This window comes from Oncorhynchus keta, chromosome 8 (genome assembly GCF_023373465.1).
Source record: "Oncorhynchus keta strain PuntledgeMale-10-30-2019 chromosome 8, Oket_V2, whole genome shotgun sequence".
NCBI classification, from domain to species: Eukaryota; Metazoa; Chordata; class Actinopteri; order Salmoniformes; family Salmonidae; genus Oncorhynchus; species Oncorhynchus keta.
The window spans coordinates 20,943,565-21,015,653 of record NC_068428.1 but is presented as its reverse complement, the minus strand read 5'-3'; the positions used below and the strand labels follow the sequence as shown (position 1 = coordinate 21,015,653).

At 42.5% G+C, this 72,089-nt stretch overlaps 1 protein-coding gene across 4 annotated transcripts; it reads left to right on the top strand.

Moving 5' to 3' along the window:
* Nucleotides 1–45,020: 45,020 nt before the first annotated feature.
* On the top strand, nucleotides 45,021–69,235 carry vegfab (vascular endothelial growth factor Ab). 4 transcript variants are annotated; one of them, XM_035775057.2, is made up of 9 exons: nucleotides 45,021–45,797; nucleotides 47,505–47,550; nucleotides 48,088–48,228; nucleotides 48,507–48,703; nucleotides 51,456–51,532; nucleotides 58,837–58,869; nucleotides 63,794–63,868; nucleotides 65,668–65,811; nucleotides 66,059–69,235. In XM_035775057.2, the coding sequence occupies exons 1-9, from the start codon at nucleotides 45,693–45,695 to the stop codon at nucleotides 66,078–66,080; spliced, it is 840 nt and encodes a 279-aa protein (XP_035630950.1). In that variant the 5' UTR covers nucleotides 45,021–45,692; the 3' UTR covers nucleotides 66,081–69,235. The 4 variants fall into 4 exon arrangements, with proteins under 4 accessions (XP_035630950.1, XP_035630952.1, XP_035630951.1 ...); XM_035775059.2 differs by lacking the exon at nucleotides 48,088–48,228; XM_035775058.2 differs by lacking the exon at nucleotides 63,794–63,868.
* The last annotated feature ends 2,854 nt before the right edge of the window (nucleotides 69,236–72,089 follow it).

Below are 72,089 nucleotides of genomic sequence, written 5' to 3'. Positions count from 1 at the left end.
TGCATGACCACAAGTTGGTCACTATTGGGCTATGGTTGCGGTGCACTGTGGTCAGTCTCAATGCTGAGGAAATCACATATCCTGATAACGTCATCACAAACATTGCTCTTATTATCTCATCATCATAGCTTACATAAAACACATTACCTCACCTCCTCCTCTCTCTCCCTCTCTCTTTTCCTCTCCCTCTTGATCTAGGCACCCCTGGTTATACAGTAGCTGTAGGGGTGATGACAGATGAGTAGTTTGTGAGAATGCCGGTGCAAAAACGTCTGCATAGTTTCAACCTTTTATAAACTCTCCATCATCCACTCACTCCGCGTGGATGCGTACATCTCGACTTGTCCTCCTCCCTCTTTTCAAGCTCTGTCTGCAGTCTTCAAGCCTCTCCCTCTGTCTCTTTCTGTGTCAATGGGAGAAAAGGTGTTTACTTTGGACTAGTGGTCCCACGGGCCTAGTTCATTTTATAACTGTGGTTTCCATTTAGCATCGCTAACGCTGGAGTACTAGCAGGCTGGTGCTGGGTTGACTTACTTGACTTCAATGCTTTTGATCTTTGGGGATCATAGGTCATTCACAAACTTCCTCCAGTGGGCTCTGTGTTGGGCGGTTTTCTCTGCTTCTGGATGATCCTGCATCTACACTGAACAAAAATATAAACACAACTTGCAAAGTTTTGGTCCCATGTTTCATGAGCTGACATGAAAGATCCTTGACATTTTCCATACAAGCAAAAATGTATTTCTCTCAAAATTCTGGCAGAAAGTTGTTTACATCCCTGTTAGTGAGAATTTCTCCTTTGTTAGTGAGAATTTCTCCTTTGCCAAGATAATCCATCCACCTGACAGGTGTGGCATATGTGACTCGTTTCAGGAAACTAATCTGTATGTTGCACATCACTACTTCACAGGAGAGCCATTTGAACATAAACTGATGTTTTTTAATCAAAATGTGTTTTTTAGCAGAAATGCCTCCTGGAATATGTGAACTTTCCTGTGCCTTAATACAAACTTGTATGCCATTTGTAAATACAAATAAAATTGTTAAATTACGAGACAAGTTGGTTTAGCCACGGAAAAAGGCAGGAACCTTCTTACGCTAGCCATGATTGGCTGAAATAATGAGTGAGCTGGACATGCCCGAGAGATGAGTTCGGATTAATCCGCCATGTACAGTAGCACACTTCTGTCTATAACATGAGCTAGTCAGTATGTGTAAGTAATCCTTTCTAATGCGGCTGTTTTGAAAGATATCACTTAGTAGAACTGCAAAAGTGTTGCTCTCCACTTTCTGGAGGACTGAGTTTTGAAATCAGGGCAATGCCCAGTGGAATTAGAGTATAGAAAAGGATATGTAGACATTTCTGCCGTTTGATTGCAAGTATGCAGAGGGAGTCGGAAAGAGAACACACAGAAAGCTGTTGTATAAAACACCTGTCTCCGGATTACATGTTCAAACTAAGGGCAACCATGGCATCCGTGACAGAGAGGGGGATAGCTACATTTTCAAATATTACACGTCTCAAATGTTGTCAAAAACTCATTTTCATTTTGAGTTAAAGCATACTGTTAGCTATCTAGATCATGTTAGCTGGCTGGCTTGCTAGCTAGTGTATGATCTGTGAAGTAATATTATTCGTATCTCAGAGACATTTGCATTGCTAGTTAATATAACCTAATGTTAGCTAGCTAGCTAACGTTGAACCTGGTGGTTAAACACCTGCAGATTCATGCAGGGTAGTAACATTATGAGTTGGTATTATGGTTAATTGTTTAGCTAGCTTGCTACATGACTCCACTATACAAGAATGTTCATGATGTCAGTGTAACAACTGTCGATAGACGTAGCTGGTCAATTTGCTCTGACTATCTACTCCATTTTCAGAATACTCTCGTCTGAGTGCGCCAGAGAGCAGATTATCTGACAAATTTACACTCAACACCCGTTGAATATGGCCGGTGTCAGTAAACGTTGGCAAAGAACGCCAATAAATTGTTGACAGCAGCACAGTTAGTCACCAACGCTCTGGATAACATAAAAACAGCATAATCAGCCATGCTAGGGTGAGTAAAATGCTCAGAGTGAGCTGTCATAATGTCACATGTCTCAAGTTGAGGGAGCGTGCAACTGGCATGCTGACTGCAGGAATGTCCACTAGAGCTTTTGCCAAATAATTTAATGTTAAACTTCTTGGGGATCATTGGGACACTACCGTTCCACCTGGCCAACATCCGGTGAAATTGCAGAGCACCAAATTAAAATGACAAAAATCGTAATGTTAAACATGAATGAAAATACAAGCTTTATGGCGAAAGCACACCATGAGATTATCTGAGGACAGCGCCCCGCTCACAAAAGCATTACATACATTTCCAACCAAGCAGAGGTGTCACGAAAGTCAGAAATAGCGCTAAAATAAATCACTTACCTTTGAACATCTTCATCTGGTTGCAATCACAAGGGTCCCAGCAACATAACAAATGGTCCTTTTGTTCGATAAAGTCCTTCTTTATATCCTAAAAAAGTAAGTTTCATTGACGCGCTTGACTCAGTAATTCACCGGTTTCCCCCGTTCCCCCGGTCTTCCTTTTACATTCCCATTGACAGCCATGGTAATCAAGGGTGAGCTGAAAGAAAAACATTTCTGGATGGATTGTCCTCAGATTTTTGCCTGACATATCAGTTCTGTTATACTCAGACATTATTTTAACAGTTTTGGAAACTTTAGTGTTTTCTATCCGATACTATCAATTATATGCATATCCTAGCTTCTGGGCCTGAGTAACAGGCAGTTTACTTTGGGCACCTTATTCATCCAAACCTCCGAATACTGCCCACTAGCCCGAAGAAGTTCATTTCTCTACCATAAGCCACCTCCAATGTCATTTAAGAGAATTTGGCAGTACCTTCAACCGGCCTCACAACTGCAGACCACGTTGTGAATAGAGTGCCCCATTGTGGTGGTGGGGTTACGGCATGGGCAGGCATAAGCTACGGACAACAAACACAATTGCATTTTATCAATGGCAATTTGAATACACAGAGATACCCTGATGAGATCCTGAGGCCCATTGTTGTGCCTGTCATCCGCTGCTATCACCTCATGTTTCAGCATGATAATGCACAGCCCCATGTTGCAGGAATCTGTACACAATTCCTAGTAGCTGAACATTTCCCAGTTCCTCCATGGCCTGCATACTCACCAGGCATGTCACACATTGAGTATGTTTGGCATGCTCTGGATCGACGTGCACGACAGCGCATTCTAGTTCCCGACAATATCCAGCAAATTCGCACAGCCATCGAAAAGGAGTGGGAGAACGTTCCACAGGCCACAATTAACAGCCTGATCAACTCTATGCGAAGGGGATGTGCCGCGCTGCATGAGGCAAATGGTTGTCACAACAGATACTGACTGGTTTCCTGATCCACGCCCTACTTTTTGTAAGGTATCTGTGACCAACAGATGTATATCTGTATTCCCAGTCATGTGAAATCCATGAATTAGGGTCTGATTAATATATTTCAATTGAATGATTTCGTGAACTGTAACTCAGTAAAATCATTGAAATTGTTGCATGTTGTGTTTATATATATTTTTAGTATAAGTTCTGCCTCCACAGACCTTCTCCAGCTGTTCCTGGATCTTCCTGGTTTCCCTTTTCCCTGTGGGTTCCAGGATAGAGCTTGTCTGGTCGTGTTGGTGGGTGGTTTTCTGAAGGTGTTCCCGATCCATCCCTGTTTCCTGAGTTTTATTTGAGTTATACACACACACACACACACACACACACACACACACACACACACACACACACACACACACACACACACACACACACACACACACACACACACACACACACACACACACACGCACACACACACACACACACACACACACACTTACTGTGCATACTCATACAAACACACCTTGAACAAACAAAACAAGTTCAAATCAGACTATTATCTCAGTGATATAAATTAATGATGAGTGCACAACTTATGCCATTAATATATGCAGAGAAAAGTACCAAAAGAGTCTAGTTCTCTCTCTCTCCCTCTCTCTCAGGGTTATTCCAGAAGAGTTCTGTGGCGAAGCTCACCATCTCTATGCTTTGTGACTCAGTGGAGTCTGTCAGTGACCAGATTTACATGAACACAGTATTCCGGAGAGTAGCTCATATCCTGTTTAAGGTCTTATTCAGTATAAATTGTTAACATACACGTTTGATATATCGCTCACGAGAGTCCATGTACCCATGAATAAACAGAATATTCCTAATTTAAATTAATATGGGTTGAATGGAATAGTAACTGAATTCTGGACACTGACTGTAGGCCGATATAATATGAACTCCTGCAGAATTATGCATTTCTTGCAGTAAAATTAAAATAACAAATGTTAATTTTGGCTCGGAAACAGAAGTGGAGAAATATTATTTCTTTCAGCATCTCTTGAGAAAATGCAAGTGTAATGTGTTATCTTTGACACTGATATGCGTGCAGACGGTATTTGAACCAAATAAAATATGCCCCCCAGACAAACTGAAGTATTATCAGAAACGTGCTTCAACGTGTTTCATCATTTTCTCAGCTTTTCTTAATGTTTACAGAACAACAAGAACAACATTTGAAATAGAACCATAAGGAAACCTGTAGGAAACGTTATGCTGAAGTACTGAAATTCCCACAGAAGAACACTGTTTGTCACGATCGTCATAATAACTGGACCAAAGCGCAGCGTGATCTGGTTCGACATCTTTTATTACTATGTGAAACTCAAAACAAAATAAATAAACGAACAAACAAAACATGAAGAAAATGCAGTGCTCACATGCACTACACAAAAACAAGATCCACAAAGCACAAAGGGGCAATGGCTACCTAAATATGATCCCCAATCAGAGACAACGATAAACAGCTGCCTCTGATTGGGACCCATACCAAGCCAACATAGAAATATAATTACCTAGATGACCCACCCTAGTCACACCCCAACCTAACCAACATAGAGAATAAAAAGCTCTATGATCAGGGCGTGACACTGTTTCTTAATGTTTCTGAACTATTTAAGAATGTTCCCAATGTAAAACCAGTTGGAGAACGTTCCAAGAACATTATCTCTCATAAAAACTTGAAGAGGAGCAGTTAATCTCTTGTCAACTCTCAACCAGGAACGACTGGCATGCATGTTGTTGATGTTAGTTCTGTACTCCCTTTTCACCCACAACTGCGTGGCCATTCACGCCTCCAACTCAATTATCAAGTTTGCAGACGACACAATTGATCACTAACAATGTCAAGCCAGCCTACACGGAGGACGTGAGGGCACTCAGAGAGTAGTGTCAGGAAAACAACCTCTCACTCAATGTCAACAAAATAAAGGGGATGATCGTGGACTTCAGGAAACAGCAGAGGGAGCACCCCCCTATACATATCGAAGGGACAGCAGTTGAGAAGGTGGAACATTTTTATGTTCCTGGGCATACACATCACAGACAAACGGAAATAGTCCACCCACGCAGACAGTGTGGTGAAGAAGGCGCAACAGTACCTCGTCTACCTCAGGAGGCTGAAGAAATTTGGCATGTCACTCAAAACCCTGACAAACCTTTAGAGATGCACAATCGAGGGCATCCTGTTGGGCTGTATCACAGCCTGATACGGCAACTGCACTGCCCTCAACTGCAAGGCTCTCCAGAGGGTGGTGCGGTCTGCACAACGCATTACCGGGGGCACACTACCTGCCCTCCATGACACCTACAGCACCCGATGTCACAGGAAGGCCAAAAAGATAATCAAGGACAACAACCACCCAATCCACTGCCTGTTCACACCTCTATCATCCAGAAGGCGAGGTCAGCCACACCCCTCCCCATCTCTACAACAACTTTGTCAATATGACTTGACTATGATAATTGACCATCCAATGTTATACCTAGGAGTTTAGCTTCCTCAGCTTGTTCAATGGTCACACCCTTTATGTACAACTCCAGTTGAGGTTTAAGTCTTAGAGAATGTTTTGAACCAAATACAATGCTTTTAGCTTATAGTTTATTGTTAATCCCCCATTCTGCCTAACACCTTATTTAGAATTTCAGTGTGCTCACTGGCTTTGGGCACTGACATGTAGTGTGTGGAATCATCTGCATACATAGTCATTCTGGCTTTGTGTAAGACCAGTGGAAAATCATTTGTAAAACATAGAGAAGAGTAATGGCCCAAGGCAACTGCCCTGAGGAACATTGCACTGTATATATCTGATGTTAGAGAAGCTTGGCTTGACCAAATTCAAAAGAGCAATTCTTCTCTTTCATTATCACATCTTTATGAAAATATATGATTGTTCACTGTTCAATGTTGTGATTTCAATTCTGAGTTTTCCCACTTTACTAGTGAAATAGTAATTGAAATGATTGGTACTATCAAAAGGTTTTATTATAAATGACCCATCAACTAATGTTAAAGTTTCTTAGTAGACCACACATACTCAGACTGTGTTCTGTAATGGGGTGCTCTCGTTAAAAGCATGTCTGAGTAGTCAACACCACAGATGGCTGATATAGGGGAGATAAGACACTTAACAGCACTCTCTCTCTCTTCCTCTCGCTCTTTCTCTTAGATTTACAACCCTACCCTGAGGGAGAGAGAGTTGATTATATGTCGCCGGTGTCTGGCAGCCAGACAGAGGAACTGAAGAGGACAGTAATTCAATGAGAGAGAGACAGGGAGAGAGCAACTGATAGAAGGGACAGAGAAAGTTGTGTAATAGGGAGAAAGTGAGAGGGTGAGAAGATGGAGAAAGGGGTAAAACCAGAGAGATACACAAGGCAAACTGATAGAGACAGCATATTTTTGGAATTTGGCTGATAGACAAAGAGAGGGGGAACAGGGAGAGAGAGGCAGAAGAGATAAAAGAAAGAAAGGTTGTGCAATTTGGGCAGGCAAACAGTGGGAGAGGAAGTGAGACTAATTAGATGTGTGAGAATTGGAGAGTGTGACGTGAATGATACTGTATCCCTTTACATGAAATTACATCAATGATGTAGCAACACTTCAGAACTACAGTACTCTGACTCAAAACATCCAACATTGGCCCACCTCAGCCAATGCATTTTGAATAGGCAAAGTTATGGATGCTACAAGCATAACTTTCCATCATCACGCCGACACCACAGATCTATGGGGACTGGGTGTCAAACTTTTCTGTCAACACCAGATATCAACCTCCTCATAACCTTGCTGTGACCCCTCACCCTGTCCACATAAATAACCCTCCAACAGGGTCAGAGTTCCACCCTGTCTTTGCCACTTTCTTAGAATCTCTCCTTCTTTGATTTACTTCTGTAGTATCATACCCACAGCTTCATCCTCAAACAAAAACAGTGTCTCCAGCTTTTTTCTAAATAGCTCTGTATAAATTAAAGTGATTAGGGCATATGTGAGGTGTATTGTGCCACTTTCAGCAAACTCCCCAGTGAGTATGCCCACCTAGCAAGACTCTGCACCTCGTAAAGCAGTCTGTCAGGCTTTGAGGAAAGCTGGCTCCCTGGGCGGTTGTAGGGTTTCATTGCAAGGCTGTATTTTTTTTTTAACGAGGCAAGTCAGTTAAGAACAAATTCTTATTTACAATGACGGCTTACCCCGGCCAAACCCCGACTGTAGCCACAGTCACACCACAATGAGCTATGCTAACACAGACAGGGCAAATTAGTGGCCTGAAAGAGAATACGCACCAAACACTGCTCATACGCTCACATATCACACAAAGATCTGTGCTAATACACATACACTACCATTCAAAAGTTTGGGGTCACTTATAAATGTCCTTGTTTTTTAAAGAAAAGCTATTTTTTTTAATCAAAAATACAGTGTAGACATTGTTAATGTTGTAAATGTTGTAAACGGCTGATTTCTTATGGAATATCTACATAGGCGTACAGAGGCCCATTATCAGCAGCCATCACTCCTGTGTTCCAATGGCACATTGTGTTAGCTAATCCAAGTTTATCATTTTAAAAGGCTAATTGATCATTAGAAAACCTTTTTGCAATTAAGTTAGAACAGCTGAAAACTGTTGTTCTGATTAAAAAAGCAATAAAACTGGCCTTCTTTAGACTAGTTGAGTATCTGGAGCATCAGCATTTGTGGGATCAATTACAGGCTCAAATGGCCAGAAACAAATAACTTTCTTCTGAAACTCATCAGTCTGTTCTGAGAAATGAAGGCTATTCCATGCGAGAAATTGCCAAGAAACTGAAGATCTGGCACAACACTGTGTACTACTCCCTTCACAGAACAGCACAAACTGGCCCTAACCAGAATAGAAATAGGAGTGGGAGGCCCCAGTGCACAACTGAGCAAGAGGACAAGTACATTAGAGTATCTGGTTTGAGAAACATACGCCTCACAAGTCCTCATTAAACAAGCTTAATTAAATAGTTCCCGCAAAACACCAGTCTCAATGTTAACAGTGAAGAGGCGATTCCGGGATACTGGCCTTCTAGGCAGAGTTGCAAAGAAAAAGCCATATCTCAGACTGGCCAATAAAAAGAAAGATTAAGATGGGAAAAAGAACACAGACACTAGACAGTGGAAAACTGGAAAAAAAGTGTTATGGACAGACGATTCTAAGTTTGAGGTGTTCGGATCACAAAGAAGAACATTCGTGAGACACCAAAAAAATGTAAAAGATGCTGAATGAGTGCTTGATGCCATCTGTCAAGCATGGTGGAGGCAATTTGATGGTGGAGGGGTGCTTTGGTGGTGGTAAATTTGGGAGATTTGTACAGGGTAAAATGGATGTTGAAGAAGGAAAGCTATTACTCCATTTTGCAACGCCATGCCATACCATGTGGACGGCACTTATTTAATTGGAGCCAATTTCCTCCTACAACAGGACAATAACCCAAAGCACAGCTCCAAACTATTCAATAACTATTTAGGGAAGAAGCAGTCAGCTGGTATTCTGTCTATAATGGAGTGTTCAACACAGTCACCAGATCTCAACCCTATTGAGCAGTTGTGGGAGCAGCTTGACCGTATGGTACGTAAAATGTGCCGATCAAGCCAATCCAACTTGTGGGAGGTGCTTCAGGAAGCATGGGGTGAAATATTTAAAGATTACCTCAACAAATTCACAACTAGAATGCCAAAAGTCTGCAAGGCTATAATTGCGGCAAATTGAGGATTCTCTGACGAAAGCAAAAGTTTGAAGGACGCAATTATAATTTAAATTAAAAATAATTATTTATAACCTTGTCAACTTCTTCACTATATTTCCTATTCATTTTGCAACTAATTTCATGTATGTTTTCATGGAAAACAAAGACATTTCTAAGTGACCCCAAACTTTTTCATGGTAGTGTATACTTCTCTCGTTGGTCATCTGATAGGGAACAAACTAGTAGTGTCAGAAGGTAGGTGAGATTGTTGGCTTCTACTTAGCGGGTCATTTTTGCGCAATTTTTAGCTAGCTACTATTTGTAACTGTTACATGTGTGTCAGCCTGTCAGTCACTATCTGTCCTCGTGCAGGTGTTATTTATTCGTGCCTTCAAAATAAATGTCCCACAAGTGGTGGGTGTTAAATCATTACACAAAGTATAATGAGTATTCGTTGGGCTTTTAATTTCAATAACAAATACGTTTTTCAAAACTTTACTATCGCAAATTCTTCATGTGATCTGAGCATGATTCCGCTGGCCCTATTGAATCAGGTCGCGGGCCGAATACGGCTCCCGGGTCGGCCTTTGCCCAGGCCTGCTCGAGGAGGATACTTTCTCTCTCTCTCTCTTTCATTGTTCCTTTTTCATAGGGATATATGTATGTGGTACAGATGACAGAATTCCACACAAAAGTGAAGTAAGGTCTCCATAAAAATGTCTTCAGAAAAATATTTTTCACCAATTATGTGTCATAGAATGTCAGGCACAAAACTGCTCTCTCATATTCAGAGAATAACTTCCTTTCTCTACTAGTGAGCCTAACCATTTTCCAGTCAGTAGATCAAAACCTATTTCAGCATCACTTTTTTAATGGGAAACTTAATTGATTTTTACTTCCTTCATAGTAATCAAATGTTGCAGCAGGTGAATCACTGGAAATCAAACCACTCAAACCACCAGATAAATAGCTCTCGCTCTCCTTCCCTCTCTCACAGGACATCAGTAAATCGACTATGTCAGGGGGTTGGTCCATTATTCCTCTGGGGGTCAATGGGTCAGGCTCCTTAACCATGCTAATGGATCGGTTCACTGGAGCAAGAAGGTGGGGGTGTCTAGTCTACGAGAAGGATGTGATTAGAGTAGGAGGTGAACATAGAACTGGAACAAGAAAATACTTCTTTTTTTCACTAAATGTCATCCATGGAAGGGTCCTTTGGAGGAAGGATTGTTGACATATTTTTGACAATAAAGCACAATTGAGAAATAATTAATGAGTGAAAATCAAAAAATATATACTTTTTTGTTCTAGTTTGATGAGGAATCACCGTAGAGCAACTAGAGAAGCAGTGATCTCCTAAGCGAAATTGATTGTCCATATTCTACATGTTACAGTGGCTTGCGAAGGTATTCACCCCCCTTCACATTTTTCCTATTTTGTTGCATTACAACCTGGAATTCAAATGCATTTTTTGGGGTGTTTGTATCATTTGATTTACACAAACATGCCTACCACTTTGAAGATGCAAAATATTTTTTTACTGTGAAACAAACAAGAAATGAGACAAAAAAAACAGAAAACTTGAGCATGCATAACTATTCACCCCCCAAAGCCAATGCTTTATAGAGCCACCTTTTGCAGCAATTACAGCTGCAAGTCTCTTGAGGTATGTCTCTATAAGCTTGCCACATCTAGCCACTGGGGTTTTTGCCCATTCTTCAAGGCAAATCTGCTCCAGCTCCTTCAAGTTGGATGGGTTCCGCTGGTGTACAGCAATCTTTAAGTCTTACCACAGATTCTCAATTGGATTAAGGTCTGGGCTTTGACGAGGCCATTCCAAGACAATTATATGTTTCACATTAAACCACTTGAGTGTTGCTTTAGCAGTATGCTTAGGGTCATTGTCCTGCTGGAAGGTGAACCTCCGTCCCAGTCTCAAATCTCTGGAAGACTGAAACAGGTTTCCCTCAAGTATTTCCCTGTATTTAGCACCATCCATCATTCCTTCAATTCTTACCAGTTTTCCCACAGCTTTTTTTCTGGCCACTCTTCCGTAAAGCCCAGCAATGTGGAGTGTACAGCTTACTGGTCCCATGGACAGATACTCCAATCTCCTCTTTGGAGCTTTGCAGCTCCTTCATGATTGTCTTTGGTCTCTTTGCTGCCTCTGATTAATGCCCTCCTTGCCAGGTGATTGAGTTTTGGTGGGTGTCCCTCTCTTGGCAGGTTTGTTGTGGTGCCATATTCTTTCCATTTTTAATTATGGATTTAATGGTGCTCCGTGGGATGTTCAAAGTTTCTGATATTTTTTTAGAACCCAACCCTGATCTGTACTTCCTCAAAACTTTGTCCCTTAACTATTTGGAGAGCTCCTTGGTGTGCATGGTGCCGCTTGCTTGGTGGTGCCCCTTGCTTAGTGGTGTTCCAGACTCTGGGGCCTGTCAGAACAGGTGTATAAATACCGAGTTCATATGACAGATCATGTGACACTTAGATTGTACACAGGTGGACTTTATTTAACTAATTATATCACTTCTGAAGCTAATTGGTTGCATCAGATCTTATTTAGGGGCTTCATAGCAAAGGGTTGAATACATTGCTTTTCAGTTTTTTATTTGTACGAATGTTTTTAAACAAGTTGTTTTTTTCATTTCACTTCACCAATTTGGACTATTTTGTGTATGTCCATTGCATGAAATCCAAATAAAAAATCTATTTAAATTACAGGTTGTAATGCAACAAAATAGGAAAAACGCCAAGGGGGATGAATTCTTTTGCAAGGCACTGTATATTTCTATGTAAGCCATACTGTTGCCTGTGTCCCATATATGGGGTTTTAGGTCAGGGGAAACAAACAAGGAGTAGTTGGTGACTTTTGTACTAAGATGTTACACTCACTTTGTATTTGTTGTTGTTGTTTTTGTCTCACTGCTTTGCTTTATCTTGGCCAAAAAGTTGTAAATGAGAACTTGTTCTCAACTAGCCACCTGGTTAAATAAAGTTGAAATACAAAATGTAAATAAAACATCTCTAAAGCTTAAAAACAAAGCAACATATAAAACCCAATGCCCCATTTATAACTGCTACTAACATGGGTCCTTTGTCCTAATCTTGTCTACATTCTGATTGTGCCCATATTTCCAGAAATGTGTCTACACTTGGTATTAAAATGCTTCTGTTATCCATCCACTGTGGCTTCATTGTGACCAGATTACATATTGACGTAATCAGTCAATGGTGCCACTTGTCAATGATTTTAGAGGGCGGAAAAATTATGATTTAAATGGTTTCTCTATCCAGATCTGTACAATGCATGTCTGACTACCCCTGGAGGTGGGCAGGATAATCTGATCACAGACAGATCACAATGTGTCTTTTAATTGTTTAAACCTGTCTAAAAATCTGGGCCACAATCAGAATGTGGACAAGATCTGGACAAAGGACGCAAGTTAGAACTAGGTATAAATGGGGCTTCTGTGTGTAACAGGAGGAGAGAGCTAGTGTGTGTACACCAAGGTGTTAGCAGTTAGTGGTAGATGTTGGAATTCTCTCCCTCCAAAGTGAAGCTCTTAATGAAGTGTGTCCATGTCCACAATGGGGGAATGCCGTCTAAAAGAGGATTAAATTCCCTTATTGTGTGTGTGTGTGTGTGTGTGTGTGTGTGTGTGTGTGTGTGTGTGTGTGTGTGTGTGTGTGTGTGTGTGTGTGTGTGTGTGTGTGTGTGTGTGTGTGTGTGTGTGTGTGTGTGTGTGTGTGTGTGTGTGTGTGTGTGTGTATTTATGTGTGGTGTGTGTATTTACTTGCGTGCATGTATATGTTGTGTGTGGGAGATAGAGAGGGAGAGTAGCCTATGGCCTACAAGTCACCAATTAGACCTTGTTTGTACTTGTCCTAATCAATTAGGCTCGGCATTACATTAAAGACAACCAAGGCCGGGGAGAGTGACTCATTGTCAATGACACTGCACCAACAGATGAATGAGATTACCCATATACAGTGTCTTCAGAAAGTATTCAGAACCCTTGACTTTTTCTTATTCTAAAATGGATTAAATAAAAACATTTTGTCAGCAATCTACACACAATACCCCATAATGACAAAGTGAAAATAGTTTTTTTGAAATTGCAGCAATTTATTAAAAACAGAAATACCTTATTTACATAAGTATTCAGATCCTTTGCTATGAAACTCGAAATTGGGCTTAGTTGCATCCTGTTTCCATTGATAAGATATTTTCCTGTGGTAAATGCAATTGATTGGAAATGATTTAGAAAGGCATATAACTGTCTATAAAAGTTCCCACAGTTGACAGTGCATGTCACAGCAAAAACCAAGCCATGAGGTTGAAGGAATTGTCTGCAGAGCTCAGAGACAGGATTGTGTCAAATTAAATCAAATGCCATTGGTCACATCCACATGTTTAGCAGATGTTATTGTGGGTGGAGCAAAATGCTTTTGTTTCTAGCTTCAACAGTGCAGTAATATCTTGCAAGTAATATCTAACAATTTCACAACAATACACACAATACTAAGTAAAGGAATGAAATTAAGAATATATAAATATCTGAATGAGCACAGATCTGGGGAAGGGTAACAAAACAGCATTGAAGGTCCCCAAGAACACAGTGCCCTGTATCATTCTTAAATTAAATAAGTTTGGAACTGTCACGTTGGTATAAAGGGATCGGGAGACAGGCACAGGAATCCATAATAAGGGTTATTATTGACCCAAAATACAGCGTGTCATGGAAAGGCACGGGGACGAAGACCAAACAAATACGTATAAAAAACACAGGGTTGAATCCCAAACAGAAGAGCGAGGAGTACCTCGAATAAATACACCGGTGCGAGACCCGGGACATACACAATGTACAATGATCCCACACGGGACGAAAACAATACAGCACAGGTACTCACACGACCAATGGACATTGTAACAATAATCGACAGGACAATGGTGACCAAACGGCACACTTATACAATCACTAATCAATGGGAAAAGGGACCAGGTGTGCGTAATGATACAGTTCCGGAGGGATCCGTGACAGGAACCACCAAGACTCATTCAAGAGCTGGCCGCCCAACCAAACTGAACAATCAGGGGAGAAGGGCCTTGGTCTTGGAGGTGACCAAAAAGCTGATGGTCACTCTGACAGAGCTCTAGAGTTCCTCTGTGGAGGTGGGAGAACCTTCCAGAAGGACAACCATCTCTGTCGCACTCCAACCAAGCCTTTATGGTAGAGTGGCCAAACGGAAGCCACTCCTCAGTAATTGCCACATGACAGCCAACTTGGAGCCAAAAAGGTACCTAAAGGGCTCTCAGACCATGAGAAACAAGATTATCTGGTCTGATGAAACCAAGATTGAAGTCTTTGGCCTGAATGCCAAGCGTCACGTCTGGAGGAAACCTGGTACCATGCCTATTATGAAGCACAGTGGTGGTAGAATAATTTTTCAGCGGCACGGACTGGAAGACTCGTCAGGATCGGGGCAAAGATGAATGGAGCAAAGTACAGAGAGATCCTTGATTTAAACTTACTCCAGAGCACTCAGGACCTAAGACTGGGGCGATGGTTCACCTTCCAACAGGACAACAACACTTAGCACACAGCCAAGTCAATGCAGGAGTAGCTTCGGGACAGGTCTCTGAATGTCCTTGAATGGCCCAGTCAGAGCCCGGAATTGAACCCGATCGAACATCTCTGGAGAGACCTGAAAATAGCTGTGCAGCAACACTACCCATCCAACCTGACAAAGCTTGAGAGGATCTGCAGTGAAGAATGGGGAAAACTCTCCAAATACAGGTCTGCCAAGCTTGTAGCTGTTACGTTTGTTGTTTGAAGGATTGGACCAAGGTGCAGCGTTGTAGGCGAACATCTTACTTTTATTAAAATGAACACCGAAAAACAACTAAATACAAAACTAACATAAAGTACTGCAGGCTACACAACAACTATACAAAATCAAGATAACACAAACTAAGGTGGGAAAAAAGGCTGCCTAAGTATGATCCCCAATCAGAGACAACGATAGACTCTGATTGGGAACCATACCCGGCCAACAAAGAGATAGAAAAACTAGAATGCCCACCCAAATCACACCCTGACCCAACCAAATAGAGAAATAAAAAGGCTCTCTAAGGTCAGGGCGTGACAGTAGCATCATACCCAAGAAGACTCAAGGCTGTAGTTCCTGCCAAAGCTGTACTGGGTAAAGGGTCCGAACAGTTATGTAAATGTGATATTTCTGTTGTTTAAGTTTTTTTAAACGTGCTAAAATTGATTAAAACCTGTTTTTGCTTTGTCATTATGGGTTATTGTGTGTAGATTGATGAGGGGAAAAAATAATACATTTTAGAATTAGGCTGTAACTTAACAAATTCTTTCCGAAGACACTATATCAGTAGGATTCACATAGACCTAACATAGGGATTAATACTGGCGTGTACCAAGTAATGTTTCATTCACAACTTCTGGCCAACTAATTGAGTGGTGACATCGAGTGGTTCATTCATAATTGTGGGGTGCTCTATAGTTAAATGACAGATCCAGTGCTAAGTGCAGGATGTATGACAGTGTGTTTATGGTTGTGCGGCAGAACTTCTTGCTGTGAGGGAGAAGTGGTGTGTCATTAACAGCTAAAACAGAGCCATGTACGAAGGAGGAAAGTGGCAATATCACATTTTCTCCCTCTTGTATGTGTGCGTGTGTGCATGCCTGCATGTTTGTCAGTCCCAGTGCTGTCAAGCGGCACAATGTAAATAAAGGCCTAATTGGAGACATCCCTCTCTAACCGAGCATTTATGCCGCTCCAACATTTGGCAGATCTTATTGTGTTCAGGCGTGCCCCTTGGTCTGTGTTTTGGACTGTTGCCTGCATGTCTGTGGGTGTGTGTATGCGGTGCTTATGAGCATTGGTGTGTGTGTGTTTTACTCTCACACTCAGGAATACATTGAATGGTTTTCTCTAGACAGGGGGGTATAATATTACCTGCCTCTCTCACTACCTGGTACATTTCTATGACTTTGATAAGAAGGAATTTCAGCTTTCATAGCAGAGCCCACACCTATTCAAATCAAAGCTGAATACAGAATAAACATGCTCAAACAACACACAGAGTATGTAAACCCAATACAGCAATACTGTTACTACAACAGCACTTCAGTTTTACAATCTGTTATGACATTATACTGTACATCGACCCAAGACCAGGGTTATTGCAGTGTTTCATGTTATAAAGTTTATAGTCAAATATATAAACTTGGTTTTTATGGTGAAATGGCTGCCAGTGTTGCATTGTAAGGGCAAGGTGCTTTCAATGGCAGTTAAGTAAATATTTGTAGAATGAGTTGAGTTCAACGAGGGTTAGCATGCTTCAAAAGAGCTTACAGTGTGACACTATACTTTGCTTTTTTCCTCATCAATCTATACACAATAAACCCAGAATGACAAAGCAAAAAAATAAATGTATACATTTTTGCAAATGTAAAAAAAAAAAAAACTGAAATATCACATTTGAATAAGTATTCAGACCCTTTACTCAGTACTTTGTTGAAGCACATTTGGCAGCGATTACAGCATTGAGTCTTCTTGGGTATGACGCTACAAGCGTGGCACACCTGTATTTGGAGAGTTTCTCCCATTCTTCTCTGCAAATCCTCTCAGGCTCTGTCAGGTTGGATGGGGAGCGTTGCTGCACAGCTACTTTCAGGTCTCTCAGAAAATGTTTGATCGGGTTCAAGTCCGGGCTCTGGCTGGGCCACTCAAGAACATTCAGAGACTTGTCCCGAAGCCACTCCTGCTTTGTCTTGGCTGTGTGCTTTGGGTCGTTGTCTTGTTGGAAGGTGAACCTTCACCCCAGTCTGAGGTCCTGAGAGATCTGGAGTAGGTTTTCATCAAGGATTTGCTCCATTCATCTTTGCCTCGATCCTGATTAGTCCTCCAGTATTGTATTTCTTTTGCTGTATTTATTATGGTGTGTGTGTGTGTGTGTGTGCGAGCGCACGTGTCTGTGCCAATGTTTGTGTTGTCAATGTTTGTGTCCCAGGCCCTGCCGCTGAAAAACATCCCCACAGCATGATGCTGCCATCACAGTGCTTTACTGTAGGGATGGTGCCAGGTTTCCTCCAGACCTGATGCTTGGCATTCAGGCCAAAGAGAATCTTGTTTCTCATGGTCTGAGAGTCTTAAGGTGCCTTTTGGCAAACTCCAAGCGGGCTGTCATGTGCCTTTTATTGAGGAGTGGCTTCCGTCTGGCCACTCTACCATAAAGGCCTATTTGGAGTGCTGCAGAGATTGTTGTCCTTCTGAAAGTTTCTCCCATCTCCACAGAGGAACTTTAGAGCTCTGTCAGAGTGACCATCAGGTTCTTGGTCACCTCCCTGACCAAAGCCCTTTTCCCCGATTGCTCAGTTTGGCTGGGTGGCCAGCTCTAGGAAGAGTCTTGGTGATTCCAAACTTCTTCCATTTTAGAATGATGGAGGTCACTGTGTTCTTGGGGACCTTAAATGCGACAGAAATGTTTTGGTACCCTTCCCCAGATCTGTGCCTCGACACAATCCTGTCTCAGAGCTCTACAGACTATTCTTTCGACCTCGTGGCTTGGTTTTTGCTCTGACATGTACCGTCAACTGTGGGACCTTATATAGACAGGTGTGTGCCTTTCCAATCATGTCCAATCAATTGAATTGACCACAGGTGGACTCCAATCAAGTTGTATAAACATCTCAAGGATGGTCAATAGAAACAAGATGCACCTGAGCTCAATTTTGAGTCTAATAGCGAAGGTTCTGAGTAAATATGTAAATAAAGTATTTCTGTTTTTATTTTTAATACATTTGTAAATATTTCTCGAAACCTGTTTTCACTTTGTCATTATGGGGTATTGTGTGTAGATTGATGAGGGGGAAAAAATATTTGATCCATGTTAGAATAAGGCTGTAATGTAACAAATGTGGAAAAAGTCAAGGGATCTGAATACTTTCCAAAGGCATTGTAAAAACAATTATATTCAGTCAATTGTAAACAAAAATCATTTCAGTTAACATTAGAAGGGCCAGGAGTTTTTCTTGACCAGGTGAGAATCTATAACTACAGCCCAGTTTTTCTCCTCGATTAAATTAATTGAAATGGAATTGTACCCAACTCTGAATGTCATTGAGTTTACTTTTGAGAACAAAGGTCATTGACTACATGTCTAGGGTCAGTTTGTAAGTCAACCAGTGAGTCCACCATAAGAGAGATTCAAGGTTAGGAACCAGGTGGTTGGAGTTGTTAAAACTCAGATACATTATCTGGACTGTATCTGAGGTCAAACCTGGAAATGGCTAATAGCATATTTGTGGTGAAGGGTACCGATAAGGTGTGTGTGTTCATGTGTGTGTTTTTTTTACTATTCTTGTGGGGACCAGGGGCTGGATTCACAAAACCTTCTTAAGAACACATTTCTTCTGAAGCACAATTTTTTTCCATAACTTTAAAATTGATAAGGAACTTACGAAAAGTTGCTATTCTTCAAAAAAGTTAGTGAAAATGTTCTTACATTTTTTTTCCTATGTTTTTTCTTAAGAAAATAGTTAAGAATAAATTAGATTCTTAAAAAAAGGTTTTCTTAATTCAAAGATAGCTAAACCCTTGTCTTAAACTAGTGGAAGTGAGAAAATACGCTAATGAAAGCAGTAAACATGTTTAATTGACTCACAAACTTCATATGAATGTTTCAGTATTGCTTTTTTATTTTCTTGAGAAGCTTTTAACGTTTTTGTGTAAGATATGTTTTTTGAATCTGGTCCCTGAAGCCCTCACAAGGATAGAAAAACAAGGAAAATTAAGACAAGAGGGGACATTTTGCCGATCCCCATAAGGTTTAACTTCCTGCTCTGTCTGCATATTGCAAGTCCGTCCAGTCTGGACAGGGTGGGAGAACATTGAGCGGTTATTTGCCTGAGGGATCAATGGAGGTCGAGAGCTCAGAGGGGTCACATGCGATGGTTCAATGAGAGGAAGACAAGTGTTGATAAAGTGCCGATGGTAAACAAGTAGAAAATATAATAACAACAATAATAATAATAATAAAGCATGCAAGCTGGATCAATAAATTAATAGATACATCTTTGAATAAGCAAATAATATAGTAAATTATGGAAAATAATATCAAGGGATAAAGGGAATTAGGCATTAAGAGTTGGTTGTAAAAACAAGTGTTAATATAAGAACATTTAATGAAAATAAAAGACAAAACAAGACAGGGCGAAAAAGAAAAATTAAATCTGAACATCCTCCTCATGTTGCTATCCCCTCTGGCTTTCCTAATTTGGCCCCCACCAACCCTTACAGGTCAAGGCTGTATACTATTCCTTACCATTTAAACCAAGTTTGGGCAATCCACCTGGATTCAGCCGCTCTTCTCTGGGATAAGGCACAGAAGGCTATCATCTCCAGATCTGTGATGTGGGGTGGGTTTGAAAGTGTTTGACTGGGAGTGTAGGAACATTTGGGTTCTTCAGATTGGGGTTTCTGAGGTAGGCTGAAGGTCTGAGGTAGGTCTGAAGTCCCGGAGTGGGGGAATGTACACTGAGTATCCCAAACATAAGGTTCACTTTCCTAATATTGAGTAGCACCCCTGCCTTTTGCCCTCTGAACAGCCTCAATATGTCAGGCCATAGACTCTACAAGGTGTCGAAAGCTTTCCACAGGGATGCTGGCCCATGTTGTCTCCAATACTTCCCGTAGCTGTGTCATGTTATGATCCACACAGGAAACTGTTGACTGTGAAAAAGCCAGAAACATTGCAGTTATTGACACAAACCGGTGCACTTGCCACGGCGCTTAAATATTTTGTCACCCTCTGAATGGCACACATACACAAACACTGTCTCAATTGTCTCAAGGCTTAAAAATCCTTATTTAACCTGTCTCATACACTTCATCTACACTGAGTGAAATGGATTCAACAAGTTACATAAACAAGGGATCATAGCTTCACCTGGATTCCTCTGGTCAGTCTTTGTCATAGAATGAGCAGGTATTCTTAATGTTTTGTATATGCAGTGTATGTTGTGTGTGGGTGAATGTACAGTGCTTATCTTTGAGTTTTGTGTGAAAGAGTTTGTGTTTGAGAAGGTGCTGATGAGGGGTATAATCTGGAGTTCTGTCTCTGTTGGGGGGATGGGGACAGGTGTAATAAAATGGCAGTATTGTAATAGCTGCTAATAATGAAATAACGTGTGATTTTATCATGTAAGAAATGCTGATAATGTAATAAATTGCCAATAATGTAACACATGCTGAACGCATAACGTAATAACATTTTGCACATAATGTAATAATTGTTACATTCCGTGTTCACTATTACATTATGAAGTGGGTCTTTTTTTGTTCATGAATAGGGTAATAACCCTAACCATTAATGTCATATTCACTCTCTCTTTTTTTTCGTGCATATCAAGTGTCCTGCTTCAATAATTGCAGACAACACACCAAACCAAATTCCTGAATCCTAGCTCTAAACCTGACTGTAGCAGTAATATGAAGACTTTCAAATGACACACTTGACACGCCAATACACAGCCACAATTCCAGTGAGTAAGTGAATCAACAAGTCAGTGAGTCATTCCGTCAGTGAATCAGTCAGTTAGTGAGTCTGTCTGTCTGTAAGAATTACGGAACGAGAGGGAGAGGAAGTGTGTTTGTGAGTGCGTGTGCTTTTGCCTGCTGAATTGTTTTAGGAAACTACTACTAAAATCTCTACTGATATGCAATATTTTTTATAGATATAAACCTGCAAACTGAAATGAATCATTAGGACGTCCCCGAAACATCTCAAAATGGTCACCTAAAGTTGTAAGGATGTTCTGTCATGGTCCCCAGGAGGTTTTTGTGTAGTTCACGTCCCCGGCTTGTTCCAGGGACGTCAACTGAGGGTCGACACCTGATGGTCATAAAGAAACGTTCTCCCCAAAAAATGAATTAGCACGTTCTACCATTGACACGCACAGCCTAGGTTCATTAAACAGCACCCCTTGGTACTGTTGACAAGGCCCTGATTGGTGAACCACTGATCCATTCACAACTCTCTGGCAATGTTCGGGACACACACCCAAACAAACAGTGCTTTTAAAGGGACCTATTAGGATTGTCACTGTATGTTCTTAGGACATCCCCTGTTTTCTGGGAACACAGTTGTAGACTGAACTGAACCATACCAGAGAGAGGGAGGTGAAACAAGAGCCATACTATATCTCTGCCCAAAATCTGTCCAAGTTAAGCAGGTCCTTAATTATTAAGCAGGTGAAGAGTTTTTTTGTATGGGGGGACAGTGTGAGTGTTACAGATAGACTTTTGCCGCCAAAAACTCTTAACAACCAAATAATCAACTTTGGAACAATATTCATAAGATAGGAATGTTATTAATGGTCCGTGGGGATCTAAAGAATAATCCTGTCATATGGTTTATTATTTTGTGACGTCATTAAGGATGGTATGACAAAGTAACTGTAACTTTGAAAGTGTAAGCGTCCTATGTATCACGTTTACATCTAAATGTGGTTTAAAAAATATATGATTAAACATGAGAATACTTTTGTGAAGATATCAATGTGATTTTAGCCTTCTAAATTAGATAATTGTTTATCATACAAACTTGTGCCCAGTCAGTAGCCACGCATAAGTGAGCTCAGAGCTCATGTCAGGATGATGGAATGCCCTTTTTGCCAGAGTGCTTAAAAGGACTTGCTAAGAATTAACATACAGACCAAGCAGACGGACGGTGTAAACGGGATATCACAAATGGTTAAAAATACAAGACCAAAAAGACGTAAGGATGTGGTCCACACGTTGAAATGGTTGGAATCTTTATACTGAGACCAGACAGCATGGAGCGGTGACTACACGGCTGAAAATTGTTTAAACTCTATAGACCAGCCGACATACAGCGCGAGTTGAACGTTACAAAATGTTTAGAAGCTTTGAAATTCTCAACACGAGTGAAGAAGGTAAAGACAAGATCAGAACATTCACAGTCTGCAGCTGTGCATGAAAAAGTGATCCTTGACACGAGGGGGGAAGGAAGAAAATCCCCTCTGATACAACCGTTGGTACGTCTGAAGTATCTACTCTAACGGACACTTCAAGACCAGAGAAGCTCTACAACTAAGAAGGACATTGTGACCTCTGGTGAACAACCAGAGCCTTACATCAAGCCACTACCCATAGACGGATCTATTAGTTTTAAAAGAGAGAAGATAGAGAAAGACAGCTACTGGTAAATACATACTGCATTTCTAATCCGAATGAGCGGTGGTTAGGGTGCTAAGTATTCTGGTTACTGTAAGCGTAGTTTCCAAATGTATGTACAGCGCAGTAGGTAGCTTAGCGGTTAGAGCGTTGGCCAGTTATCGAAAAGTTGCAGGATTGAATCCCTGAGCTGACAAATAAAAAGTATGTTGTTCTGCCCCTGAACAAGGCAGTTAACCCACTGTCCCCGGTAGGCTGTCATTGTAAATTAAAAATTAGTTCTTAACTGACTAAATAAAGGTAAAAAAATATATAATGTATGATACGTTAACTCTCTTTGTCTCACCCTCTTATCTTTCCACTGTGTAACAAGCCATCATATCGTGTCAGTCCACTAGGGACTTTTATTTCATGTATGTGTGTATGTGTATTCTGTGGTATTATTTAGTTAGTTAGTAAGTAAATAATTTTGCCAATTTGTGTATTGCTGTTTATGATTATGCAACATTCAGAATGAGACTGATGAGGTAATAATTAATAATTGACTGTTCTTGATGTAAGAGATATCTATATATCTTCAGAATTTAAGTCAGGAGACAGTAACTCGTTAAACAACTTCCCGTGGTGCCCCAAATTCCTAGTGAGTTAATTGTTACATGATTCATTTAATGATTAATGTGACCTTTATTTAACTAGGCAAGTCAGTTAAGAACAAATTCTTATTTTCAATTTAACATAGTTAAAATAATGATAGTCATCAGATTAATGATAGTCACGTCACGACGGAGCCTTTTGTACCTAGGCTTGGAGCTCCGGTACCACTTGCCGTGCGATAGCAGTGAGAACAGTCTATGACCAGGGTGGCTGCAGTCTTTGACCATTTTTAGGGCCTTCCTCTGACACCAACTGGTATAGAGGTCCTGGATGGCAGGAAGCTTGGCCCCTGTGATGTACTACTGCTGCATCAATATGTTTTGACCATGACAGTTTACGATCCAGTATCACTCCAAGCAGTTTAGTCTCCTCAACTTGCTCAATTTCCACATGATTCATTACAAGAGTTAATTGAGATTTAGGGTTAAGTGTTTAGCAAATATCTCAAATGCACCACTTTTAGTTTTTGATATATTTAGGACAAAATTATTTCTTGCCACCCATTCTTAAACTGACTGCAGCTCTTTGTTAAGTGTTGCTGTGATTTCACTTGCTGTGGTAACTGACGTGTATAGTGTTGAGTCTTCAGCAAACATAGACACACAGGCTTTACTCAGAGCCAGTGGCAGGTCATTAATAAAGATTGAAAAAAGTAAGGGGCCTAAACAGCTGCCCTGGGGAATGCCTGACTCTACCTGGATTATGTTGGAGAGGCTTCTTTAAAGAACACCCACTGTGTTCTGTTATATACGTAACTCTCGATCCACAATATAGTAGGGGATGGATGTAAAGCCATAACACACACATTTTTCCAGCAGCAGATTATGATCGATAATGTCAAAAGCTGCATTGAAGTCTAACAAAACGGCTCCCACAATATTTGTAAGCCACAATTTTTTCCGAAGGTTTACAAATGGTTGGTAACAGGCTGATTGGTCAGCTGTTTCAGCCAGTAAAAGGTTGCTTTGCTATTCTTGGGGAGCGGAATGACTTTTACTTCCCTCCAGGCCTGAGGGCACACTTTCCTGAAGACTTAGATTGAAGAGAGGCAAATAGGAGTAGCAATATCGTCCGCTATTATCCTCAGTCATTTTCCATCCAAGTTGTCAGACCCAGGTGGCTTGTCATTGTTGATAGACAACAATAATTGTTTCACCTCTTCCACACTCTACAGAATAATTAGGTCAGTTATGCATGGATGTTAAGGTTCAGAATTTGTTGGTGGCAAGTAATTCTTAAGTTTTCTAATCTTGACAATAAAAAGTCATTAAAGTAGTTGGCAATATCAATGGGTTTTGTGATGAATGAGCCATCTGATTCAATTAATGATGGAGCCGAATTCGCCTTTTTGGCCAAAATATGATTTAAGGTGCTCCCAAGCTTTTTACTATCATTTATATTTGTTTCAAAATACAGTTTCTTCTTATTTTTGTTCAGACTTATTTGCCATTCCTTTTGCCTCATCCCCCTCAACCATACAGTTTTTGAATTCCTCATCAATCCACAGGGATGGAAAAGTTTTACAGTCATTTTCTTCATGGCTGCATGCTTATTAGTAACAGGCATAATCCATTTCATAAATGTGTCAAATGCAGCATCTTGTTGCTCCCAATTACAGACCACAGGCTCGCAAATATTCTTCAGATGTTCAACATAGAAATCATTACAAAACGTATTGTTTGACCTCTTATACACTATATTAGGCCCAGCCTTTGGAACTTTAGTTTTACTATATTATAATCAGTACACCCGATAGATTTAGATACTGCTTTAAAGCAGATTTCTGCAGGATTAGTATAGACGTGATATTTAGATGTGGATGATTTAATTCCTTTGCTGTTTGTAAATACCCTGGTCCGTTGACTAATAACCTGAGCCAGGTTGCAGGCACTAGTTACAGTTTGAAGCTTTCTCTTGAGTGGGCAGCTTGATGAAAGTCAGTCAATATTTAGGTCACCCAGAAAATATACCGCTCTGTTCAAGGCCCTTCTCCCCGATCGCTCAGTTTGGCGGCCAGCTCTAGGAAGAGTCTTGGTGGTCCCAAACTTCTTCCATTCAAGAATGATGGAGGCCACTGTGTTTGTAATAGTGCCTGTGTGTAGCTGGTGCAGAGGAGTCAGGCGCAAGACAGCAGATATGAGTAATAAACGTAATTTACTTAAAAATTCATACAAAATACAACACAATAAATCGAGCCCACAATAACGGACCGTATTGCAAACAAACAATCACTCACAAAAAAAACATGGGGGAACAGAGGGTTAAATAATGAACAAGTAATTGGCGGATTGAAACCAGATGTGTAAAACAAGGACAAAACAAATGGAAAATTAAAAGTGGATCGGGCGGCGACCGGCGGTCGACGTCACCGGCCTTCTAGACATCGAACAAGGAGATGCAATCTCAACCACACTGCACACTGCCCTAACCCATCTAACCCATCTGGACAAGAGGAATACCTATATGAGAATGCTGTTCATCGACTACAGCTCGGCATTCAACACCATAGTACCCTCCAAGCTCGTCATCAAGCTCGAGACCCTGGGTCTCGTCCCCGCCCTGTGCAACTGGGTACTGGACTTCCTGACGGGCCGCCCCCAGGTGGTGAGGGTAGGCAACAACATCTCCTCCCCGCTGATCCTCAACACTGGGGCCCCACAAGGGTGCGTTCTGAGCCCTCTCCTGTACTCGCTGTTTATCCACGACTGCGTGGCCACGCACGCCTCCAACTCAATCATCAAGTTTGCGGACGACACAACAGTGGTAGGCTTGATTACCAACAATGACGAGACGGCCTACAGGGAGGAGGTGAGGGCCCTCGGAGCGTGGTGTCAGGAAAATAACCTCACACTCAACGTCAACAAAACTAAGGAGATGATTGTGGACTTCAGGAAACAGCAGAGGGAACACCCCCCTATCCACATCAATGGAACAGTAGTGGAGAGGGTAGCAAGTTTTAAGTTCCTCGGCATACACATCACAGACAAACTGAATTGGTCCACTCACACAGACAGCATCGGGAAGAAGGCGCAGCAGCGCCTCTTCAACCTCAGGAGGCTGAAGAAATTTGGCTTGTCACCAAAAGCACTCACAAACTTCTACAGATGCACAATCGAGAGCATCCTGGCGGGCTGTATCACCGCCTGGTACGGCAACTGCTCCCCCTCAACCGTAAGGCTCTCCAGAGGGTAGTGAAGTCTGCACAACGCATCACCGGGGGCAAACTACCTGCCCTCCAGGACACCTACACCACCCGATGTTACAGGAAGGCCATAAAGATCATCAAGGACATCAATCACCCGAGCCACTGCCTGTTCACCCCGCTATCATCCAGAAGGCGAGGTCAGTACAGGTGCATCAAAGCTGGGACCGAGAGACTGAAAAACAGCTTCTATCTCAAGGCCATCAGACTGTTAAACAGCCACCACTAACATTGAGCGGCTGCTGCCAACACACTGACACTGACTCAACTCCAGCCACTTTAATAATGGGACTTGATGGGAAATGATGTAAATATATCACTAGCCACTTTAAACAATGCTACCTTATATAATGTTACTTACCCTACATTATTCATCTCATATGCATACGTATATACTGTACTCTATATCATCGACTGCATCCTTATGTAATACATGTATCACTAGCCATTTTAACTCTGCCACCTTGTTTACATACTCATCTCATATGTATATACTGTACTCGATACCATCTACTGTATCTTGCCTATGCTGCTCTGTACCATTACTCATTCATGTATCCTTATGTACATATTCTTTATCCCCTTACACTGTGTATAAGACAGTAGTTTTGGAATTGTTAGTTAGATTACTTGTTGGTTATTACTGCATTGTCGGAACTTGAAGCACAAGCATTTCGCTACACTCGCATCAACATCTGCTAACCATGTGTATGTGACAAATAAAATTTGATTTGATTTGAGAGGGACTGACTTCGGCGGAAGTCGTGACAGTACCCCCTCTTGACACGTGGCTCCAGCAGCGCACAGACACGACCTCGGTGATGACCCAGGGGGACGAGGCGCAGGGCGTTCCGGATGGAGACGGTGGAACTCCCGCAGCAACGAAGGGTCCAAGACGTCCTCCACTGGAACCCAGCATCTCTCCTCCTGACCGTACCCCTTCCAATCCATGAGGGACTGAAGGCCCCTCGCCCGACGCCTCGAGTCCATGATGGCTTGAACAGCATACGACGGGGCCCCCTCGATGTCCAGAGGGGGCAGAGGAACCTCCCGCACCTCAGACCCCTGGAGTGGACCAGCCACCACCGGCCTGAGGAGAGACACATGGAACGAGGGATTAATATGGTAATCTGGGGGAAGCTGTAACCTGTAGCATTCCTCGTTCAGTCTCTTCGGGGCTTTGAATGGCCCCACAAACCGCGGGCCCAGCTTCCGGCAGGGCAGTTGGAGGGGCAGGTTTCGGATCGAGAGCCAGACCTGGTCCCCCGGTGCGAACATTGGGGCCTCACTGTGGTGGCGGTCGGTGCTCGCCTTCTGCCGCCTCATTGCAGGTGCACATGGGCGGTGTCCCAGGTCTCCACCGAGCGCTTAAACCATTCGTCCACTGCAGGAGTCTCGATCTGGCTCTGATGCCAAGGTGCCAGAACCGGCTGATACCCCAGTATGCACTGGAAGTGGGAGAGGTTAGTGGAGGAGTGGCGGAGTGAGTTTTGGGCCATCTCAGCCCAGGGGATGAACGCCGCCCATTCCCCCGGCCCGTCCTGGCAATATGACCACAGAAACCTACCTACATCCTGGTTAACTCTCTCCACATGCCCGTTACTCTCGGGGTGAAAACCTGAGGTGAGGTGAGGCTGACCGAGACCCCCAGATGTTCTATAAATGCCCTCCAGACCCTGGACGTGAACTGGGAACCCCGATCAGAGACTATGTCCTCAGGCACCCCGTAGTGCCGGAAGACGTGAGTGAACAGGGCCTCCGCAGTCTGTAGGGCCGTAGGGTGACTGGGCAAAGGGAGGAGACGGCAGGACTTAGAAAACCGATCCACAATGTCCAGGATCGTGGTGTTGCCCTGTGAGGGAGTTGTGGAACGGGTAAGGGTTGAAACTTCCCTCTGTGCAGGTGCCTGGGAGTCTTGCACTAGGCGCACACCAAGCAGGAGGAAACAGAAAACCTCACATCCTTGGCCAAGGTGGGCCACCAGTACTTCCCACTAAGACAGCGCACCGTCCGACCGATGCCAGGATGACCAGAGGAGGGTGATGTGTGGGCTCAATAGATCAACCGGTTGTGGACAGCAGACGGAATGTAAAGACACCCAGCTGGACACTGGAGAGGAGTGGGCTCTGTACGTAACTCCCGCTCGATGTCTGCGTCCAGCTCCCACACCACTGGTGCCACCAGGCACGAGGCCGGGACTATGGGAATGTGATCCATGGACCGCTCCTCTGTGTCATATATCTGGGACAGTGCGTCTGCCTTAGCTTTCTGGGAACCTGGTCGGTAGGACAGGGTGAACACACAAAACGGGTAAAAAACATGGCCCACCTTGCCTGGCGAGGGTTCAGTCTCCTCACCGCCCAGATGTATTCCAGATTGCGGTGGTTAGTCCAGATGAGAAAAGGGTGTCTCGCCCCCTCAAGCCAATGTCTCCACGCCCTTCAGAGCCTTGACGACAGCCAACAGCTCCCGGTCCCCCACATCATAGTTTTGCTCCGCCGGGCTGAGCTTCTTCGAAAACAAGGAAAAGGGGCGGAGCTTCGGTGGCGTACCCTGAGCGCTGAGAGAGCACAGCTCCTATCCCAGCCTCGGACGCGTCCACCTCCACTATGAACGCCAAAGAGGGATCCGGATGAGCCAGCACGGGAGCCGAGGTAAACAAAGCCCTCAGGTGACCAAAAGCACTGTCCGCCTCAGCTGACCACTGCAAACGCACCAGTCCCTCCTTCAGCAGTGAGGTAATGGGAGCCGTTACCTGACCAAAGCCCCGGATAAACCTCCGGTAGTAGTTGGCAAACCCTAGGAACCGCTGCACATCTTTTCCCGTGATGGGAGTTGGTCAATTATGCATGGCTGAAATGCGGTCACTCTCCATCTCCACACCTGATGTGGAAATGCGGTACCCTAGGAAGGAGACGGAGTGTTGGAAGAACTGACATTTCTCAGACTTGACGTACAGGTCATGCTCCAACAGTCGACCAAGCGCCCTGCACACCAGGGACACATGCTCGGCGCGTGTAGCGGAGTATATCAGAATGTCGTTGATATATTCCACTACACCCTGCCTGTGCAGGTCCTGGAAAATCTCGTCAACAAAGGCCTGGAAGACTGATCGAGCATTCTTCAACCCATACGGCATGACGAGGTACTCATTGTGCCCCGAGGTGGTACTAAATGCCATCTTCCACTCGTCCCCCTTCCGGATACGCACCAGGTTGTAAGCGTTCCTGAGATTAAATTTTGTGAAGAAGCACGCCTCGTGCATTGACTCGATCGCACTGGCGATGAGAGGCAGCGTGTAGCTGTACCTCACAGTGATCTGGTTGATGCCTCTATAGTCAATACACGGACGCAGACCTCCATCCTTCTTCTTAACAAAAAATAAACTCGAGGAGGCAGGTGAAGTGGAGGGGCGAATGTATCTCTGCCCCAGGGATTCGGAGACATATGTTTCCATAGCCGCCGTCTCCTCCTGTGACAGAGGATACACGTGACTCCTGGGGAAGTGCTGCATCTACCAGGAGATTTATCGCACAATCCCCCCATCGATGGAGTGGTAATTGAGTTGCCCTCTTCTTACAGATGGCGAGAGCCAAATCGGCATATTCTGAGGAGATGCTCACGGTGGAGACCTGGTCTGGACACCATAGTCGCGCCGATGGAAACCCCTTGAAACCACTTTCGTGACCACCCCTTGAGAGCCCTCTGTTGCCACGAAATAGTGGGGTCATGACAGGCCGTATTACAAACAAACAATCACTCACAAAAAAACATGGGGGAACAGAGGGTTAAACAAGGAGAGGGACCAACTTTAGCGGAAGACGTGACAGTGTTCTTAGGGACACTGCAGACATTTTTTGGTACCCTTCCCTAGATCTGTGCCTCGACACAATCCTGTCTCAGAGCTCTACAGGCAATTCCTTTAACCTCGTGGCTCAATTTAGGCTCTGACATGCACTGTCAACTGTGGGACCTTATATAGACAGGTGTGTGTGCAAACATTTCTAAAAACCTGTTTTCACTTTGTCATGGGGTATTGTGTGTAGATTGCTGAGAATTTGTATTTATGTAATCCATTTTAGGCTGTACCATAACAAAATGTGGAAAAAGTCAAGGGGTCTGAATACTTTCCGATGGCACTGTATATATCATATTTCCATGTGCCTGAGGGCTTTTGCTATCGAAGGCAGTTAGAAGCGGTCACTGTTACATCACGGTCACTGTTACATTACATCACTGTTACAACACCTGTTACATCTGTTTTATGGGTATGCATGTTCAATGCTATGTCGTCTACTTCTTTACGGTGAAGTATGGCTGACACTTCGTCAGGTTTGAGTATATTCTCTTTCCTTTCACTTTCACTTTGTTTGTCTTCCTCTCTAAGCCACTGAACCCTCTAAACTAAACTGTAAACTTTAAACTGTAAAAAAGGCCCATGAACTCACTCACTTACTGGAAATATGCTAAGAATATGGATGGAAACAGAGGTAGAGGGGGGGTTAGTGGGAGAGAGAGTGTAAGAGAGAGAGAGGGGGAGAGAGGGAGGGAAGGAGAGAGAAAGTGAGGGTGAGTGAGAAGGATGGAACAGGCTTGAGAGATACTGTATTTCCCATTTGGCATTTGATCCCTTGGTCCTCTTCTCAGTTATTCCAAAGGATGGATGAGGCAGGGGGGATCCCCTAAAGTTTGTCGGCGGTCATGTAGACGTGCGCTTCCTCTCCATGGCACGCTCTCCACAGCTGTCCCAGGAGAAAGGTCAAAACGCTAAGAGTGGTTTGGCCGATGATTCATAGAATGGCTATCTGTAATGACTGAATTCATCTGCTGTGCTTGGTGTCCAAGACTCTGTCAGTCCTGTTTAGGGAGCAGAGATTGAACAGAAACTTTTGTAGCTGGCTGTTACGGGACAGGAATGGGAAGATTCCCCCCTCTCAATGTTCACAACACACAGTACAGACAAAGAGACATGCCATTGAATGTGATAGAGAACAGTTAAGGAGAATAAACAGTAAAGATAAACGGAGGTTTGGAATTTGAGATATTCTGGGGTTTGAGGTCATTTGTTTCTATAGTGGTCAGTTTAAGGGTGGAGAGGAAGCAATTTTTTGTGAAAGTATGTTTTTGTGATTTTTGTTGTTGTTTTGTTAATTGATTCAGGCTTGAAAGTGTCTCTCTCTCTCACTCTCTTTCTCTCTCTCTCTCTCTCTCTCTCTCTCTCTCTCTCTCTCTCTCTCTCTCTCTCTCTCTCTCTCTCTCTCTCTCTCTCTCTCTCTCTCTACACCCCCCCCCCCCATTCAGTCTACAATACTCATAGTATTGTGTGACACAGTGACCGACACATATACTTACTGCACTTACTGTACACATTGGTACAGTATACACACACACACAAACACACACACACCTTGTCTCTCACGTGGTGTTGGTCTGTAAATGTTATCAGGGCTGTAGCTGAAGGTTCATTCAGTCTAATATATATAAGATTACTGGAGGGAGTGGTACAGTAGATATTTCACTCACAAACACGTTTCATTCTCCATCAGTCCATTCCACAGACATACCAAGGGCTTACCCTCACACACACAACCACTGCCAAGGAGTGATTGTTAAATTCTCAGCCATAATCGAAAAAAGGAGAAGAGAGCGAGAAAGAAGGAGAGACATGTTTTAATTTGGATTTAGGTGAAACAGCTATGAGACATTCCCGCTCTCTGTAAAAGAACGCTCTTTGCGTTCTTACACAATTCTTTGTTTACAGTATTAGAGGAAATATGCTTGGGGCACAGCAGATGAGAGTGGAGTAAGTTGAGCCAAAGGGTTAGTTGAGCCACCCCTTGTTTCTAGGAAATCATACACAAAATGTATCATGTGACCATTTATTTAGGAAGAGGTCACAATTTTATGGAGTCTGTGAAGGAAGAATCCACAAGGGGGAAAAAAGGAAAAAAAGTTTGCAAGCAGTGGTGTAGTGCTATATCTTTGTACCGAGAGATATAGTCTATTAAATATTATTTTAGAATATGCATAAAATGTATCCTCCAATTGCAACATCTGCCTATGCCCACACATATTGTCTCAAGAAATTGTGGATATGGGTTTTTTCCGTACTCGTATCAGAGACACAATGAAAGCACAGGAACGGCAGCGGCAAGGCTGATTCTATGAGTTTCTATGAGCGATTCGAGCAGAAATGCAATGAACTGGGCCTGGCAGAAAGCAAAACTCGTAATAAAAAGCCTACCAAAGTAGAGAGACTGAATCTGCGTCAACATACTGGACAATATCAATGTTCAGATGAAAGCCAAGTTTGACCACTTTGGTGAACTTAATTTCCTTGGCTTAGTGGAATGCAAAAAATTCGAAACTATGTCACAAATGTTTGATACCAGCAAACGACAGCTTGTCATTGTAATGCCAAGTACTTCGATTTTGTTAGACTTAAGGCTAAGATTCTACAGTTCACAACTGGTACAAGACAAATCACCTGGATAGCTCCTCAGCTTTTTGCTCCAGTATGACCTGACGCATCGACAAAGTTACTGCAGCTGGTCCTCACTATGCCAGCCACAACAGAATCCATTGAGAAGTCATTTTCTTATATTTTTTACATTTTTAGCCCTTTTTCTCCCCAATTTCATGGTGTCCAATTGGTAGTTACAGTCTTGTTTCATCGCTGCAACTCCCGTACAGACTCGGGAGAGGCGAAGGTCCAGAGCCGTGCGGCCTCTGAAACACAACCCAACCAACTGACTCTTGACACAATGCCCACTTAACCTGGAAGCCAGCCGCACCAATGTGTCGGAGGAAACACTGTTCACCTGGCAACCGTATCAGCATGCACTGCGCCAGGCCCGCCACAGGAGTCACTAATGCACGATGGGACAAGGATATCCCTGCCGGCCAAACCCTCCCCTAACCCGGTCGACGCTGGGCCAATTTTGCGCAGCCCCATGGGTCTCCCGGTCGCGATCGGCTGCGACAGAGCCTGGACTCGAACCCAGAATCTCTAGTGGCACAGCTAGCACTGCAATGCAGTGGCTTAGACCACTGCGCCACTCGGGAGACCTCGAGAAGTTATTTTCTGTGCTGAAACGGATAAAGACATACAGTCAAAACCGGACCGATCAAGGTCAAATCTCATCCATTGCCATCATCTCCATCGAGATTTGAGACCGAGAGACTTTTAAAAGGGAGGGCAAACAGGAAGGAGTTTTACAGTTTAGTCACTGAGGCCTTCAGTCAAGATAGACAGACGGATGTTGTTTACAAGTAGGCCTAAATGTAGGTGAAGGTGTTCATTTACAGTAATGCCGCCTACTATTATTACATTACACTGAAGTACACTGAACAAAAATATATGATCCCATGTTTCATGAGCTGAAATAAAAGATCCCAGAAATGTTTTATACACAAAAAGCTTATTTCTCTCAATTTTGCACATACATTTGCTTATCTCCATGTTGGTGAGCATTTCTCCTTTGCCAAGATAATCCATCCAGGTGTGGCATATCAAGAAGCTGATTAAATAGCATTATCCGTACACAGGTGCACCTTGTGCTGGGGACAATAAAAGGCCAATCTAAAATGTGCAGTTTTGTCACACAACACAATTGTCCCGTCCTGACCTTAGTTCATTTTTTATGTCTTTATTTTGGTTTGGTCAGGGCGTGAGTTGTGGTGGGCATTCTATGTTTTCCATTCTATGTTTTGTTCTGTGTGTTGTATTTCTATGTGTTTGGCCTGGTATGGTTCCCAATCAGAGGCAGCTGTCAATCGTTGTCTCTGATTGAGAACCATACTTAGGTAGCCTGTTCCCACCTGTGTTGGTGGGTAGTTGTTTCCTGTTTTGTGTTTTTTCACCTTACAGGACTGTTTCGTGTCGTTCACTTTCTTTGTTGTTTTTTTGTCATTCAGTGTTCAGTTTATTTAATTAAATTGACTATGAACACTTACCACGCTGCGTGTTGGTCCGATGATTCCTATTCCTCATCATCAGACGAAGAGGACAGCCGTTACAACAATGCCACAGATTTCTCACATTTTAAGGGAACGTGCAATTGGCATGCGGACTGCAGGAATGTCCACCAGAACTGTTGCTAAAGAACTTAATGTCCATTTCTCTACCATAAGCCGCATCCAACGACGTTTGAAAAACGTCCAGTACGTCCAACCGGCCTCACAACTGCAGACCACATGTAACCACCCAGGATCTCCACATCCTGCTTCTTCACCTGCGGGATCATCTGAGACCATCTACCCAGAGAGCTCATGAAACTGTGTTTGCACAACCAAAAAATGTCTGCACAAACTGTCAGAAACCGTCTCAGGGAAGCTCATCTGCATGTTTGTCATTCTCACCAGGGTCTTGACCTGACTGCAGTTCGGTTTTGTAACCAACTTCAGTGGGCAAAAGCTCACATTCAATGGCCACTGGCACGCTAGATAAGTGTGCTCTTAACGGGTGAATCTCGGTTTCAACTGTACCGGGCAGATGGCAGACATGTGTATGGGCAAGCTTTTTGACTGATGTCAGTGTTGTAAATAGAGTGCCCCATGGTGGTGGTGGGGATATGGTATGGGCAGGCATAAACTACAGAGAACAAACACGATTGTATTTTATCGATGGCAATTTGAATGCACAGAGATACTGTGACGGGATCCTGAGGCCATTGGACAAATGGAATCAACAGGTTACGACAGAGAAGAACAGGTACCTATTGTGGGAGGTTTCCTTAATCTGAAATGGATTTAAAAAAATGGATTTTAAAAAATGTCATCATCAATCTACACACAATACCCCATAACTGTCACGGTTGTCGTAAGAACGGGAACAAGGCGGAGCGGAGGTTGAGTTCCTCATATTTATTTCAAAAGTGAAACTTAAAACAAAAACAATAAATCAATAAACGAACAATGAAACGTGACTACGTGGTGCACAAACACAAAATAATATCCCACAAATGCAGGTGGGGAAAAAGACTACCTAAATATGATCCCCAATTAGAGGCAACGATTACCAGCTGTGGGAACCACACAAACCACCAACCTAGAAATCTATAAACTAGATAACACCCCCAGTCACGCTCTGACCTAAACACCATAGAGAACCGAGGTCTCTCTATGGTCAGGGCGTGACAATAATGACAAAGCGAAAACATGTTTTTAGATTTTTTTTTGCAAATGCATTAAAAATAAAAAACTGAAATACCTTATTTACATAAGTATTCAGAACCTTTGCTATGAGACTCGAAATTGAGCTCAAGTGCATCCTGTTTCCAATGATCATCCTTGAGATGTTTCTACAACTTGATTGGAGTCCCACCTGTAGTAAATTCAATTGATTCGACATGATTTGGAAAGGCACACACCTATATAAGGTCCCACTGTTGACGGTGCATGTCAGAGCAAAAACTAAGCCATTAGTTTGAAGGAATTGTACGTAGAGCTCCGAGACAGGATTGTATCGAGGCACAGATCTGGGGAAGGGTACCAAAAATGGTATGCAGCATTGCAGGTCCCCAATAACACAGAGGACTCATTCTTAAAATGGAAGAAGTTTGGAACCACCAAGACTCTTCCTAGGGCTGGCCGCCTGGCCAAACTGAGCAATCGGGGGAGAAGGGCCTTGGTCAGGGAGGTGACCAAGAACCCAATGGTCACTCTGACAGAGCTCCAGAGTTCCTCTGTTGAGATGGAAGAACCTTCCAGAAGGACAACCATCTCTGCAGCACTGTACCAATCAGGCCTTTATGGTAGAGAAGAAGGTGAGGACCAAGGTGCAGTGTGGTAAGTGTTCATCATTTTAATAAACTGAACTGAACCCTAAATACAAAGTAACAAAAGAGAACAACCGAAACAGCTCCGTCAGGTGCAACACACACTAAACAGAAAATAACTACCCACAAATCATAGTGGGAAAACAGGCTACCTAAGTATGGTTCTCAATCAGAGACAACGATCGACAGCTGCCTCTGATTGGGAACCATACCAGGTCAAACACAGAAATACAAAACCTAGAACAAAAACATAGAATGCCCACCCCAACTCACGCCCTGACCAAACTAAAACAGAGACATAAAAAAGGAACTAAGGTCAGGACGTGACAAGCGGAAGCCACTCCTCTGTAAAAGGCACATAACAGTCCGCTTGGAGTTTGCCAAAAGGCACCTAAAGGACTCTCAGACCATGAAAAACAACATTTTCTGGTCTGATGAAAGCAAGATTGAACTATTTGACCTGAAATGCCAAGATTCACGTCTGGAGGAAACCCTGCACCATCCTTACGGTCAAGCATGGTGGTGGCAGCATCACGCTGTGGGGATGCTTTTCAGCGGCAGTGACTGGGAGACAAGTCAGGCTTGAGGGAAAGAATAACGGCGCAAGTTACAGAAAGTTCCTTGATGTAAACCTGTTCTGGAGCGCCCAGGACCTCAGACTGGGGCGAAGGTTCACCTTCCAACAGGACAATGACCCTAAGCACACAGCCAAGACTACGCAGTAGTGGCTTCGGGACAGGTCTCTGAATATCATTAAGTGGCCAGCCAGAGCCTGGACTTGAACCCGATAGAACATCTCTAGAGAGACTTGAAAAAACAGCTGTGCAGCAACCTGACCTGATAGAGCTTATAGCGTCATACCCAAGAAAACTTGAGGCTGTAATCGCTGGCAAATGTGCTTCAATAAAGTACTGAATAAAAGGGACTGAATACTTATGTAAATTAGATATTTATGATGTTTATATATATATATATATATATATATATAAAAGGACAAAAAATAACTGTTTTCTCTTTGTCATTATGTCGTATTCTGTATGGTATGATGAGGGGAAAAAATGATTTAATCCAGGGGTCTGAATACTTTCCGAATGCACTATACACTGAATTACTGTGTGTGTGTGTGTGTGTGTGTGTGTGTGTGTGTGTGTGTGTGTGTGTGTGTGTGTGTGTGTGTGTGTGTGTGTGTGTGTGTGTGTGTGTGTGTGTGTGTGTGTGTGTGTGTGTGTTTCTGGGCAAAGTTGTTTTCTATGCTAACTGTGGGAGTTAAGATCTCATTAAGTCGACCATGTGTGTGTGCGTGTGTGTGACACACTAATTCTCAAAATGTCAACATAAAATAGGATACACATTCGTCACCTACATTCTTGCACATACATACCCTTACACACACACGCGGACACGCACTGAGTCAGCAGAAACAGGAGCTTAGTGACACAGCTGATGAACCTGTGTGTTATTCTTCAATTAAACTATGGATGAGTTCCGAGCTAAAGAACTCTCCTCATCCCTGCTCAAGTTACATGATTGCCAAATCCCTTTCCAACTCTCTCCCACTCAACTATATTCTTCTCTTAAATCTTTGCTTCTCTCTCTCATATATATATATATATATATATATATATATATATTTGTTTCCCATTTTTCCCCATCATTCTTCTTTACCCCTCTCTATTTGTCCCCTGCCATCCTCCATATAGGTGGGTCCAACATATCGCCAGATGGCTGATGAGTTATGTCACTACATTCTTATCTTTACCATAGACCTCCTCTATGTCAGTCAGTCTGTCAGAGCAGCGGAGGCAACAGTGGCTTACTGTGCTGCAGGCTTCCCCAACTAGTGGGTGATTTTATCCCCCCCCTTGTTTTCTGAGCAAAAAAATAAACACCAGCAAATCAGCTCCAAGTGATTTTAATGTTGGGAATCTGTTCCAAAGTACTCCCACACATAATAGAGAGATATACAGTATGTGGTCGTATAAAACTGGAAGTTTGAAATTATTATGTTTTAGTCAAATATTGTATCTCGTTGGGCTTCTTGCTGTCAAGTTGCAGTCTACATATTATTTGTAATTATGTTCTAGCGCCCTGACCATCTGCTCAATAAAAAAATTGGTCCGTGGCTGAATCTAGTTAATAATCCGTTTGTACTGTATGTTCTGCATATATGCTTGCAGTTCAAGCCTGTAGTACCACACATCACGAGCAGAGGGCATAACTGCATTCGTGTGAAATTGGGCATACATCTAACCATGTCAATTGTCAATATATTGATTTTAATGAAGGGGGGTAGAGATAAATGCCTTGATGCCTCTAGACTCAGAAAAGGTCAGATGATCATGAGAAAGTTGTCACAATGTTTTGATCCATATCCTTACATTGAGAATTGTAATTGGAAAAGGGAGAGCTGTAACCTATGGAGAGAAATATCACCATCACAGCGGGAAATTGTTTCCCTTTTTTCCTCTCCTCATTCAACAGCTGTGGTGTCGCGCACGTTCGGTGCTGAGATATTTTAAAAGGCCGGTCAGTCCATCTGTCCGCCTGTCAGGTGATCTGTTGGCACCTGCTGCAAGCTAGCTTCGAGGGGAAACTGAGAATCGTTTTATCTTACAAACTGGTGAAAAGGGGAAGCCACGACACGCACGTTCCAACTTTCCATGACAACGCACAGTGACGCTGGCCACCGCCAGTTGGCCGGGTTGACCACCGCTCACATGCCCAGACAGCGCGCACTGGAACGAGCAGGCCTGGTGGTGTTCCCGAATGCTAACACACACTAACACACACCTACCTGTACGTTGCGGTGGACACACACGCTCACTCCCACGTTCAGATTCGGTTAAACGGTTCCCGCTGTCCAGGCAACATTGTATTTCGACTGGGGAATTCATCGGTTGCAGGCGCTTCCAGATCGTTTTCAAATGTTTTGTGCGCAAAGATACATAACTGATTTTCAAAATTGAATCTCCGTGTATAGGCAAAAGGGCACATCGAATGCTTATTGGATAATATCATACATTACAGATTGTCAACACAATGCATTCCTTTATTTATGATGGGCATGGTGGCATATTCCATCCTCACTGGGAATCGTTCTGTACGTAATTCAACTTTTATATATGTAGTTTATTATGGGGATGATAGTTGTGGTAATAACTTTTAGAACTGAATAAAGTAAATTAATAGGCTACTACTATCAGTTTTGTTCTTTTTGATTATTGAGGAAACAGCAGTTTCACAGTTTATTATAATGTAATATAGCCTATTTCTCTTCAGGACATATTGCAACACACACAGCACACAACAAAATAGTAAATCATATCAACAAAGACCATTTTGACTTTTACAGTAGCCTGAGGATATTTTTTATTTATTTGTATTTAACCCTTATTTTGCCAGGTAAGTTGACTGAGAACACATTCTCATTTACAAGAATGACCTGGGGAATAGTTACAGGGGAGAGGAGTGGGGATGAAACCTCCCACCAAAGCACTCTTGGCTGAGGCATTGAAACTGTAAATATCCGGTCTTAAAGGATACAGTATCTTCAACCTAATCACATCAAAAATATAAATGCAACATGTAATGTATTGGTCCCATTCGTAATGAGCTGAAATAAAAGATTCCATAAATATTCCATACACACAAAAAGCTTATTTCTTTCAAATGTTTTGCACACATTTGTTTGCATCCCTGTCAGTGAGCATTTCTCATTTGTCAATATAATCCATCCACCTGACAGGTGTGGCATATCAAGAAGCTGATTAAACAGCATTATCATTACACAGGTGCACCTTGTGCTGGGTACAATAAAGGGCCACTCAACCCGATGCCACAGATGTCTCAAGTTTTGAGGGAGCGTGCAATTTGCATGCTGACTGCAGGACTGTCCACCAGAGCTGTTGCCAGAGATTTAATGTTAATTTCTCTACCATAAGCTACCTCCAATGTTGTTTTAGAGAATGTGGCAGTACGTCCAACAAGCTGGCACAACCGCAAACCATGTTTAACCACGCCAGCCTAGAACCTCCACATCCGTTTTTTACACCTGTGGAATCGTCTAAGACGAGCCACCCGGAATGCTGATGAAACTGTGGATGTGCAGAACAGTATAATTTCTGCACAAACTGTCAGAAACCGTCTAAGGGAACTCATCTGCATGCTCGTTGTCCTCCCCAGGGTATTGACCTCCTGACTGCAGTTCGGAGTCGTAACCGATTTCAGTGGGCAAATGCTCACCTTTGATAAGCCACTGGCACCCAGAAGAAGTGTGCTCTTCATGGATGAATCCCTGTTGTGACTCTATCGGGCAGATGGCAGACAGCATGTATGGTGTCGTGTGGATGAGCGGTTAGCTGATGTCAACGTTGTGAACAAAGTCCCCCGTGGTGACGATGGAGTTATGGTATGGGCAGGCATTGCCGGGTACAGACAAGCTACAGACAATGAACACAGTGGCATTTTATAGATGGTAATTTGAAAGGGAAAGGAATGCACAGGCCTGCATACTCATCAGACATGTCACACATTGAGCATGTTCAGGATGCTCTGGGTCGACGTGTACGACAGCGTATTCTAGTTCCCGCCAATATCCAGCAACTTCGCACAGCCATTGAAGAGGAGTGGGACAACATTCCACAGGCCACAATCAACAGCCTGATCAACTCTATGCGAAGGAGATATGTTGCGTTGCATGGGGCAAATGGTGGTAATACTAGACACTGTTTGGTTTTCTGATCCACGCCCCTAACTTTTTTTTGTGATTAACAGAATCGTATCTGTATTTCATGTGAAATCCATAGATTAGGGCCAAATTAATTGATTTCAATTGACTGATTTTATTATGTGAACTGTAACTCAGTAAAATCTTTGAAATTGTTGCATGTTTCATTTATATATTTTTTCAATACACTTTTATTTTCCCCTAAAGTGGGGACCCCTCTCAGATGTAGGGACCCCTCTCAGAATTAGGGACCCCTCTCAGATGTAGGGACCCCTCTCAGAATTAGGGACCCCTCTCAGATGTAGGGACCCCTCTCAGATGTTTATTTTTACATCTGCTACATTAAAATTACAAAGTCAAAGGCATAAGTGGCGCGTCCATAAGGCTAGGCAAAGCTAAGCTTTCCCTAAAGTAAATTTAATTAAATGTCAAAATGATATAGAGTAATTTGCTTACTCCTAACTATACCGAAATAAAATCAATAAACATAGGCTACTACACCAGAAAGCTTGATTTTGCCACGAATGATGGTTAGCGTCTTTAAAAAACAAAAGTGTGGAATGTTTTAAATCGCATTGCCTACAGTCCAAAGGGCCTGCAATTTCAGCAGCGCGTGCGTCAATTGCAAAATAGATTAATGTTGAGTTGCAACTGTCAGAGAGAAAAGCAGAGAGACCCAGCCAGGCTTATCGCAATATTTAAAAATACAATCACGGAAAAACAGTTTTGAAGCAAATGGCTCTTGCTGTAAAGAGAAGACAATGAAAACTCTGTCTATCAGATATCAATATTTTCAACATAATTGAGCATATTCATTATCTTTGTCATTGGGTCAGTGCCACTTGTTTGTTTTTGAACAATAATTTCCTCCTCCAGGTTAGATGGATGTCATATTACATTTATCACGTTTGAGGTATGATCCAGAACGGTGGGGTAAGGTACAAAACAGCAAGCAGTCTCAGGGTCAGGGCAGGCCCCACTCCAACATCAGAAGCATCGGCCTCCACCACGAACTGGTGGGACGGATCAGGATGAACCAAGATGGGAGCTGTGGTGAAGAGGTGTTTGAGATCCCGGAACACCCGATCAGCAGCTGGAAACCACGTGAACAGAATTTTGGGAGAGGTGAGTGCAGACAATGGGGAAGCCAGGGTGCTGTAGCCCCGCATAAAGCGATGATAAAAGTTGGCGAAGCGCAGGAACCGCTGCAGCTGGACTCTGGACGTGGTCTGGGGCCAATCCACCACCACTCTCACCTTCCTAGGATCCATCTGTACGCTCCCAGCATGCGATGATGTAACCCAGAAAGGGGATGGTTGAGCGATGGAAGTCGCACTTCTCAGCTTTTACAAAAAGCTGGTTCTCCAGGAGGTGTTGGAGAACCTGCCGGACGTGGAGGACGTGTTCTTTGGTGGAGTGGGAGAAGACGGGGATGTCATCGAGGTAGATGAAGACGAACTGGTTCAACATGAGAACACCATTAACCAGAGCCTGGAACACAGCAGGGGCATTGGTAAAACCAAAGGGCTTGACTAGGTACTTGTAGTGGCCGCTGGCTGTGTTGAAGGCAGTCTTCCACTTGTCCCCCTCCCGCATCCGTACCAGGTGGTAGGCATTCCATAGGCCCAGCTTGGAGAACACGGTGGTCCCCTGGAGTGGCTCGAAGGCCGATGAGATGAGAGGTAGCGGTTATTCACCGTGATGTCGTTGAGACCTCTGTAGTGGATGCACGGACGCAATGAGTTGACAATGTACGTCTCCATAGCCTTTGCCTCGAGACCCGACAGAGAGTACAGTCATCCCCGGGGTGGAGGGGTGCCTGAAAAGAGATCAATCCCTCAGTCATAGGGTCAGTGTGGTGGCAGCGAAGTGGCCAGGGCCTAACTGGTCACCTCCCGGAGGTCCTAGTACTCCGCGGGAATAGCGGAGTGGCCCGGGGTAGCCTCCGAGGCCCCAGGAAGACGTCCCGGAACAGGCTGCATTGACTTCAGGCAGTGGGTGTGGCAGAATGGGCTCCAGCTCATGATAGCATCGGCAGACCAGTCAATGAGGGGATTGTGTCCCTGGAGCCAGGAGAACCCCAACACCACGGGAACCTGAGGGGACTTAATGAGCAGGAACTGGATCGTCTCACTGTGGTTCCCTGACCTGCGTAGGTTTATGGGGGTGGTATTGTGGGTGACCCGGCAAATAGAACGCCCGTCCAGTGCTCTAACGTCCATGGGAATGGAGAGGGGCTGAGTAGGAATATCCAGCTCGGAAGCCAGGGTAGCGTCCATAAAGCTCTCATCAGCGCCAGAGTCGATGAGTACCCGGAGAGATTTTGACTGTTTCCCCCACAGCAACCTAGCATGAAAAGGAATGCAAGTAAGGGGAGGGGAAAATGTCTGGGTATGGCCCACCAGAGACAACAGAGAATCAAATATCTTCTGAACTTCCTCCCTGAACACCTCCAGACTGTGGCAGACTGCGGATTGTTGCTCCCACACTGCCGTGGCCCAGGCAAGTGCCCTCCCGGACATCACAGTAATGATGTACGGTCTGAAGGGAACAAAGCAGGCTGCAGCTCGAAAATTAGAGATCACTGGGAGAGAAAGGCCCGGCAGGTCCCAGAATCTCCACCGTAGTGCTCCAGAGGTGGTAAGCGGGGTTCTCAGGACACTGGGGTGACCAGGAAGGCGGCGCTGCTAATAGCCGAGTTACTGAGGGGCTGGGAGGTTACCGTCGTGGTAGCCTGCCTGACAGACAGGCCACGGAATTGCTCCAGCAAGTGTTCGGTCAAGGTCTGGAACACTTTCATAACCCCGCGAAGCAACTTCTTGTGCCTTCCAATTGTGGCTCCTTGGGAGGAGATGGCGCTGCGGAGCTGGTCCGAGACTGTTGGGTCAGTCATGGCAAGTTTGTACTATCACGTTTGAGGTATGACCCAGATGCAGACAGAGTTGAAGAAACAAAAGTTTATTCCTAACAACAGAGGCAGGCAAATGACAGGTCATGGGTCAATAATCCAGAGAAGGCATAAAGGGTCAAGAACGGCAGGCAGTCTCAGGGTCAGGGCAGGCAGGGGTCAATAATCCAGAATGGTAGGTTAAGGTTCAAAACAGCAGGCAGTCTCAGGGTTAGGGCAGGCAGAACGGTCAAAAAAATGAGAAGGACTAAGAAACAGGAGCAGGAAATCAGGCAGGAACAGGAAAATAAACACTGGTAGGTTTGACGAACAAAATGAAATGGCAACAGACAAACAGAGAACACAGGTATAAATACACAGGGGATAATGGGGAAGATGGGGGACACCTGGAAGGGGTGGAGACAATCACAAAGACAGGTGAAACAGATCAGGAAGTGACAGTATTTGTGTCTCCCCTTTTCGTAGACCTATTATATGGATCAGATCATTTAATTTTTACTGAACTTTATCAGTGTCTTCAGAGTAGGCTATCCTGAAATTTTTGTCATATTAAAAAGATTCTGGTAATATCTCCAGTAATATAATTGTAGTAAAATTGCATTAAATATGTTTCTAAAAGGAGAACATCTTCCTGTACAAAGAAAAGAGAATAAATGTATCTGATATAGCCTAGGCCTACTCTATGCCACCACACCCTGCATTGAACAATATTTTTTTGTGATTCAGTGATTGAGTTATATTATTAGCCTACATTATGACTTTCCAATCAAATGATCACATTAATAATACTAGGCTAGAAGTCTGCAAATGCAAAGATGCATGGAATGCTTTATTATAAAGGTGCATTTTTTATACGAAAATTTGCTTTCCCAAACTTGAAACCCAAGCTCAGCCTATGGTTAAAGGGCTTGTTCAACATTTTAGCCCGACTGACTCTACAGTCGGGCATCTTAATACTCATTATTATTTGTTAGTCAGTCAGTCAGTCTGAATTTACCCACGATATATTACGGATTTGATCCACACGGCCATTGTCAAGGTTTGATTGATGAATCTCACTGCACAAGCGGTCAGTATCAGAACACTGCGATCTGACCTCACACATCTGTCAAGATTGGGTAACCACGCCCACCACTCCTTTTAGCCAATGAACCACTTTCGGTACTTTTCTCAATTTCAACCTCCTTGCGTCCTCTCCTCGCTCCTCGCCTCCTTCTGAAAACCCATTGGAAGAGAATGTCAGAGAGGAGGGACCTCTGACTTTCTCATCCAATGGGTTTTGCGAAGGAGGTGAGGAGAGAGGACCCGAGGAGTAGCCAATGCAATTGAAATTCTCACCCTGGGCTTCCAATCCCTCTGTGCTGCACGACAATTCGACAGTATATTCGCCGCTCGAGAGACGGAACCAGGGGGACAAGTTGTAGACCTCCAAAACTATTTTACTGTGATGCGTTAGCGACAGTAGGGTAGATGATAGCTGGGATCACTCAAACCAGGAGAACGCGAAATTAAACCGCATTTTATCATTTTATGTCATGTTTGGAAGTTTTGACAGATCTCGTAAAACAGAGTATATTCTTTGAATGTTATTGTAAGCACAATTCTGGGGTCGACATACAGTAGGAGTTGGAGTTTCTGTAATCGCATGTTCCCCTTTTCCAATGGACACGCATTTGGAGACCCCTGGTACACCAAGTAGACCTATGGAATCACTTCTGTAATGTGGATTGCAATTTTATTTGAAAAAAATAAAGGTCTACTTCAGAACGATGTGAGAAGATACGCGTCCTGGATTTTCATTTTTCTGGATATCTTAAAAATTATTGGCAACAGCTGAAAGTCGCTATGCTCAAGGGATTTCTGCTCAGGTGTCTTGCCTGCTCCGACCGTGGGACCAAAATGGATTTGACGCCACTGCAACCCCCCGTCCCCCATTAACAGAAGTTCTAACAGTTCTTACATTTTGTTATTAACCTACGGTTTTAAATTTGACAAATGCTTTGGAAGAAATCGCAAGACGACCCGCATGGATTTTAAATCGACATTTGCATTTGGAATTTCAATCATGAACTTTGTTGACAGTTTGATAACCTTGTTTCTCCTGACGCTTCTGTATTTGTCAGCTGTCAAGGTAAATGATGTATCATAACAGACCCAGGGTCTCTAAATGGACGTCAAGAACTGTTTTATATTTGTGAAATATGGTCAAGTGTAGGTCGTCCTTGTCGCTCCCCTTGTTAGGTCATTGCTCATGTTTAACAACCTCAAAATGTTTCGTGGCATCGGATACATCTAAATAGCTAAATCTGACACTGTTCCAACTTCATGTATTTACTGTGTGGTGTGTTTTGTCGTTCAGAGGTGGAATAGGCTTATCTAATGTTTTTGAACGAATGTTATAAACTTTAGTCTAGACTGGTGATTGCGGGCCTGCTCAGAACCACCTTGGCGATATTATGACGCTTTTAAAGGCGCAGCGGCATTTTGAATTTGCAGAGATATGGCAGCAGGTTCGATCCTACAGTTTCATTTTAATAGGCACTATCGGAATACCACTACTCAACTACATCTTAAATGGACATTTCTGAAAAATAGTGCATTGGCTTCATATTTTATTAAGGCTTTAACATTACTTTAACTAATTAAAAGGTAGACATTGATGTAGGTCTATACTGGTTTGCAAATCATTCATCAAAATGTTGAAGCCTCCACATGACCCTTGGGCAAAAGTTTTTATGATAATACAAAACCCCCAACCAATATAGCTCTTTAGGAGACTTTTCAGGTTGGGGAGAAAATGGTCCAGCCAAGTCACCCATGATACAAGTCAGTATTCAACGTCTGTCCATGTCAGAGGAAGTCAGGATATTATGTGGAAACTGGCCACTAGGGCAAACAGTGAGTGTTGTTACCTTTTTCTTTTTACCGTTATTTAACTAGACAAGTCAGTTAATAAGAACAAATCCTAATTTTCAATGAATGCCTTCAAGTAGGTTTCAGTGTTGTGGATGGGCATAAGCATCTACCTCTGATTACAAATATTGCAAGTTTGAATCCAGCGATTCAATATTTTTTAAGCCTATCCCAAACCTTAACCATTCGAAATTGATGCCTAACCTTAAACATTTGGAATTAGTGCTGAAACAACCTTAAACACTTTGAAATTTGACTTTTGGAAAAACTTTGACATTTTACGTTTAAAACATGGATTAACGTGTAATTCTGACGTGAGACTGAGAATTGGTAGCAGCGGTCACAGGTTGAGCTAGATATTATGCGCTTGCATTGTTCCGACTAAACTCAGTAGTCCTCAGTGAAAGCCACTTGGTAATGAATCTCCAGGCCTCATGCAATCCTGGGCAGAAATTGCACAAGTGTGTGTGTGTGTATGATGATGATGATGTGTGTGCGTGCCTGTGTACGTACGTGCTTGCATATGAGTGGATCAATGCCAACCACTGTGGGAGGACTGCTGACAATCAATCCCCACTGTGGAGAAATGTCGCAAACTGTGGGCTGTATACGGGTCATTGTAGCAACAATTAACAAGTGTGGTCTGTTGAGTTTGTGTAGCCTACACTCGCATAGAGAATTAAATGGTAACATTTGCAAACAGGCTTACATCTTCACAGTGAATGACAATGTAGGCCTTGGCTTTGAAACAAAACAAACAAACCGGTTGATCTTTGACAGCGCCAATGTCAAATTGTGTCTGCACCACATAGCCTCTTTGGTTACACTTAAGTGAATGTGAACTGCACTGGAATATGACATTCAAAAATGTAAGGCTACAATCTAACCTTCAATTTGTGTGCCCCTTTTCCTTTCTCCCGTGCAGAGTGCCCACATACCGAAAGAAGGATGGAGGATTTCGCATGACGGCGGTAGGTGTAAGGCACCGTGGGAAAAGGGCTTTCATTGGGCTCCCTCAAAGGCAAACTGCCAAGGAAACAGGGTTTGTGTGGTTCACATTGAGAGCACAGGGAGACCCACACCTTCTAGTGGACTGAAGTGTAACTACACTAGGTCCTCAGGTTGGCTGAATAGGCTCCAAGATTGAAGCCATTGTAACACATTTCAAATAGAATGTTGTCAATTTTCAGTTAAAATATCCATGAATTCCATTTGAAATATTGTGTGAGGTTTTTATAGAATGGAATTGAGTCTCTGGCCCTCATGGGTTCTTTACACAAGCATAAGTTGCACAAAATATTTGGAAAGGAGCTGCTTTCGATCAGAAGCTGAATGTTATGTGATATTGTTTCATACTATGTTTGGTTTGGCTGGTATAGGACACTGCAGGGGGTGTGCAGGACACTGCAGGGGGTGTGCTATGATTTCCCATTTCTCCTTTACTCTCCAAGAGGAATCAGAGTTTTTGTCTGTCTGTGGTGTCTCAATGTCTTTCCCAACATGTGCAGCCCCAGGCTACAATGTTTTTAGTGCTTCAGTGCAGAAGGTACCAAACTTTGTGGGGCTGAGAGAGGGATTGAAAGAGGGAGTCAGTACAGAAGCATACCAGAGCCACAGTGAGAGAGGAAATGAGAGAGACACCTTGATGGGTGAGATAATATAATAATAAAACATATAATGTACATATGGCATGTACTGTAGTAGATGCTTTTATCTATAGCGACTTACAGTAATGCGTGCATACATTTTCGAATATAGGTGATCCCAGTGGGAGATGCTGGTTGTTGAAGGGAAGTTAATGTAGTAGATGTATATTTTGTAATGTGCATGTGTGATCTTGCCACAACAGCCCTGTGTTTGTTGATAATTTACAGTATGTGTGTATAGGTTGTTGGTATACTAAATGTATGTGCATGTCTCTCCTCAGTGATATCCTTCATGGAGGTGTACAATAAGAGCCTATGTCAGCCCAGGGAGCTGCTGGTAGAGATCGCACAGGAGTACCCAGAGGAGGTAGAACATATCTTTATCCCATCCTGTGTGGTGCTGACGCGCTGCGCAGGCTGCTGCAACGATGAGATGCTAGAGTGCACGCCAACCTCCACACATAACATGACCATGGAGGTGAGAGACGGAGCGTTTTATATTTTAACCCTTACATCTCTCACACTTCTTCTACAACCCTACTTCTACATATACCGGTTACATCACCAAGGAGGTGAGATACTGACCTCTGACCCCTTACCTCTTACATTTAGACTGGACACCTCCCCAAAATGGCATTTATAACATAATGGAGATGTAACCCAATACTTCTTTCTCTTTGTGTTATTTCCTCTATCCCCCCATGTCCCCTCACAACACAGTAACATCACTATGGAGGTGAGAGCCCTTTAAACTTTAACCCCATATATTAACCCACTGTTCTCCGGCCACCGACGACGTGGATATGGATTAAGGCATTGAGACACCATATCCATAGCCTCTAACCTCCCCCTATCCTCATGTTATGGACAGGAGGGATCTGATCCTAAATCAGCACTCCTACTCCGAGACACTTTGTGGATACAGGCCCTGATCAGTGCTCACTGTGATTGTAGATTGCACCCGGAAGTAGGAACAGACTCTTAGTTATCTAACAGAGACAATCAATATCGTAAAAGACGTCCATATGCCCCGAACATGCTCTGGGCATATGGATCCCCCTACCTCCTACATTGATACACCACATCCATAGCCTCTAACCTCCCCCTATCCTCACATACTATAACATCCCTTTCAGGAATCTCTCCAGCCTCTTTCTGACAATCCATATACCCTTATGCTACATGCGTGTCTCAAGTTATGTGTGTCTATGTATGTAGATACATGTAAGGGATAATCAACGAGGGGCTACGCGTTCTATGGACAATAATGAACAACGTGGAAGCTTCCACGAAGTTGCATTATTTTCCAGAGAAGACATAGAGCCCAAGTTGATTATCCCTTTTATACCATGGCTATAATTTGACACATTGCCGCTAGAAATGTGTTCGACATCAACTGAAGTAGCTAGCTACAGTAGTTGCCATGGTAATCAAACACACACACTTGCTAGTTTAGCTAACCAAACCATCAGTCCTAACTTGCCATTATGAAAATCAAATTAAACAGTGCCAATAATGTTTTCAATTTGACTTTTGCTTTCAAATGCAGCTCAAACATAGAACATGTTAGCCAGAAATGGGACCAAGTCACCATTTTGCAAGTTTCAAGTCTTAATCTTTGAGTTTTGAGTCAAGTCCCAAGTAATAATGGGCAAGTCTCAAGTAAAGTCCCAAGTTCCACAGCTCAGCTTAGGTCAAGTCACAAGTCCCTAATTTTGGGTTTCGAGTCCTCAATTGTTAAGTCACAAGTCATAGATGCTCAAGTCAAAGTCCCCGTGCAAATATACCAAATATGGTACAGACTTTCAAGTTTAATTAACCAAACCATCAGTCCTAGCTCGCCATTATGAAAATTGAATTCAACAATGCCAATTCATGTTTTCAATTTGAATTTTTCTTTCAAAAGTAGCTCAAACATAGAACATGTATGAATGAACTATAGCCATTGAATTCTACCGCGCAAATATACTGTGCATTATAGGGAAATAATGCATGCTCTAGAATGCCCTTCAAGCCAATCAGAAACAGGTATTCAACAATGCAATAGTATAATTAAGTGATAATGCCCGAGAAGCCGATTCCGTCTCGGGCCGGCAAACTGTGCCAATATATCCTCGAAACACTGTCTTCGAGGACATTATCACTTTTATACAACGGGTTACCAACATATTCAAATAATGATTGACACATTTGAATTAAAAACGTTTTGATTAATTTATTCATACTATTTCATCCTTCCACAAGATATAGTCCGACACACATCTAGGGTTGCTAGAGATGCAACCCAGTCGTTCAGTCTTTTTGTTCTGCATCTATGGATGCAACGCAGTCATTCGATCTAAATGTTCCATACTGGCGAGCAACGTTCTTATCCCTTTCTTGCTAGCCAACTACGCCTAACTTACAGTTACGTCAAAAAGTGCAGCCAGAATAACAGAAGCGTAGCTGCGTGTGCATTTGTTTAAGCTGTTTTCTATTGACATTTATTTGGCTATATCCATAACAATGAGCTAATGAGACTCGATTTCACCTGGCATAGAAAATGTGCTCACTCGTCAGGACACTGTTGTTCAGAAGAGCTAGCCAACAACAGTCACAGTAACACAATCACTTCAAACTGAAGCTGGAAAGACTGCAAATTATCTGCGTTTCATTTTTACCTTTTTTCATTTGACATTTTTTTGTATATATCCCTAAATATTATTATAGCTGATTCCTGATTTCGACGTTGCTAAGAAATGTTGCCTGCCTGTCTGTCTCTCGTCCCGACTCGTTCATTACTATGGGACAGCGGGAGATCAAATTTGAATATTGAAACAATGTTGCAATTGTCGGAGAGACAGATTGAATTTTTTTTATTTTTTTATCTCCGCTGTTGAAAACGAAGTGTTCGTCTAAAAGAAATGTGAGATAATGCCTAGATGCTTTTATAGAGGAGATCAAGTTTATAAGTTGCCTGGCTGGGCTGATGAGACAGTGGAACAGGGTAAATAGGCATTTTAACGTCATAGATTTAGCCGGTGACAACTTGTGGAAAAGACACCGGCTGGAATGCGGTTTGAACCAATCAGCATTCAGGATTAGACTCACCCGTTGTATAAAAATGTGTAAACAGTATATGTGTGTGTGTATAGTATATTTTAGTATATGGTGGGAAAGGAGAGAGTCTGTGTGAGTATGTTTGACTGTTCTATATTAGACTCTGTCTTCTCTTGTTTTTGTTTCCACAGATAAAAAGAATAAAACCCCAAAGGCAAGAAAATAATATCTTTATGAGTTTTACAGAACACAGTGCGTGTGAATGCAGGTAAGATGTGTTTAAGTATTATTTTGTACACTTGCTGCATGTACACACACACACACACACACCTACCTACTATCTACTCCAGTGTTCTTCTCAGTTCAGGGCATATGGAGGTCTTCTACGAGGAATTCAGGGGCATTTACTGTAAACAACGATATTGATTGTCTCTGTTAGATAACTAAGAGTCCGTTCCTACTTCCGGGTGCCATCTACAATCACACTGAGCACTGATCAGGGCCTGTATCCACAAAGTGTCTCAGAGTAGGAGTGCTGATTTATGATCAGATCCCTCCTATCCATATTATCATATTCATTATGATCTTAAGGCAAAACTGATCCTACTATAGATCAGCACTCCTACTCTGAGATACTTTGCAGGTCACAGAACAGTGATATGGTATGAACCATGTATCAGCTTTTCCTTTAACGCCATACCTATTCATTTATTTAACATTTTATAAAGATTTCTAGCTTACATTCAGTGTGTATAATTTTCCACCTTTTCATAACCACCTTATAAACTGCTCAAACCATTAATTCATTGTTTGTTAACCATTAATAAACTATTTTGTAAATCACTTTTCACGACTCTAACTAGTTTATAAGTAGACTGCAATGTTTTACATGGTTTTCTATGAACCAATTGAGAGTACTGTGAAATGAAATGTGACTTTTCACAATTCTTGGCCTCCTGTACACACTGGATTAGCTGTGAGCCAGAGGATTCGTTGCTCCATAATCAGCTATAGTGAAATGAGCAACAAAATAGAATTGAGAATCGGCTTGTTATCAGATAGTGTGTGTGTGTGTGTGTGTGTGTGTGTGTGTGTGTGTGTGTGTGTGTGTGTGTGTGTGTGTGTGTGTGTGTGTGTGTGTGTGTGTGTGTGTGTGTGTGTGTGTGTGTGTGTGTGTGTGTGTGTGTGAAAACAAATCAAGGAGATAAGCCAGGGAGAAAGCCATCTTTGTCATGACTACTTGGGGATCAGGGATGGAAAACACTAGAGTAGTAGAGTGCTACAGGGCCACCCAAGCTGAATTCTGCCTATGTCTGTCTACTGTTGATGATCTGAATCTGTTTACAAAGAAACAAACGGTGGGCTAGATTTTGTATTTATTACGGATCCCCATTAGCTGTTGCCAAGGCAGCAGCAACAGTAGTCTTCCTGGGTCCAAACACATTAAGGCACCTGCATTACATATAAAACAAATATAAAAAACAGTACATAATATGACATTATTACACCACTACATATCTACAAAACAAAATGTATGATACCACCATACAACAATATTAGAATGTACGTGTGTGTAGAGTGCATGTTACCTGATGTGGAATAGAGTCCCATATAGTCATGGCTCTATGTAGTTCTGTGCGCTTCCCATAGTCTGGTCTGGACTTGGGGATTGTGAAGAGACCTCTGGTGGCATGTCTTGTGGGGTATACATGGGTGTCCGAGCTGTGTGCTAGTAGTTTAAAGAGACAGCACGGTACATTCACCTTGTCAATGCTTCTTACCAAAACAAGTAGTGATGAAGTCAATCTCTTTTCCACTTTGAGCCGTGAGAGATTGACATGCATGTCATTAATGTTAGCTCCCCGTGTATTAAGGGTCAGCCGTGCTGTCCTATTCTGAGCCAATTCTAACTCCCTCTTTGTGGCACCTGACCACACAACGGAGCAGTAGTCCAGGTGTGACATCTAGGGCCTGTAGGACCTGCCTTGTTCATAGTGCTTTTAAGAAGGCAGAGCAGAACTTTATTATGGACAGTCTTCTTCTCATATTTGCTACTGTTGTATCAATATGTTTTGACCATGACGGTTTACAATCCAGGGTTACTCCGAGCAGTTTCAACTTGCTCAATTTCCACATTATTCATTACAAGATTTAGTTGAGATTTAGGGTTTAGTAAATGATTTGTCCCAAATACAATGCTTTTAGTTTTTGAAATATTTAGGACTAACTTATTCCTTGCCACCCATTCTGAAACTAACTGAAGCTCTTTGTTAAGTGTTGCAGTCATTGTAGTAGCTGATGTGTATAGTGTTGAGTCATCCGCGTACATAGACACACTGGCTTTACTTGTTGTTAAAGATTTAAAAAAGTTAAGGGGCCTAGACAGCTGCCCTAGGGATTTACGGATTATGTTGGAGAGGCTTCCATCAGAGAACACCCTGTATGTTCTGTTCAAATCAAATTTTATTTGTCACATGCGCCAAATACAACAGGACCTTACAGTGAAATGCTTACTTACAAGCCCTTAACCAACAATGCAGTTTAAGAAAAATAAAATGAAGGAGCAACCAATAAAATAACTGTAGCGAGATTATATACAGGGGCTACCGGTACAGAGTCAATGTGCAGGCGCACAGGTTAGTCGAGGTGATTGAGATAATATGTAAATGTAGGTAGAGGTAAAGTGACTATGCATGGATAATAAACAGAGAGTAGCAGCAGTGTAAACATGGGGGGTGGGGAGGTAATGCAAAAATTCCCGGTAGCCATTTGATTAGCTGTTCAGGAGGCTCATGGCTTGGGGTTAGAAGCTGTTAAAAGAAACCTTCTTGACCTAGTCTTGGCGATCCGGTACCACCTGCTGTGCGGTAGCAGAGAGAACAGTCTATGACTATTGTGGCTGGAGTCTTTGGCAATTTTTAGGGCCTTCCTCTGACACCGCCTGGCATAAAGGTCCTGAATGGCAGGAAGCTTTGCTCCAGTGATGTACTGGGCTGTACACACTACACTCTGTAGTGCCTTGCGGTCAGAGGGCGAGCAGTTTCCCTACCAAGCAGTGATGCAACCAGTCAGGATGCTCTCGATGGTGCAGCTGTAGAACTTCTTGAGTATCTGAGCACCCATGCCAAGTGTTTTCAGTCTCCTGAGGGGTATAGGCGTGCCCTCTTCACGACTGTCTTGGTGTGTTTGGACCGTGATCATTTTTGGTGATTTGAACACCAAGGAACTTTAAGCTCTCAACCTGCTCCACTACAGCCCCGTCTATGAGATAGGGGCATGCTCGGTCCTCCTTTACCTGTAGTCCACAATCATCTAATTTGTCTTGATCATGTTGAGGGAGAGGTTGTTGTCCTGGTACCACACTGTCAGGTCTCTGACCTCCTTCCTATAGTCTGTCCCATCGTTGTCGGTGATCAGGCCTACCACTGTTGTGTCGTTGGCAAACTTAATGATGGTGTTGGAGTCATACTTGGCCATGCAGTCATGGGCGAACGGAGTACTGGAGGAGACTGAGTACGCACCCCTGAGGGTTCCCCGTGTTGAGGATCAGCGTGGTAGATGTGTTGTTACCTACTCTTACCACCGGGAGGTGGCCCGTCAGGAAGTCCAGGATCCAGTTGCAGAAGGTGTTTAGTCCCAGGGTCCCTTAGCTTTTTGATAAGCTTTGAGGGCACTATGGTGTTGAAAGCTGAGCTGTGGGTAATGAATAGCATTCTCATGCATGTGTTCCTTTTGTCCTGGTGGGAAAGGGCAGTGTGAAGTGCAGTAGGGATTGCATCATCTGTGGATCTGTTGGGACGGTATGCAAATTGGAGTGGGTCTAGGGTTTCTGGGATGTTGATGTGAGCCATGACCAGCCTTTCAAAGCATTTCATGGCTACAGACGTGACTGCTACGGTTCCATAGTCATTTATGCACGTTACTTTGGGGCTCTTGGGCACATGGACTATGGTGGTCTGCTTGAAACATGTTGGTATTACAGACTCGGTCAGGGACAGTTTGAAAATGTCAGTGAAGACACTTGTCCATTGGTCAGCTCATGCTCGGAGTGCACGTCCTGGTAATCTGTCTTGCCCTGCGGCCTTGTGAATGTTGACCTGTTTAAAGGTCTTACTCACATCGGCTACGGAGAGCGTGATCACACAGTCGTCTGGAACAGCTGATACTCTCACGCATGCTTCAGTGTTGCTTGCCTCGAAGTGAGCATAGAACTTTTTTAGCAAGTCTGGTAGGCTCGTGTCACTGGGCAGCTCGCGGCTGTGTTTCCCTTTGTAGTCCGTAATAGTTTGCAAGCCCCGCCACATCCGACGGGTGTCAGAGACGGTGTAATACAATTTAATCTTAGTCCTGTATTGACGCTTAGCCTTTTTGATGGTTCGTCAGAGGGAATAGCAGGATTTCTTTCCCACTCCTTGAAAGTGGCAGCTCTAGCCGTTAGCTCAGTGCGGATGTTGCCTGTAATTCATGTCTTCTGGTTGGGGTATGTACGTACGGTCACTGTGGGGACGACATCATCGATGCACTTATTGATGAAGGCAGTGACTGATGTGGTGTACTCTTCAATGCCATCCGATGAATCCCCCAACATATTCCAGTCTTGTACTCGTCTCTGTGTGTGGAGTAATGCTTGTCTAGTGTTTTTTTTCCCTCTGGTTGCACATGTCACATGCTGGTAGAAATTAGGTCAAACGGATTTAATTTTCCCTGCAGTCAAGTCCTCAGCCTCTAGGAATGCCACCTCTGGATGAGCATTTTCTTGTTTGCGTATGGCTTTTTTTCCCCTGATATCCAGAAGCTCTTGTCGGTCATAAGAGACTGTGGCAGAAACATTGTGTACAAAATAAGTTACAAATAACGTGAAAAACACACACAATAGCACAATGGTTAGGAGCCCGTAAAATGGCACCATCTGTATAGACATGTACATCTTTATCCACACTAGAGGTCGAACGATTATGATTTTTCAACACCGATACCGATTATTGGAGGACCAAAAAAGCCGAAACCGATTAATCGGACGATTAAAAAAAAAATACATTACATGTTTTATTTGTAATAATGACAATTACAACAATACTGAATTAACACTTATTTTAACTTAATATAAAACATAAATAAAATCAATTTAGCCTCAAATAAATAATGAAACATGTTCAATTTGGTTTAAATAATGAAAAAACAAAGTGTTGGAGAAGAAAGTAATATGTGCCTTGTAAAAATATGTGCCATGTAAAAAAGCTAACGTTTAAGTTCCTTGCTCAGAACATGAGAACATATGAAAGTTGGTGGTTCCTTTTAACATGAGACTTCAATATTCCAAGGTAAGAGATTTTAGGTTGCAGTTAATATAGTATTTATAGGACTATTTCTCTCTATACCATTTGTATTTCATATACCTTTGACTATTGGATGTTCTTATAGGCACTATAGTATTGCCAGTGTAACAGTATAGCTTCCGTCCCCCTCCTTGCCCCTACCTGGGCTCGAACCAGGAACACATCGACAACAGCCACACTCGAAGCATCGTTACCCATCTCTCCACAAAAGCCGCAGCCCTTGCAGCGCAAGGGGAATAACTACTCCAAATCTAAAAGCGAGTGACGTTTGAAACAGTATTAGCGCACATGCAGCTAGCTAGCTAGCCATTTCACATTGGTTACACCAGCCATTAGGCCGATCGGCTTGAAGTCATCAACAGCGCTGTGCTTGCGAAGAGCTGCTGGCAAAACTCACGAAAGTGCTGTTTGAATGAATGATTACGGGCCTGCTGCTGCTCAGTCAGACTGCTCTATCAAATCAGACTTAAGTATAACATAATAACACACAGAAATACGAGCCTTTGGTCATTAATATGATCGAATCCAGAAACTATCATTTTGAAAACAAAACGTTTATTTCAGTGAAATACGGAACCGTTCGGTATTTTATCTAATGGGTGGCATCCCTAAGTCTAAATATTCTTGTTACATTGCACAACCTTCAATGTATGTCATAATTACATAAAATTCTGGCAAATTAGTTCGCAATGAGCCAGGCAGCCCAAACTTGCATATACCCTGCGTGCAATGAACGCAAGAGAAATGACACAATTTCACCTGGTTAACATTGCCTGCTAAACTGGATCAGTAGTTATAACAAGTGATTATGATTGATTGTTTTTATAAGATAAGTTTAATGCTAGCTAGCAATTTACCTTGGCTTCTACTACATCCGCGTAACAGGCAGGCTACTCGTGGAGTGCAATGGTTAGAGCGTTGGACTAGTTAACTATGCGGTTGCAAGATTGGAACCCTGAGCTGACAAGGTGAAAATCGGTCGTTCTGCCCCTGAACAAGGCAGTTAATCAACAGTTCCTAGGCAGTCATTGAAAATAAGAATGTGTTCTTAACTGACTTGCCAAGTTAAATAAAAGGTATAAAAAAAATATATATATATTGTTTTTTAAATAATAATCAGAAGTCGGCGCCCAAAAATACAGATTTCCAATTGTTATGAAAACTTGAAATCGGCCCTAATTAATCGGCTATTCTGATTAATCAGTCGACCTCTAATCCACACTATAGAATGGGGTGTAATGCCATAACACATACATTTTTCTAGCAGCAGACATTGATCGATAATGTCAAAAGCCGCACTGAAGTCTAACAAAACAGCCCCCACTATCTTTTTATCATCAATTTCTCTCAGCCAATCATCAGTCATTTGTGTAAGTGCTGTGCTTGTTGAATGTACTTCCCTATAAGCGTGCTGAAAGTCTGTTGTCAATTTGTTTACTTTAAAATAGCATTGTATCTGGTCAAAGACCATTTTTTTCCAAAAGTTAACTAAGGGTTGCTAACAGGCTGATTGGTTGGCTATTTAAGCCAGTAAAGGGGGCTTTACTATTCTTTGGTAGTGGAATGACTTTTGCTTCCCTCCAGGCCTGAGGGCACACACTCTATCATGTAGGCTTAAATTGAAGATATGTCAAATAGGAGTGGCAATGTCGTCTGCTATTATCCTCAGTAACCCTCCATCCAGGTTGTAAATGTTGATAGACAATAATACTTCTTCCACACTCACTTTACGTAATTCAAAAGCACAATGCTTGTCCATAATTTGGTCAGATATACTAGGATGTGTAGTGTCAGTGTTTGTTGCTGGCATGTCATGCCTAACTTTGCTAATCTTGCCAATGGAAAAATCATTAAAGTAATTGGCAATATCAGTGGGTTTTGTGATGAACAAGCCATTTGATTCAATGAATGATGGAGCCAAGTTTGCCTTTTTGCCCAAAATGTAATTTAAGGTGCTCCAATTTTTTTTTACTGTCATTCTTCATAGCATTTATTTTTGTTTCATAGTATAGTTTTCTTTTTATTTAGATTACTCAATTTGCAGTATGTTTGCCAATCGGTTGTAATGCCAGATTTATATGGCATACCTTTTGCCTCATCCTTCTCAACCATACCATTTTTCAATTCCTCATCAATGCAATGGGATTTAACAGTTCTTTCAGTCATTTCCTTAACGGGTGCATGCTTATTAATAAGGTGAGGGCTGTAAGGTAACATGTTTGTTTCTATCTTTCAGGCCAAAGAAAGAAGTGAAAGAACAGAGACAAAAGTGAGTACAGACTCTTGCGCTATGTTGATTTGAGAAGCGATGTCTATCCCTTTGTCATTGTCTTTCTCCTATGTTTCACTGTTCTCTCTCTCCTGTGCTCATACATTTTTAGCATTTCTCTCTTTAAAACGTGTGTTGTTACACACAGCATATCAAATGATCACTCACACTACCATGTGGCACCGATCCAATGAGCTTCCTGGAACTCACAAAGAATCACATCCATTTTAGTCATTCTAATTTCATGGCCCTTTGAGCTCTCAGGTGAGCCACACGGAAAAACCCCAAAATGCTTCACCCAGGTGAACAAGTGACACCTGATGAGGTCAATGTCCTCTGCTCCTGTCATCTAATGTCGTTTTATATACACCTGCTGCTCCTTACATTCCTCTGTTTACATTCCTTCTCTCTGTACCTGCCTTTAAGTATGTCTCAGGGTTCATTCCTTTACTTATGTTTTACAGGATCCTGTGATGTGTATATAACTGTGTTTTTAGAAACCCCCTTTAACCTTTTTTTTTGGTGTGTTAATGGGTCTAGCTTGAATGGATTTCTTGTTTTCGTTCAACTTATTTTTCCACCTCTACATGGGATTGTCTAGTTGTCCTATTGCCTAAACTTACAGGATTACAAGGGTCTTTGGTTGTATTTAGGTTGTATATGTCATGTGTCCAGCGGTATAGATAAGGGTTTGTTTCTGAGACCCTATCTGACTGACCTTGTTTTAAGCATTTATGAGTCTGAAGGCTGATGGCTTTAGTGCTCCCTGACCACCATGTTTCTACACTGAGATGTCCCAGGGGACATTCAACTCTTGTTTTTGATGCTACCGTGCTTTACTGTTTGCTCAACTTTTACATCTGACCATGCTGTGGTGACGGCAGGGCTGGATTAAGAAATCGTAGGCCCTGGGGCTTAGATATTTTCTAGGGCATCCCTCCCGTTTTCATACTGTGCACACCATTTTGCAAGTGCACACTTTTTTTATGAGCCGAATGAAGAAGTAATTTAACTGTGAAACTTTTTAAATAAAAAATATATCTGCCTCTTGGCGGTTGCAGTAAGAAAAAAAAATATATATACACATTTTAAATTTAGCTCTGCTTCAAGGGCCCCCTATGGCCTTGGGCCCCTGGTCTTCAACCCATGTAAGCCCCTGCATTAATCAGGCCCTGGTTGAGGGGCCTCCTGGGTAGTTAGTAGAGGTTGACCGATTATGATTTTTCAACAACAATATTGAATTAACACTTTTATTATAACTTAATATAATACATAAATAAAAATCTATTTAGTCTCAAATAAATAATGAAACATGTTCAATTTGGTTTAGGTAATGCAAAAACACAGTGTTGGAAAAGAAAGTAAAAGTGCAATATGTGCCATGTAAAAAAGATAAATTGTAAGTTCCTTGCTCAGAATATGAGAACATATGAAAGCAGGGGGTTCCTTTTAACATGAGTCTTCAATAGTTAAGACGTTTTAGGTTGTAGTCATTATAGGAATTATAGGACTATTTCTCTCTATACAATTTGTATTTCATATACCTTTGACTATTGGATGTTCTTATAGGCACTATAGTATTGCCAGCCTAATCTCTGGAGTTGATAGGCTTAAAGTCATAAACAGCGCTGTGCTTCAAGCATTGCGAAGAGCTGCTGGCAAACGCAGGAAAGTGCTGTTTGAATGAATGCTTATGAGCCTGCTGCCTCCTATCACCGCTCAGTCAGACTGCTGTATCAAATATCAAATCATAGACTTAATTATAATCTAATAAATACACAGAAATACGAGCCTTAGGTCATTTATATGGTAAAATCCGGAAACTATAATTTTGAAAACAAAACGTTTATTCTTTCAGTGAAATACAGAACCGTTCCGTATTTGATCGAACGGGTGGCATCCATAAGTCTAAATATTGCTGTTACATTGCACAACCTTCAATGTTGTGTCATAATTATTTAAAATTCTGGAAAATTATTTACGGTCTTTGTTAGGAAGAAATGGTCTTCACACAGTTCGCAACGAGCCAGGCGGCCCAAACTGCTGCATATACCCTGACCCTGATTGCACAGAACGCAAGAGAAGTGACACAATTTCCGTCGTTAATATTGCCTGCTAACATAACTTTCTTTTAACTAAACATGCAGGTTTAAAAAAATATACTTGTGTATTGATTTTTCGAAAGGCATTGATGTTTATAGTTGGGTACATTGGTTCAACGACAGTGCTTTTTTTCACGAATGCGCTTGTTAAATCATCACCCATGGTGAAGTAGGCTGTGATTCGATGATAAGTGAACAGGCACCGCATTGATAATATGCAACGCAGGACAAGCTAGTTAAACTAGTAATATCATCAAGCATGTGTAGTTAACTAGTGATTATGTGAAGATTGTTTTTTGTAAGATAAGTTTAATGCTAGCTTGCAACTTACCATGGCTCCTTGCTGACAGGTGGTCAGCCTGCCACGCAGTCTCCTCGTGGATTGCATTGTAATCCACCATAATCGGCGTCCAAAAATGCTGATTACCGATTGTTATGAAAATTCAAATCAGCCCTAATTAATCGGCCATGCCGATTTAATTGGTCGACCTCTAGTAGTTAGTCACAGTGGTGTTAATGATGGTACAAAAGAACTCTGGAGATCAATGGGCTTGATCAGTCATCCTTTGGAAGCTAACTCTAGTCTAGGTTCACCCAATCATTGTACGAAAATGTTCCTTTGTCACATTTTGTTATATACCCTGCATCTGTTAAATCTGCTGGAAGTGAATAGATTACGTGGAACTCATTGTACTGTTATATCAAACAATTTAAACAGGCAGATTGCTCAAGATTGACTTTGAAATTGGACGTATGTCAGTTTCCTGAGGGTGTCGGGAAATGCCTTCAAAACCGGACACTAGGGGAAACGGTGAGCGCTATTACCATCAATTAGGCTTGGGTTTTGATAGGGTGTTGTGGACGGGGGTGGTGGATAGCTGTCATCCTATGACTCCGGATCAGAAGGTTGCGTGTTTATTCCCAGTGGTGGACCCTCATTTGTTATTTTAAACCCATCCAAAACATTAACACTTAAAAATGTGACGTTTGGAACAACTTCGAAATTTTGAGAAGTGCAAAAACGCCTAATTATGCATTGAGCTTGTTGAGATCCATCAGCCAAGACTGGTGACCCAGATTAGTTGAAAGAGGCTGGGCTGACCCTTATAGTTTTCATGACATTATCAGCTAACCCATCTATGTGCACGCTTAAATGGCATTTGCCTCATGGAGTGCAACACATCTCCTTCGCATAGAGTTGATGAGGTTGTTGATTGTGGCCTGTGGAATGTTGTCCCATTCCTCTTCAATGGCAATGCAAATTTGTTGTTTTTGGTGGAAACTGGAACACGTTGTCATACACGTTGATCCAGAGCATCCCAAACATGCTCAATGGATGACATGTCTGGTGAGTATGCAGGCCATGGAAGAACAGGGACATTTTTAGCTTCCAGATGATGGCGGTGGATGAATGGCACGACAATGGGCCTCAGGATCTCGATACGATATCTCTGTGCATTCAAATTTCCATTGATAAAATGCAATTGTGTTCGTTGTCCGTAGTTTATGCCTGTCCATACCATAACCCCACCGCCACCATGGGGCACTCTGTTGATAGTATTGACATCTGCTAACCGCTTGCCCACACGACACCATACATGCTGTCTGCCATCTGCCCGGTACAGTTGAAACCGGGATTTTTCTGTGAAGAGCACACTTCTTCAGCGTGCCAGTGGCCATCGAAGGTGAGCATTTTCCAGCGTCGGTTGCGACGCCAAACTGCAGTCAGGGTAAGACCCTGTTGAGGACGATGAGCATGCAGATGACATTCCCTGAGACGGTTTCTGACAGTTTCTCAAAGATTATTCGGTTGTACAAACCCACAGTTTCATCTGCTGTCCGGATTGCTGGTCTCATATGATCCCTCAGGTGAAGAAGCAGGATATGGAGGTCCTGGGCTAGCGTGGTTACACGTGGTCTGCGGTTGTGAGGCCGGTTGGACAGACGTTCAAATTCTCCAAAACTACGTTGGAGGCGGCTCATGGTAGAGAAATGAACATTAAATTCTCTGGCAACAGCTCTGGTGGACATTCTTACAGTCAGCATGCCAATTGCTGGCTCCCATCAATTTGAGACATCTGTGGCATTGTGTTGTGACAAAACTGTACATTTTAGAGTGGTCTTTTATTTCCACTAACAGGGATGTAAATTAATTTGTGCACTTATTTTGGGAGAAATAAGATTTTTTGTGCATATTAAACATTTCTGGGATCTTTTATTCCAGCTCATGAAACACGGGACCAACGCTTTACATGTTGCGTTTATATTTTTGTTCAGTATAGTTTACACGTTGTCAACAATCTAAGCCAACCCTGTCCATTTTGCCCCATAGTTGCACAAGTGCCGGTTTTGTTGCTTAACAACCAACCCATCTATAGTCCAGTATCCATTTGGGAATGTTAAGTGTAGCTGAGGGAGTGTTTGGCAAAAAAAAACAGTTTACACAGCTAAACTTAAAGATTAAACTTGTGAAACCCTTTCTTTTTTGGTCTAAGAATGTCTAGAAGCCAGTGTTCTTTCGATTATTTATTTAGCTACAACAGTGACAAAAGTCTGAACTTCTAGATTCCATGGGCCTTTCTGGCTCGGACAAGGCTTACTTGTCCAATTCTTATTTACTAGATTTATTGAGACCATTTTTGATTCTATTTCAGTCCATTTTCTTACTCCTATAGCCTCTGTGTGAATTAACGATCAATTGATCGATTGATTTGATTTACTGACTAACTGAACTCGGAACTCTCTATTCGGTTGATATGTGTCTTTTTTCCTCCTCCTCTCAGATGTATCAGCGTTGTTGTGCTTCTTTCTCTTTTTTCCAGAAAACCCCGGAAAGGCAAGGGCAAAGGCCAAAAGAGAAAGCGAAAGAAAAACCATGACCAAAAGAATCGTGAAGCGTATGTCAGCTCGGCCTTCTCCTCTCCCAACCTGCACTTGAGTGTGGCACTTCTGATTATTAAGCTTATTTGGGAGGAGTTCATTTGCCCCTTTTTAATTAATTAATTTGCTCGCTCACTATTCACAGCCCCACCACTCCACCCAATACCACCACCACCACCCAATCCCACCACATGCATCAATTGGCATGAGGCTTTTCTGAACCCCCACCCCACCGGAGTAGGTAGAAGTCGTCCCTGAATAATAAATAACATCTGATCCTATATCTATGGTTAGGGGTGACTTCAACCTCAAATCACTACAACTCACACGATTCACCCATAACCCTGCCTCCATACCTCACTGCCACCCTCACCCCACCCCCCTGGTGATAAGGAACCCTAGGGGAGATGGAGGGAAAGTATGGAGGGATAGGGTAAAGATAACAGAACTGAACCAACCAGCATGGCTTTTTGCTGACGATCTCAACTAATCCGGTATCTTTTGTGGGGATCATCCAAGGCCTACATCAGTGTTGAGTCTGTCTTGCTTTGCTGTGTCTCACACTCGCCCTTTCCCCCTTTCTTCTTCTGTTTCTTTTCATCCCTCCAAACAGGTTTTTGCTGTTCCGTCTGCCATATCTGGGCTTTGTTTGCAATGTGAGCATATGAGAGATGACAATCACATTGTTGTTTCTTTCTGGGTTATGTAAACCAACAAGTTGTTTAGCCCTTCTATTTGTGCGTTCACTTTGTCTCCATGGGTCTCAACAAAAAAAAGTTTTGTTTTCAATAGAAAGAGTTGCTCATGTTTCTGCAATGGGTTTAATGTCAAATAATAGAGGTGTTCTGTTCACGTTGCTTTGCCTTTAGTTCTCAATGGAATGTCTGTCTGTGAAAATGGTTTGGTCCACTATCAACCCCTCTATGTGGAAACAGAATGGTACAGTCTCTCTAGTGTTCTTTGTCATTTAAACCAGATCTATTCTCTTATCTACTGGTTCTCTATCTAATCTGTGTCTATAGGTGTAGGATCTTAACTTGAGCCAGTTTGCTACAGCAGGAAAATAATTCTGCAGGAACAGGAAATGTTGATTATAATTAATGGGTTCATAAAAAAATGTGTTACGGCAAATCAAGTCTGAAATTTTAACTCGCACTGCAAGTTTGCACTTCCTGCTCTGCAGGAAAATTCTCAGCAACAAATGAGTGGTCATATTAAGATCATACATCTGTATTGGAAAAACAACACTTTTAATATTTTAATTCAATAAAATCGAGTCCCATATCTTTACGCACAAAGACGACCTCTGAGTTTTATTTGACTATGTAAAAAGAGAGTTTTGGGATGTGTTGAATTTGACAGTGTTTTGTGTTGTAAGCCTCACGTAACTGCCAAAGCTTGCTGGTGCATGTCTAACCGAAACAATGCATACTGTACGTGGGCAAGCCAATCATCAAGAATCACTCCCCCCTACCACCCTACGAGACAGTAGGAGGAGGTCACCCTGCCAGCATAGGATGAGTTGGGGAGAGGGCAATGGTTTTGGGGGTAATTTTGCTGCTTGCAAAGTGTCCGTTTTTGTACAACCCTCCAGTCACATGCTACAATTCCTTCTTTATATACCCACACATACAGAACATTCACACATAGGCAGTGGCACTGGGAGTATGAAGTTGCAGCATGTGTGGGTTGTCCAAGGTTGTTTCCATATTAACACCATTCTAATAAACATCCTTCCTATCTCTTTCTCCTCCTCCACTCTCCTCTTCATCATCCTTCACTTTTTCCTCTCCTCTCTCTGTCTGTCTGTCTAAAGTCAGTGCGAGCCATGTTGTGATGGCTGTTCAGAGAGGAGGAAGCAGGGGTTCATCCAGGACCCTCTGACCTGCCAGTGTTCCTGCAGAAACTCCAATGCCCACTGCCGGGCGCGTTACCTGGAGCTCAACGAGAGGACCTGCAGGTGTGTTTGTGTGTGGGTGTCAGGAGGACTTTTGTTTTATCACTCTTGACCTCATAGCTCGGTATGGTAACCAAGATGGTGTTTGGTGACATTTCCTGACCACATAAGAGCCTACCATTAGCCAAGAACCTGACCAAGACATTGGCGCTCAGTTCCCAGAGCACGAGATCAAGGGTGTGTTTCATACAACCATACAGCCCTTACATCTCTGTTTTTAATGCCTGTCTTACTTCTCTTTGTCTCCCAGATGTGACAAGCCAAGAAGATGAGAGGCCAAACTTCAGATGAAATGACATGATGGAATATTCACAAGATGTTTCACAGCTCAGCACTTTGAACTTTAAACTCTAAGCTCATTTTCTCTGTGGAAAGCATTCCTCTGGACTGACTGAGAAACAGCGGAGAGAGAAAGAGAAAGAAAATGAACAGACAGAAAAATCATCCCAATGTAGATCTGTATATACTAAAGTATATACTAAAAGTACAGAATTTTTATTGCTGCTAAAAGAACTAACTAAAACCCATCATTATAAAAAAGCAAACAGCTGTGTGGTTTTGTATTTCACTGGCGTGTGACCGGACTGCAGTTTTGTTGTAATTTCATTTATGCAAATTCTTCACTGGATATATATGAGTGGTTATGTGTCGAATCAGAAACAACAACCTAGCTATGTGGTACATAAATCAGCAGAAAAGAGGAGGAAGAGAAGAAGGGAGAATATTCTTGGAGGGATGGAAAGTACTGACCCATAGACTCCCGTTGCAGGAAACCAATTGCAATGGCAGGACAGCCAATGGGAAAATGGGGATCTGTCACATTGTGACAATTTCTTTTACCTGAAAGCAAGTTCTAAAACTGATGTGTAGAACTTGTGGAATGCTAGAACTGTGTCTTTTGCTGCCCTTTCTAGCAGTGGAACTGGATTTGGAGTGCCATTAATACTTCTAAAGGGATACTGATGATTGATTTTGATATACATGGAAACCTCTAGAAACAACTGATACTGTAGCTTGATTCCATTGAGAAACTGTGCCTCAAACTGTGCTGATCACTTCAGAGTGAGAAATCCTGAATCTGCTTAAATTATTTATTTGTTTTCGGAGGGGAGGGGGATGGTACGCTGTCTGCGGTTGAACTCAATACAGAATGCAATAGTATCGTTGGCAAGCTGTCTGTATATATACTATACATACTTAATATCCCTTCTGTCATAGTCCGCTATAGATAATTTATAATGTTAGAGTATTTTCAGTATTCAGTCCTCTACCCGTATTTAATTTGATCTATTTATATATACAGTGTTATGTTCTTTTGGGTTTCCCCCCTCCCCGCTATGTGATGTCATTATCGTCTCCTCTCTGCCTAGCTACAAGGAGACACTGCTCTTGGCTTTTATAAGAAAAGAAAATCTTTATGTAAACATTCCTCAAATGGATCATTTGTATGGACGGCCTTTTTAAGGTGGGGGTGCTGCGTGTGATTTTCACCCTGCTCGTGTGTGTGTGTGTGCGTGTGTGTGCGTGCGTGCGTGTGTGTGTTTTTAGAGGCAGAGTAAGCTTATGCTTGTCTTGAGCTCCACCACGCAAATAACAATAAACCCTTGCTAAAAGAAAGCTCGGCCTACCAAGTCAATGCTTCCATTTTGTGTTTATATTACAGTGTTTATATTACAGCTAGAAAGTATTCAGACCCCTTGACCTTTAAAAATGGTTTGTTACGTTACGGCCTTATTCTAAAATGAATTAAGTCGTTTTTTCCCCCCTTATCAATCTACGGACACAATCCCATAAAGACAAAGCAAAAAACAGGTTTCTAGAAATGTTTGCAAATGTATATATAAAAAAATAACTGAAATCACATTTTACGTAAGTATTCAGACCCTTTACTCAGTACTTTGTTAAATCACCTTTGGCAGTGATTACAGCCTTGAGTCTTATTGGGTACGATGCTACGAGCTTGGCACACCTGTATTTGGGCAGTTTCTCCCAGTCTTCTCTGCAGATCCTCTCAAGCTCTGTTAGGTTGGATGGGGAGTGTCGCTGCACAGCTATTTTCAGGTCTCTCCAGAGATGTTCGATCGGGTTCAAGTCCAGGCTCTGGCTGGGCCACTCAAGTACATTAATTGACTTGTTCTGAAGCTGCTCCTGTGTTGTCTTTGCTGTGTGCTTAGGGTCGTTGTCCTCTTGGAAGGTGAACCATCTCCCCTGACTGAGGTCCTGAGTGTTTTGGCGCTGGTTTTCATCAAGTATCTCTCAGTAATTTGCTCTGTTCATCTTTCCCTCAATCCAGCTAGTCTCCCAGTCCCTGCCTCTGAAAAACATCCCCACAGCATGATGCTGCCACCCCCATGCTTCACCATAGGGATGGTGCATTCAGGCCAAAGTGTTTAATCTAGGTTTCATCAGACCAGAGAATCTGGTTTCTCATGGTCTGAGAGTGTTTAGGTGCCTTTTGGCAAACTCCAAGCAGGCTGTCTAGTGCCTTTTACTGAGTGGCTTCAGTCTGGCCACTCTACCATAAAGGCCTGATTGGCGGAGTGATGCAGAGATGGTTGTCCTTCTGGAAGGTTCTCTCATCTCCACAGAGGAACTCTGGAGCCTTTACAGAGTGACCATCGGGTTCTTGGTCACCTCCCTGACCAAGGTCATTCTCCCCCAATTCCTCAGTTTCTCCGGTGGGCCAGCTCTAAGGACTTTAAGGACAATAAGGACTTTAAGGACAATTCCTTTGACCTCATGGCTTGATTTTGCACTGACATGCATTGTCAACTGTGGGACCTTTTTATATAGACAGGTGTGTGCCTTTCCAAATCATGTCCAATCAATAACATTTACGACGGGGGGACTCCAATCAAGTTGTAGAAACATCTTAAGGATGATCAATGGAAACAGGATGCACCTGAACTCAATGTTGAGTCTCATAGCAAAAGGTCTGAATAGTTATGAAAATAAGCTATTTCTGTTTTTATTTTTAATACACGAGCAAAAAATGTGAAAAAACAGTTTTCGCTTTGTCATTATGGGGTATTGTGTGTAGAATTTCATTTAATCCATTTTAGAGTAAGGGTGTAACATAACAAAATGTGGAAAAACTCTAGGGGTCTGAATACTTTACGAATGCACTGCCATTCGTAAATATGATAGTATATGATTTCATAAAAATAGTACATTTCAGTCATTTATTAGACATTCAGAGCAACCAGCAACTTGCTCAAGGGCACATCAACATATTTTTTGCCTAGTCAGCTAAGGGGATTCTAACCAGTGACCATTCGGTTACTGGCCCAACTCTCTTAACCACTAGGCTAATTACCTAGTACGTATTGTTTATTTTTCAATGATAGCATGTTTTTTTCTGTGACAGTGTAAAGCATATTATTTACAAATTCTATTTTTTTTTTTATAAAACTGCTTTGATACACCACCTTACTAGTTTATCAACTACATATACTCCACCAACCAACTACATCCAATACACCTACCAATTACATCCAATACACTTACCAACAACAACCACTACACCAGCATTTGCATAACACCTTCTGAACCAACCCTGCTAATTATTTTAGTAACCCATGTTGGCCAGAAAGCCTAATCCCTCTGTAAATGCGGATTACAGGGAGGTTGTTGGGTCTTTGGCCATGTTTGTTTTTAAACAGGCACCCTCTTAGTCCCAGAGGTTACCATTTCCCGCCTGATTACCTATTAGCGCAGAGCGCTAGCTAATGAAGTTGTGTAAAAACACTTCTTCAACCCAACAATTTATGCTACTCATGAAATATACCATAAACCCAGTTAATCCCAAATAGCCCTTGCATGGTTTAACACCCTTAAGAATGCAGTAAATGATTAAATCTGTGATTTTTCTCTTGAATCCAGGGGATGTGAGTGAGCTAGCCATCTGTTTGTCTCCCCTATCTAGCTATGTAAACGTAGCATAACAAGTTAGCTAGCAGACCCGCTGGACTTTACTCTGTTGCTTAGCAATGGTGAGTCTGTGACAGATTGGATTGTTTATATAAAGGATAGTTTAATGTGTGATCCAAGCCCCCTAATGGAGGGAAAATATGATGGGATGTCCAGAATTATGTTTTTTTTATTTTGTTTTGTTGTCATTTAGTCAATGCATAGTTATTTTACTACTTTGTCTATACATATCTGGTTTCTTGCTTTTAGTAACTCTTCAGAAATACAGAAAATATTACGTTTCCCTTACAAAAATGTACGATGGTACTACTATGGTACTTTCACTTATACCATGGTATAGTCTGAACCATGGCAATGTACTGTGATTTTAGCTTTGAAGTATGATGGCACTACCATGGTAATGCCATTGTACCTAAATAATTTTTGGTACCATTCTTCATAATTGTGCGTAAACATAGCAGAATGTATAATGCAGGTTTAAACCATGCTATTTCCATAATCCACAGCTATGCCAAATTATGCAATACCATGGCATTATTTAGGTGCATGGCAGTACCATCATACTTCAAAGCTAAAACCCTGGTACATTTCCATTATTCAGATTTATACCATGGTATAAATGATGCAATCCATGGTAATATTTTACAGTATGGTACAATCTTTATTAATTATGCATTACCATAGTACAATGGCAGTATAATGCATTAAATAAATACATCTCCCAAGGTCAAAAGTGGTTGGTTGGTATTATATTGATGAGTTTATATACCAGTATGGGCAAGTTTCAGATAAAGTCAGAGGTAGGCTACTACTGTTGGTCCTAGTTAATCTGTATCATCAAAGAAAAATCGAAGTTGTGGAAAAGGGATAGTACTTAATGTATTACCAATACAGTTTTTTACTTGTTTGGGTTCCTTGTGTTGCCAACCTGAAATGTGGGAGAATGTCAGATACATTTGTAAATATAGTGTATATGAACACCCCTTCAAATTTGTGGATTTGGCTATTTCAGCCGCACCCATTGTTGACAGGTGTATACAATTGAGCACACAGCCAATCTCCATAGACAAACACTGGCAGTAAGTAGAATTACCTTACAGAAGAGCTCAGTGACAACATGGCACTGTCATAGGATGCCACCTTTCCAACAAGTCAGTTTGTCAAATTTCTGTCCGGCTAGAGCTGTCCCAGTCAACTGTAAGTGCTGTTATTGTGAAGCAGAAAACGTTTAGGAGCAACAACTGCTCAGCTGTGAAGTGGTAGGCCACACAAGCTCACTGAACGGGACCACCGAGTGCTGAAGCGTGTAACGTGTAAAAATGGTCTGTCCTCAGTTGCAACACTCACTACCGACTTCCAAACTGCCTCTGGAAGCAACGTCAGCACAATAACTGTTCGTCTGGAGCTTCAAGAAGTGACTTCCCATGCCCTAGCAGCCAAACACAAGCCGAGGAACACCATACACAATGTAAAGTGTTGGCTGAAGTGGTGTAAAGATTGCAGCCATTGGACTCTGGAGCAGTGCAAATGCATTATCTGGAGTGATGAAATACGCTTCACCATTTGGCAGTCTGACGGACAAATCTGGGTTTAGCCGATGCCAGGAGAACGCTATCTGCCCCAATGCATAGTGCCAACTGTAAAGTTTAGTTGAGGAGGAATAATAGTTTGGCGCTGTTTTTCATGTTCCGGGCTAGGCTCCTTAGTTCAGATGAAGGGAAATCTTAAGGCTGCAGCATACAATGACTATCTAGACGATTCTGTGCTTCCAACTTTGTGGCAACAGTTTGGGGAAGGCCCTTTCCTGTTTCAGCATGACAATGCCCCCGTGCACAAAGCCAGGTCCATACAGAAATGGTTTGTCGATCTGTGTGGAAGAACTTGACTGGCCTACATAGAGCCCTGACCTCAACCCTATCGAACACCTTTGGGATGAATTGGAACGCCGACTGCGAGCCAGGCCTAATCGCCCAACATTAGTTGCCGACCTCACTAATGCTCTTGTGGCTGAATGGAAGCAAGTCCCTGCAGCAATGTTCCAACATCTAGTGGAAAAGCCTTCCCAGAAGGGTGGAGGCTGTTAAAGCAGCAAAGGTGGGACCAACTCCATATTAACACCCATGAATTTGGAATGAGATGTTCCACAAGCAGGTGTCTGCATTACTTTTGGTTGTGTATATGGGTAGGTTACTTTTTAAATGTAATCCATTAAAGTTACTAGTTAGCTGTCCAAAATTGGAATCCGTAACGTACATTTTGGATTACACAAACTAGGTAACATAATTGGATTACATTCTGTTACTTTTAGATTACTTTCCCCTTATGAGGCATTAGAATAAGACAAAAATGTA

Excerpts from the sequence above, each read along its gene's own strand:
- vegfab (XM_035775057.2), top strand. The coding sequence starts at position 45,693 with ATGGATTTTAAATCGACATTTGCATTTGGAATTTCAATCATGAACTTT. Across the intron at positions 45,798-47,504 it reads TGTATTTGTCAGCTGTCAAG|AGTGCCCACATACCGAAAGA; the intron begins GTAAATGATGTA and ends TCTCCCGTGCAG. Across the intron at positions 47,551-48,087 it reads GAGGATTTCGCATGACGGCG|CCCCAGGCTACAATGTTTTT; the intron begins GTAGGTGTAAGG and ends CAACATGTGCAG.